Here is a 72,089-nt window from a genome sequence, read left to right as displayed (position 1 = left end):
GGCCAGGACCAGATCTTCCCTCACAGCTCTCAGAAGCACCCAATGCTGCTGACACCTTGATCTTGGACTTCTAGCCTCCAAATCTGTGAGATGATATATTTCTGTAGTGTAAGCCACCCAGTGCGTGACACTTTGTTATGGTAGCCCTGGCATACTAATTCACTGAAGTTATACAATTTGCCACGGATTGCGTAGATATTGGGGTCTGCAGCTCACATATGAACTTCTGGGTCTGAGTCAGGAGAGTGAGCTCCATTTTACACTACTCTCTTCAGACCCTGAATCAATGAAAGCTCTTCCTGAGCTTCATCCTCCATGAAAATGGACAAGAACATCAGTGTGGGGTTAGTGATTCTTACATAATCTCAATGTCACACAGTAACTGCTTGTCTGTCATGTTGTACTATTGGTGCAATGTTCATTAATTATTATTCCCAGGGAGAAGCCAAGGCCAAACTGACCCAGCCCATCTGTCCTACAGTCTGTAGGCCCACACTGAAGCCAGAAATGGACAACAGGGATGATGTTTTTCACAAGTCATCTTCTGGGTCTGACGATTAGGGTCACTATGACCTGCAACTGGGATGCACTTCCAATGACATTCCAAATCTTCTTAAAGTTCTAATCATGTCATTCAACTGATCAGAAACTTGGATGACCATCCACCACCTTGACATACAGAATAAAGTCACTCATCCTTTACCTCACACGACATTGCCCTGGCTTATATATTCAATCCCTGCTGGAACATCTACACCTTTTGTTCCCACACATGGGTGCCTGCAAGCATGCACATACACACAAATATTCTGGGCTCACAATTGGACTGGTTTACCCTCTATCCAGGATTCAGAGTATATTCTCTTAGTCTTGGTGTTTCTTTGACCTGAAACTTTCTTCTTTTTCTTAGTTACCTATTGATGGCCCACTTACTTGCAAAAGTCCACTTTAAACCTCACAGTCGCCAAAGATATTTCTCCCATCGCATCAAATGGAATTATTTCCCTTCTAACTTGAAATCTCAGGGCTTCACATGGAGATAATTATGACCCTGTTATCCCCATGAATTCTGGGGTGGGCGACAGAGCCTTTGTCTTATTGATTTCTGTGTATCTTCTATAACATCTAGAATAGTCTTCTTCATACAGTAGGTACTCAAGTTTTTGCTGTATTTAATGCAGTTTCTAGGCCACCCCAGTGAGGGTTTCTAAATAGTCTCAAAAAATTTCACCAGCCTTCAGGAACAAAAAACAAAGATCTGAACTTTGATCTAGACTTTATTTTTAACAGAGCCAGCTCATGAAAGTGGAGAATCTTTTTCTCATGTCTTTACTGGAAGACAAAGTATAGGCCTCTGATCACCAAGTGTGCTTTGGGGTCTCAATTTTGTTGTCTACCAACTTCTGAGGTTTTATTTTGTTCTGTTTCTAGACTTAACTATTTAGCACTCTAGCAATTGATAATACAGCATATCCTGGCAACAATTCCTTCACCTTAGGTCAGGTAACAAAATGCTAGCTCAGATAGGAAGGTGGCCCTATCTGAGAAAGAGGAACAACGTTCAATGTGAAATTGAAAGCTTCATGTACTCAAGGACTATTACATTTCTCTAGAGTGTTTTTTTCTTAAGAAAAGTGGCACAAAAGAAATATGCTTTTATCTTTAATTAATTAATTAATTATTTTCTTGTTGTTGTTCAAGTACAGTTGCCTCCATTTCACCCCACCACTCCCCACCCCAGCCATCCCCACATCCCACCCTCAATCCCATCCCCTTTGGCTTTGTCCATGTGTCCTTTATACATGTTCCTTGAACCACTCCTGATCTTGATCTTGATAGCAAAAACTTTATTAGTAACATCATTGAAAATGTATATTTCTTTTTTTTTTAATCAGTTGGTTTTTGAACTGGATTGCAATTATATTCAGTGAATGGAATCTGGGACCATCTGCTTGGGGAGAAATCCTGCTCATACTACTTACTAGGTCTTAGTGACTTTGGATGTGACTTGACTTTCTGGACCTCAGTTTTATTGTTTGTACAATGGGGACAGAGAACTCTTTTTAAAGACTGTTATGATGAATTAACCAAGTCAATACATAAAAAGTGCATTGCCTACTAACCAGGACATAGTCAACATTGGATTTAATGTTAACTGTTATTGTTTAAAAGTAGTCTCTTTACCAAAGGACACAGTAGAGAATATTGTTGGTTTCTGTTATGGAGTCTATCTCAAACTCCTTCTCTCTGCCTTTTTTTGTTTGTTTTCAGACTATGTTGGAAATAATAAGCAAACATGCAAGGGATACATGTGTATTTAGTTTCACATACAACCTCATTGTTACATCCTGACATCTTTCCAAGATATCTTACAAGTTATCAATCTTACCAGGACAGAGTGTGTTTTCTGACCACTTCCCCTTTGCAATTAAGGACTGTGACCACTCGCTTACGCACAGACTGAGACCAGCAGCCTTAACCCCAAAGGAGGTCAGAAACTCCCAGCTCTTCCCACCGAGGGGGCTAGCGGAGAACCCGATACTGTGTGTTTTGAGGCTGTGGCTAGACTGTGACCATAGGAACTGGGAACACCCACTAACACCCTGTTTCCCCCAGCCCCACTTCCTTTGCTTCAATGCCATTAAGCATGGTTGCAGTGTGTTTGTGAATGTTTTGAGTGGAGTTAAGTTTCTGGTGTTTATTATTGAATTGCTAGATTTGAAGAGAAGACAAACAGACAAGTGAAGAAACGGACAGAAAACACCCTTAGAAAGACTTGCAGTATGAGCAGACATGCTCTGGAAAACATGGGGTCCATGAAGCTTTGGGCTTACCCCAGAGCCCCAGGATTTGGTCCGTTGCTCTGCAAATAAAACCTGACCTAGACACATAGTGAGGAGGCTTTATTTGTATAGGAAGCCTGCCAGTCTGACCTTGCAGATAGTAGGTCACGGGGGGGGGGGTAATGAGTTTTTCTGTTTACTGTCTCCCTTTATGAAAGCATTGAATGTAGGGCCTAAAGGGGGTTGGAGAAGGCCATCTTTTCTCTTTTCTTCAAGATTTGCTGTCTCAGTTAAATCCAGGGCTTTACTTCTGCTCTCTGCATCACCTCTTCTTCACAGTATGTTGAAGATATGGAACATGAACTAAAAAAGACTTCTTCTCTGAGTGCAGGAGTACTTGGGAGTGGGGCTAGTTAGGCTGGGATTGAAAGGTCAGGTGGCATTGTGTCATGCACAGGCTTCATGGTGCCTCTTACACACACTTACTCGCCCACATAAACTAAACTCCGCATCGGTGGAGACTGCATCTGTGCTGTTTGCCATCATATGTCCAACAACTACCACAGTGCCTGGCACATATCAGACCCTTAGTGCACATTTGTTCAATAATAAGTGTCTATTAAGAGGCATAAATGCATATCAATGGTATGGTCTGCGTTTAAAATATACAGTCCCGTTGTTTTTGTATGCATACTTGTGTACAGTCGTGCTAGCTTCCAGTTTAGTCAGTACGATCACTGTGTCTGTTTCCTCTTTTTTATTGTTGCAGTAGGGACAGCAGTTTTCCAATGTCTAGGGAGAGAATACATTTGAAAGCAGTCTGTGAAGGCTGTGTGTGATTTCAGAAAGAACAGACCCCAAAGGCTCTTCCATCATATTTGAAGAGTCCTGTAGTATGCAAGCTTCTCCATCCGAGATTATACATCTCTTGGGAGTCTGGAATCATTTCACTCCTTTGACAGCAGCTTAAAGTTTAAAGAAACTGAAATTACTGGATCTGGCGAGGAGAAAGTTGAATGGCTCACTTTAAGAATATAAAAGTTTATGCTCTTTGAAGATTATATTGACTGCAAGAATATAAATTATAGCTTAATATATGAATCAAGAGCCTTAATATGTTATCTTTTCACTGAATAATTCTTCTAGCAATATAGCCTAAAGGCAAAATATAAAAATCAGTGAAAGTGTAAGGTCCATAGCCAGTAAAGTTCATCGCATCATTATAAACAGAGCCATAAATTGGAAACAATTTTAATGTTCAGCAATGGGCAATGGCTAATAAAATTATGGGGTATATTAAACTGAAAAATAGGACACTTTGTTGTGGCTGTTTTTATACCATGGATATTTTTTGTACCTAAAGAACAAACCACTGAATTTGTAAGTTGAAAAAAAATGTATTTAACATGTGCCCCATCTTTAGAAACTCACTCCTTTCTACCTTGATCTTACCCCAGAAACTTCAGTGATTGAGTGGGTTTTAGAGAAATAATGAGGTTAGTTGATGTTTAAATAATTTATAATATAAAATCAAAGGCTTAATGATTTATTTTCAGTGTCATGAAATAGCTATGGATGTTATTGATAAGATTAACATGGCAGCCAAAGAAATAAGTTCAAAACTTTACTTGTGAAGGTGATACTTATAAAGAGTATCTATTGATGAGGAGGAATACTTATAACAATACCAAGCAAAAATAAAATAGGGCTCAAAACTGCAGGCACAGTACAATCTAAGTAATGTAAACATCCTTACATAAATATATACAGATATTCATATGCTAAATTACTTACATGATTTTCAACAATGAGAGATTATGAATGATTACTTTCTTCTTTACATTTATATATATTTTTAATATAGGTACATATTGCTTTTATATTAAAATAAAATTTTATAATTAAAATATTGAAAATTAAAATGATAGTATGATGGTTTGGGTATGATAGTATAAAGAACTCTTTTGTAAATAATTTTATTTTTAGAACAGCTTTGAATTTAAAAAACAATTGAGAAGACAGTACAGAGAGTTCCCATATATACTTCTTTACCTAATTTGCCCTAATATTAACATTTTATATTTGTATGGCACATTTGTTATAATTAGTGAACCAATATTAATAAAGTATTGTCTAGTTTATTCAGATTTACTTAATTTTCACCTAATGTGCCCTTTCTGTTTGGGGCTACCATCCAGAATACAATATTACAATTAGTGTTATATCACTTTGGGATATTCTATATTGTAACAGTTTCTCTGACTTTCCTTGTTTTGGATGATCTTGACAGTTTTGAGGCTTTACTGGTCAGGTATTTTTCTTTAACTGAGGTATAATTGACATGTAATGTTATATTAATTTCAAGTGTACAGTGTAACAATTAGATGTTTGTATGTATTGTGTACTGATCACCACAGTGAGTGTAGTAAACACCTGTCACCACATGTACATTATAAGACGTTATTGATGGAAAATGTTTTTAAATACTTGAAGTGAGCTCCTCAGGTAAAATGTGCAACTATTTCCTCACCGAAAATTATGAGAAAAGGATACTCACTTTTTTCCTGAAGAGTTAATAAATCTGAGGGGCAGATAATTTGGACTACTGAATACCTCATGTGCTCTGAATATCTATTAAATTGTGTGAACAGAGCAAGGACAGTTTAGTGTTGCCAGAAATGGCATGGTTCTTCTGGCAAGTGCTTTGCTAATGAGGTGACTCACACAACCTGTCCCAAGGGCCCAGCTATCATAATAAATTTTCTATTTTTCACCACCCTTCTCTGTTCAAGCCCCCTTTCAGGATGAGTCCCTACCCCCATTGTAGATGATGGAACCCTGAGGGCTGGAGTTGATCTACTTCTTGCAGGGCCTCCCATACATCACACAGTGCTAGGTGTCGATGGATTCAGTGATGAATTTAAACAAGGCCAGAAACAGCCTTAGCTGAATGTTTTCTTACCATGTACTTTGTTCTGCCCCTACTCTTATTCCCTGATGCCCAACTCTTTCAGGGATACAGATCTAGGCTAAGACAGGTCTCAGGAGAAGGCAGGAGAGTCTCCTGTGGTCTGCAGTGGTTTTAGGGTTCTCAAAAGATCGCCTATTGTTTAATGTAGTGGTGAAAATAGGACAATGTGTAATAGAAAAATTAATAATTTTGACTATTTTTGAACAGTATATGGAAGAGGGTGTTTATGGAGAAGGTATGCTAGCCCCATGAATCCTAACAAAATACTACTTGGCTCAGAAGTATCTGGTAAGAGCTACTTTCATGGCAGCCTGGGTTTTCCTAAGGCCAAGTTTGGAAGAATTGGCCTGAACTCTGGGAACTCCTTAGAACTTCCCTGGCCTCCCTGGGGGCAAGCTGGATCCTAGAGATGTTTTATGGGGTTAAAAGGGCTCATTTATTGTGGGAAATGGGAAAGGAAGGAGCAAAGTGGGAGAGATATCAAATTATTCGACACTACTTATTTGCTACAATTTGGATGAAGGTGTTCAGGGGAGGAAAAAATAGCACTAACCTGGATCAGAGGACTGCTTCTTCTGGCTGTATGTGTAAGATAGGAGGAGAACACACCAGGTCAAGAGATCATACTCTTACATAAAAGTTTGTGGGCCTGCAGAGATGGAGCTGGAGGAACCTGCATTAGACTGTTGGGGCGGCTGTAACGAAGTACCACGGACTGGGGGGCTAAACAGCAGAAATTAATTTCCTCACAGTTCTGGAGGCTGGAATTATGAGGTCAAAATCTCAGCAGGTTTGGATTTGTCTGGTAACTGCAAGGGAAGGATCTGTTTTAGGCCTTTCTCCTTGGCTTGTAGAGGTTGGTCTCCCTGTGTCTTCCTATCATCTTTCCTTTGTAAGTGTCTGTGTTACAATTTCCTCTTTTCATAAGGATGCCAGTCATATCAGATTAGGCTCATCCTCAATGACCTCATTTTAACTGAATTACCTCTGTGAAGATCCTATCTCCACATGCAGTCACATTCCAAGGTTAGGACTTCAAAACATAAATTTTGGTGAGCACACAATTCAACCCGTAACAAAGCCCACTTCTTTATGACTATGGTAATCTCTAGAATAGGAATATTCACCCATCTCTAGTGTCTGTAGATCTGGGGTTCTCCACTCTTTTCACCACTGAGAGGGGGCTGAAGAAAATCAACCAGCAAACACTGAATGCAAGATTCCACTCTAACAGCAGGTACCAAAGGAAACATCTACTTAATCCCAGCCTAGGTTGGACTTGCTCTCCTAAATGGAGCAGTTACCAAAAAAACAAGTTCTATGTTTTATGGTGAATCCAAAATAGTCTGAAACTATGAAGTTGGGCAGTTTGGCTATGTGGTGGAGCCCATTAATTATAGTTTGTCCTGATCGTGTTTATTTGTCTAAGCTCTTCTTGGTATTGCAGAGCTGTCCCTCTAGGACATTAAATAACAAGAAAGCGAGAGCCCATGTAGCAGTAGCCATCTACTCTGTGGCTCAGGCCTATGGAAGGGAGGCCCAGGGAATAAGGCTGTGTATCACTGGGAAGAGGCTCTGAATGACGTGGGTTCCACAGGTCCCATGAGAGAGACCTTCCTGAGCACAACTGTGGGGCTACCACAGTAGTCCCAGGACCAACTACTATCTCACACATCATCAGCTAAACACTTTGCAGATTAGACTGATAGGTCTGGAGTGAAGGAGATAGGCAATGAGGAAAAGAAACAACTGCAAGTTCTTTCCTAAATATCTTTGTCCCTGCCCCAGACTGTGGTAAAATAGAGCAGGGACCAGCTGGCCAGCCTTGTTTGTTTAAGCTGTTGACTAATCTCTGAGTTCATGTGCTAAGCTGGTTCATGAAGTTCTTGAACTTTTATTATCCTTGGACTTTTGGCACAGTGAAAATGAAATAAGAAACTGACACTATCTTTAAAAGAAGCCTGAAGGATTGAGTGAATTGAATTGAATCGAGGGACGTTGAATTAAGAAATTCAAGGAATTCAAGGAAATTTGCATAATGTTGTTGACAGCTTCTCTGTGCCAGGCACTATGCTTGCCAGGCTCTGGGATCAGAGTGAAGGTAAATTTTCTTCTCAGCTCTGTAAGAGCTCTACTCGCTTGGGCTATCTTTAGAGTCATTGAATGATACTGACCCTTAGTTTCTGTGAAACAATGTTTTAAATTCAAAATGCTGATAAGCAGATATAAATCAGAGATTAAAAGGTGAGTATAATCTGTACTCTCTGATAAGGTAGCCACTATCGGTAGTGACTGGTGAGATGCTGAGGGAATTCAGTTCTGTTGTACTAGCCCCATAGCTATGCAAGCCTAATGGCTGTCATAATGGACAGCATAAATATAGAACATTCTCATCATGGCAGAAAGTTTTATTGGACAGAGCAAATGTAGCCAATAAGCACATATGGGTTCATGAGGAATATTTTTATCTCAAAACATTTTGTAAACTGCAGCCTACAATACCTGGAAGGGCCAGTTAAGATTGCTAATTTATATCTCAAGACTGAAAACAACCTTAAAGATTACCTAGATTAACTACCCATCTGATGATTACTCCACTCCACAACATCCCCTCCAAGCCTCATTCTATGTTGGGCTTGAAAATTTCAACAGGAGACATCTGCCTTTCAAGACAGTGGATTTTATTGGTGAGTTCACTTAGTCCAAAATGGTTGGCTCTTAGAAATGCTAATTTTTATTTGAAAATATTCAGGAATTCCATATTATTACAAATGTCTTTATAGATGAGTCACACAATTTCCATTACAATTGTGTATAGAAAGTAAATGTCAAATGCAAATGCAAATGCCAAAAATAAAATGAGGTTACGCAGTTGTCTGCCCACTTGTTCTGTGGTATGCTAATGTAATAATAAAAATAAGTTTGAATATGTTAACATAACCAAATGGATGACTTATTTCTAATAGTTGTTTTAGACACTTCTCATTTTCTTTCTCAAAAATCTCTTACCACTGAAAACTGAGAATTTTCCATATAAAAAATTAAGTTTACCTTTTATCACACCCACATCTTAAGAATGATAATCAATTATGATAGAAATATCTCTATAGAATGTCTCTGGTTGAGTAAGCAAGGGCATACTGATGTAGTCCAGCATTTTCTCAAGGTCTTGTCTTTGTCAGCTCTCAGGTGCTGGGCTGGGCCAGTGCACCAGCAGGGCACACCAGCTGTGAGCCTGCAGCTGCCCTACTGCATCTTTCTTACTTGTGTCCTAGTTCTTCTGACTCCTCCACTGACCTCACTGATCATGCTTAACTGCAGCTGGCTATTGCTTGCTACAGAAGAGATTTCATTGCTTTAATTTTTTAATCTCTTTTCATGCACACAGGCTTTATGTTTAAAGATGAGAACCTGAAATGACTATTCTTCTAAGATTCCTAATTATTTCCACTAAGTAAATGCATAGACTTTGGGACAACTTTTTTTCTCAGTGCCCTTCTTCGTACTTTCATGCTGACTGATGTTGACAGAAATCTAACTGGCCAATAAGTGATGCTGTGTGTTAGGCAGAGTAACAACAATGATGCCAACATGAATGATAAGAGAAGTAATATGTGTATGTTAAACACTACGCTAAAGATTTTGTGTATGTTGAGTCATTCTGTATTCACCATAGCCTCATAGGTTAAATATTGTTTTCTTTATTTTAAAATGAGTTGGCTAAGGCATAAAAACATAGGCTATCCAATCTATAAGTGGAAGAACCTTGATTTAATCACAGGACACAAGGCCCCAGAGTCTCTGTTTTCAACCATTTTGTTTCAGGATAGATTTCTAGTTTTCACTCTGAAATGGAACAGAGATATATGCCTGTTAAACAATCACTTATTTCTTTTAAAAAGGACTTTATTTATTTTTAGAGAGAGGACAATGGAGGGGAAAGAGAGGGAGGGAAACATTGATATGAGAAATATTGATCAGTTGTCTCTCCTATGCACCACAACCAGAGACCGAATCTGCAACCCAGGCTTGTTCCTCTGCTAGGAATCAAACTGGCAACTTTTTGCTTTGTGAGGCGACACTCAACCAACTGAGCCACCAATCAAGGCAACGATCACTTATTTCTATCCTTTATTTTGCATGGGGACTTTGGTAAAATCCCATGTACTATCTTATGAGAGGCAGCTTAGTATGGTAGAAGGAACATAAGATCTGTAGTAAGAACTGATATGACATTTGCTCAGGCATTTGATACATATTAGTTTGAACAAAGTCCCATTTGAGTATTTTCAGAAATGCATTAAAAGCTTAAATGTAAGACTCAAAACCATAAAACTCCTAGGAGAAGATAGGCAGTAAACTCAGAAAAACTGTTACTAAGAACAATGTCAGAGAGTTTACTGTCTGTTCTCTCCTAGGAGTTTTATGGTTTCTAGTCTTACATTCAAATACTTAATTCATGTTGAGTTTATTCTTGTTTCAGGTGTAAGAAGGTAGTCTAATTTTTTGGAATGTATCTGTCTGGATTCCCCAACAGCACATATGGAATGAACTGTCTCTATCCCATTGTATATTCTTATCTCCTTTGTCAAAGATTAATTGACCATAAAGGTGTGGGTTTATATCTGGGCTCTCTATTCTGTTCATGGATCTATATGTCTTTTTGTGTAGGTACTACATTGTTTTGTCTTGTAGTATAGTTTGATACCAAGTAGCATGATACCTCCAATTTTTTTCCTCAAGAGTATTGTGGCTATTTGGGATCTTTTGTAGCTCCATATAAATTTTTAAATGATTTGTTCTAGATCTGTAAAAATGCCATTTTGATAGGGATTGCATTTTAATTATGTTAACTCCTAATAATACAGCCAAAATATTTAATCTCTGAAGGAAAAAAGAAGAATACTCAAGAAATGAATCGAATTGCAGAGTCGCAGGCACTTCTAATTCAACATGTCTAAGATACAACTCATTGTTCTTTGGACCAATTTTCTTACACCTAATTTTTCTCTTGATGTTTCACCTTAAGGCAGTCATCTGTCTAGAAACCCGAATCACCCTTGACAATTCTCTCTCACACTCCTGTCAGTGTTGTCCTTTCCTTCTAAATATCTCTGTGATCAGGTACCACTTCTCCATTTTGAACCTTTATGCCTTAATTCAAGAATCCATCATTTCAGTTTGGACAATTGTAGCTACCAACTAACTGATCTTCCTATTTCTGCCTTCTTTTTCTTACATGCCACCTTCCTCAATTAAGTCAAAATAAACTAAAAAAGTCAACTGGTGTGTTGTTCCTTTACTTAAATGTTGTCAATGGATACCTGGCGGTTAAGATAAGATCCAACTCTCTCAAGAGTTCAAAAGACTCTCCAAAATCTGGCCTGAACTTACCATATCAGTTCAGTCACCCTGCAGTCAGTGTGGTCTTTTCCCCAAATGTGCAGCACTCTTTCTTTGTTTTGTTGACTCCACAGACCCCTATACATCTCTGAAGACCTAGGCTCATTAGTACTTTTGTGAAAAACCTCTTTGACTAACCCCCAACCTTCCCACAAAGTTATCTGAACTTTCTTCAATTACTTGTATCATTTTCTTCAGACTTTCAAGACAGCTCTTAGAGAATCATATTTTAATTTGGCTTAAATATCTCTCTTACTACTAAATTATGAGGGTAGGAAACATTAGGAACTTTTTCAGGTGATTAAAAATGCTCATTAAGTGACCAAATGAAAGAGACTCAATGTCTTTAGCTGAGGGTTTCAATGCAATTTCATAGAAAAAAATTATAAAATCAGTGATCAAATAGTTATGGAATATTTTGTTTAAACTGCTTATTAAGAGGACATCAGGGATGAGACAGGGATGAGACACTTTTTATATCAATAAATTTAGATTATGAAATATTTGATCACTTTATCACAAAGACATTGGGTATATATATATATATAATATTTGTTTATAGTGAAGACGGCTGATAATAGATTATATATATGTATACTACATATATATATGTTCAAGTAATGCAATAAAAAGAAGGAAGATCAAAGACTTTTAAAAATGAGTAAACAGTCTTGGCTGGTGTGGCTCAGTGGATTGAGCACGAGCCTGTGAACCAAAAAGTTACCAGTTTGATTCCTGGTCAGGGCACATGCTTTGGTTGCCAGCCCAAAGCTGGTTGGGGGTTTGTGAGAGGCAACCAGTCAATGTATCTCTCACACATTGATGTTTCTCTCCCTTTCTTTCTGCCTTTCTTCCCTCTCTATAAAAATGAATAACTAAAATCTTTAAAAATAAGTAAACATATAGAGGTAGTTAGATAAATAGATTAAACAATGCAAGTAAAATGACATTTGAAATAGGAAGTTTAAGTGTGAGCTTGATTCACAATGACTTTATTCCCTCCAGCATCCCAAACCTTCTATGTTCTTTATCTGTATTTATGGTACAACTACCCATTTAGTCAACCAAGCCAGAAATTCTACGGGGTTACAGACAGAACAGGTAGCTACAGAATGTGGGGCTGGGCACAGAGGGGTCCCCAGCAGTGGTGTCCCAGTAGCCAGTGCTCAGTACTCTAGGCCTTATTTCTTTCTCTGTGCCATGGGACTTTCTTCCTTGCATGTAATTCCCAGACCTTCTTTTGACTCTTTTCCCTACCTAGTGAAATTAGGATGCGCTGTGTAGACCCTCTCCAAGAGATGCCACCATCCAATAGACAGTGGTTCTCAAAAAGAGGTCCTCATACCCAGGGATCTCTGAGACCAGTTCTTGGGATCCTCATGATTGAAGTTATCTATATAGTAATACTAAGTTCATAATTTGCCTTTTTTTTTAGTGTGTAGACATTTGCACTAATGGGTAAGATGTTGGAGCCATAGCACAGCTGGTGCCAAATCAAGCACAGTTGACACGAACTGTGTTGGTGGTCGTTGTATTCTTCACTGCTACACACATCATGGTTTAAAAAAGCCAATTTTACTTAAGATTATCTTCAATGAGGCAGGAAAAGTTATTTCATTAAATCTTAACACTGAAATATGCATTGTTAAATATTACATGGAGCACTTCTGCTGTATAATTAAGTATAATTGTCACGAGGAAGGCGCTCATGTGATTGCGTGAGGTGCAAGATGAACAAGTGCCAGATAGACTCTGCTTTTCACACTTGGATATTTGGCAGATGTTGTCTGAAAAATGAACAAAGTGAGCCTGTTGATTCAAGGATAACAACCAGTAGTGTTTGCTGCCGAGAATATAATTCAAGCTTTCAAGGAAAAAATTTTTTTTCAAAATTCCTATCTGACACTGAACTTAGCTTCCCAATACTAAAGACTTTCCCAATGAAATCAGTGGTGATGATATTAATGAACATGGGTTTTTCATACTTTATAATAAAAACTGTCAACATTTGGAAGATCTGTTGAACTCAGTGAACAGATATTTTCTAAATGACCAATGTTTGGAGCAAAATTATCTCTGGGTAAGAGAGACACTCAAAGAAGAATATAGAGCAGTGGATATTATTCTAACAGAGGAGGAAAACTCCACTGGTGGTTTTAGATTTCACAGTGCAACTAATAGTTAAGAAATGACTACTTGTTGTGTTTGGGTGTAATAGAAAAGGAGCACTCCACAATTATCTGGAAAGGCAACTAAACTATTCCTCCCTTCTCTGACCATATATTTGTGTGAGACTTATTTTCATCATACAACTCAAGAAAAAAACAGTGTATCACATCAGAGTGCTTAGAGAGCACAGAGGATAAAACAATTGTCTTCTATTAAAGAAGTTTATAAAAATAAACAATGTAACTTCTTTCACTAATATTGTTATTTTTATAGTTATTTTTCATAAAGTATGCCACATGTTACCTCAAGTGAGTAAAAAACTTCTAATATGGTAGGTATTTGGTAGATATAACCCACATTTAAAAAGCTTTTTGGTGCCCTTGATTTTTAAGAGTGTATAAAGGTCCTGAGACTAAAAAGTTTGAGAACTGCTACTATGTAGATACTATGTAGATAATTATATAAAATCTGAAAATCACTCAAGTTCAAGTTTTCTTAAGTTTTACAAGCTTGTTATTAAAATTCTAAAATATTAGCACTAGAAATAAATATTATTGTTACTCCATATTGTCTGGGCATCTTATGCCCTAAATTTGAAGTATGCTTTCCTAGTTTAATTAGACTATTGAGATCCCATTTGTTTATTCTTTTCTTTATGTCCCCAGCTCTAGGGGGCATATTGGTGGAAATATTGCTGCACGGAATATCTGAGATTTTCCTGCCAAAGTTCTCCTGTAGGACTTTTATGGTATCACCACTTGTATTTATGACTTTTATCCATCTTGTTTATTTCGGTGTATGGTAAAAGTTTTTGGTTGAGTTTCATTTGTGTGTGTGTGTGTGTGTGTGTGTGTGTGTGTGTAGCTGTCCAGATCTCCCAACACCATTTTTCGAAGAGGCTATTTTATTTTACTCCATTTTGTGCTTATGCCCCCCTTGTTGAATATTAATTGATCATATAGGAGGAGGGAGATCATGGGGTAAAGGAAAAGGGTCATTAGTGAGCACGTATAAAGGACCAATGGAAAAAGCCAAAGGGGGTAAGATTGAGGGTAGGAGGTAAGGGTGGGTGGGCTGGGGGAAAGTGGTGGTGAGAAAATGGAGACAACTGTATGTGAACAGCAATAAAAAATTGATAAAAATAAACAATTGCCAGCTGAAAAAATACATTATTAATATATTTCAAAAATGATATTATTGGGGGTACTTTCCTCTCTAACAAACACTTAGCTTTCTGCTCAGCTCAGCCCTTTATTATTGGAATGCCAGATACATTTGTATATTCTTTTACTTGTTCATTTATTTTAAAAACATTCATTAAGCACTGTGTTAGGCAGTAGTACAAAAATAATGACTTCCCTCAGAGAGCTTACAGTCCAGTAGGTGAGGCAGAGAAGTAAATTAAAGGTTGGAAAAAGAAGTTCACAGCTATGATCAACATGAATGTAGTGTAATAAGGAATCAGAGCCCAACCTCGGTAGCATAAGGACTAGGGGTCTTAATTGAGTAAAGGGAAGCTGGTGATTAGGTGAAAGAGTCACAGAATGGTCATTCTGGTGGAAGAGGCTGGATGGCCAAAGATATGGAGGTAAAAAATGGGAGGGTGCAATTAGTTTTGTGTTGCTGGGGCATAAAGTGTGAAAGTGGAGGGGGAAAATGAAGCAACAAAGGAAGTAGAAATCAGAAAACTCTATAAGCCATGCTAAGGAGGTTGAGAGTAACCTGATGGATGAGTGGTGTTTAAGGAGGCTCCATGAAGCCCTAGCAAGTACTTAAAGGTGCAGGTCTGTGGAAATGCTTCGTGGGGCCAAGCACAATGCTTAGAATTGATGTGAATGCATTTCTCCAATTTGCCACATTCTTCAACATTCTCCATGGTCTTGTCTTGTCTCACGTCTCTCCTCTTCCTGTCCTTCACCCCTCATATGTCCCCTGGTTATTGACTATTTTACTGAAACTTAGGCCATCTGTGTTATACTGTCCACTTGTGTTCTACAGGTGCCTTTCATGTAGTTTTTAACAAATCTTGTTGCTTAACTGCACCTCCTAACCCCCCCCCAAAAGATAAATAATTTCAGAAAACATTGAATGCCAAATCTGTTTTTAGTAGGTTTACAATACATATTTGTACATTAATGTCACTGATAAGATCTGCATTAAACATAAAACAACTAATGTTGCTTAACAGTATTTTCCATGCTGATCTGACCATCGGATCACCCCTTTTATTAAGTAAATGTCAACTAACATCTGGAACAGGGCATTTGCACAGTGTGTCTGGGGATGCCTAAGAGTCTCTGAAATCGTCATAGTGGTTCTGTGAAGTCAAAGCATTTCCTAACCCTGAGGAATCGCTTCCCTTTTTCATTCTTATTCTTTCAAGAGTTTACAGTGGGGTGCAAACAGAGGCTGCGTGATATGCAATATTATAACACATTAAATACAGAGGTGGATATGAGAATCTATTAAGCCAGATATTAAAGAGATTTTCAAAAATGTAAAATACTGTTCTTTTCTCTCTACTTTAAAAAGTATTTTTTAAAAAACCTGTACTACGTTAACATGCCAATGGGTTAAAAATCACTCAGGCCAAAATCTAATAGGCCAAATATTTACAGATACAGCTCACATAAACACAAGTTCTTTGGGGTCCTCACTAACTTTTACGACCATAAAGGAGTCCTGATGCCAGAGTTTGGACATTGCTGACTTAGCAGAATTGCTAGTAATGGATAACTCTTATTTTTGCCTGTCCATCAGCATAGCATCAACTCATTTTTTCAATACCTGCACTTTAATTTTCCTTTGGGAATTATTTCTTCCTTCCTGTCAGCCCATGAGGTTCAGCTTGGAGTAATTCAGTCCTGAGGCTCATGGAAAAGGCACTTTTGGACCTGGGCCTGTACTAGCCATGCCTGAATCTAGACCTAACCCTACATTTTCAGATATATGAGCTACTACATTGTCACTTGTATCCAGAAGAATCCCATCTTAATGTGCCAGCATACCAGAAAATTCAGTTTGAGAAGTATTAATCCAGTTAAGGTGTTGCTTGTAGCTGAACAGTGATATACACTTGAATCTTCAGTTGTGTCCTTGGTCTTGGATTCTCTTAATATATATTAGTTTAATAGGGCCTTGACTTAACTGTTTTGATTTTGCTCACAAATTAACTGATTAATTGATATAAAGATAAAAATATTAATGAACTCACATACAAGTTCAACAGGGAAGATACAGTAAGCAAACAATTACAATAACACAATCATCCTCTGTTTAAGGTAGTCCCCTGTTCACTTCCTCTTTGGGTAGCTGTGCTTAGGGAATAGTTTTAATCATTATCTTTGCTCAAGAAACAAGCCTTCTCTGACTCTTCAGAATAGGTTAGATCACATTATTATCAAGATGTTTTCATTGTTCTTGCACTTTGCCTTCTAAACAGTTACCATGGTTTTAGTTAATAATTTGTTAGGTAATTTGTTCATCATGCTTTTCTCCCCTCCCTCACTAGAGTGTAAACCTCATGTTCTATTTTGATTGCCACACTGTTTCTAGAGTCCAGCTTAGCGCTTGGCTTATTGCAGATAGGCAACCCACTATGTGAATGTATCTGCAGAGTGAATGCATGAATGCATACATGTTATAATAGGAGAAGTTAAGGGTGCTACAAAAGCAGAAAACAAAGGGTGCCAACCTAAGCTTGGAGACAGAGGACTTCTGGAAAAGGGGCGTTTGAGCTGAGAGGAAGGACAGTAGGAGAGTCACCCAGGTATGAGGAGATGGGAAGAAGTGTACTATAGCTGGTGATAGTATTTGGAGCTGATGTAGGAGTCTTGAGTCAGATTGTGAAGGTCCATTTAAGGTTTTTATCTCAAGAGTTTAGACTTTACACTTAGAGGTCATTGAAAGATTGAAAACAGGGAAATGATAGATCTCTTTGCTTTAAAAAGGAAACCCTAATCCGTGTGCACAAATGGGTTCAGGGGCAAACAAGACTGGAGGTAGTGGGACGGGGGGGGGGGGACGCGATCAGGTGAGGAGCAGTGCGGCTCTGACCGGGCAGGGGCTCTGTGGGCACTTTCAATCATTCTTATTCAACATGTATCTACTGTGCACCTATTGTGTACCAGGCAACATTCTAGGAAACAGTCATAGAGTGGTGAGTAGTACAAATAAAGTTCTTGAAAATATGGGGTTTACATATTAATCTGTGACTATAGAATGTCAACAAATAAGTATGAAAATAAACAGGCAGAAAGGTTTATTACCTTTGAAGGAGCAACAAATAGACTGAAAGTAGAGTTTCCAAATTAGCCTGTGGGTACCGGAATGCAACGGGATGGCATCTTTTGGGTAATAAAGGAAAAATCACTGCTAAGCAGTGGGAGTCATGAAGAAGTATGTAGAAATGTAATCTGGGGTCCCATACATGAAGCTGCTGGCTCAACCATACCCACAGGTGATTCGGACATCTGAGGAAACTTCTTGCAATCTAAGTATCAAGAGGTCAAGGAATAAAACCATGACAAAACATTGGTACAAGGCATCAGGGGCTGCAGTAAAGTTGTGGGTTAGTTGTTATAACAAAGTCTTTGGTTCTTATAAAGGTTTAGAAAAACTCTGAACTACAGAAATGTTTCCCAAAAGAAGGGCAAGAAGAGGAAAAAAAATCCCTGCTTTCCAAAATGAACAGAGTAGAAAGACACCCGGGATTTCAAGGAGTAGAATTATTTCTATATTAAGAGTTTGAATATAAGTGTTCAAATCACGTTTGAATTTGAACAAGTCAATTATTTTGTATGGTGCTCTTTTATTTACCCTGGCTGCTGTTTCTCCACCTGTGCTGAGTTCAAAGTGCTCGGTCTTGAGTTCAGCAGCTTTGATAACTTGGAGGTGTGTCATTGTGATCTTGTTTATAGAAGTGCCAATTAGAGAACTATGCAGAAAGAGGACACAGCATTAAAAAGCATTAATGAAAATTGGAAACATCCTAAGTTTTTACAGGTGTTTAAATTGGCCAGAACCTCCCTTATTTCCTGACAATGTATGAGAATTTGTGAGCAATGTTTGTATTTTCATGTTCCACCACGGGGCACAATTCTGAATAGAGGCTTTTAAAAAGACCTGGAACGTTTTCTTCAGCAATGAAACTAACTTTTAACTGCACCACCAGCTTTGTGTAACATCCCTCTCTCCTGATTGACAGTTAGATGAGCCCTTGGGGCTGCCTACAGGGGACATAACCCTCTCTTACCTTTAGGGCTCTGAGGGAAAATAACTGCCAAGCAGTAGAGATGGCATGTGGCGAACTCTGAAAGAATGTGATATGTGATTCTGCATATCGACACGAAACTAACGGGTCCTACCTCTCTCTGTACCTTTTTAGAAAATGAAGTCAGAGTTGGTGCCTATAGGCTCTCTGCTGCCACATTCAAACCCTGCATTGCTCAAAACCACTTCGAGGGTACAGAAATAGGGATTTTAAAAGGGGGTTTCTGGTTTCCTAAGTCTGCCAAAATACTAATTAAGAACCTATATTTGGAACCATGACAGAAACTGCCTTCTCAGGATACCCGAGGATGGTGGTCCTTTCTGAATTTTTTCCCCCAGGGTTGAGAGGAACGAGGAGGAGAGAGAGTAGGAAGGGCTCTCAGAGGTCACCAAGGCCAACTTTCCAAAGCCTACACGGAAGACTGAGGTTCAGAAATGCAAATTGCCTGAGGAATGTTTGATGTCGCCTTTACCCTTAACCAAGACAAGCATCTGCATACCTCCTGGCCCATCTCTTGGACTTCCAAAAAGGCATCTGAGGATGGACGAGTTTTGGCTGTAACCGCTGGAACGACCCACAGCCTCCTCCTCTGAGGGCCCAGTGGGGAGGAGACCTTCGAGAGAAGAAAGTAAGACAGGAGGGCGAAAGAAAGAAGGGAAGCCAGAGGTGGGAGTGGAAGACGCGGCCTCGCCCAGGGCTGATTGGCTCTCCAGGCCAGCCCCCTCCAAGCGGTTTATAAGAGTCGGGGCTGCCCCGCGCTCTGCCCGCTCGCCGCACCGCCCGGGAGCAGCGCCTGGCTCTGAGCGCCCCACGTCGAGGCCCGCCCGGCCCAGCGCGGGGTGCCTTTCGAGTCGGCACATCTGCAGCGGAAGGAGCGAGGAGGCGGCGAGCGCCGGGGAAAGCGGGCGGAGCGCCATGCGCCGCGCCAGCCGAGACTACACCAAGTACCTGCGTGGCTCGGAGGAGATGGGCAGCGGCGGCTCCAGCGCCCCTCACGAGGGTCCCCTGCACACCCCGCCACCGCCCGTCCCGCCAGGGCCGCAGCAGCCCGCAGCCTCCTCCCGCTTCATGTTCGTGGCCCTCTTGGGGTTGGGGCTGGGCCAGGTGGTCTGCAGCGTTGCCCTGTTCCTCTACTTCCGAGCGCAGGTGAGTGCTGGTCTCCCCAGAAACGTGTGGGTCGGGCGCTCCCACCTTATTTCTTTCTCCCGCACGGGTGGGAAACTGAGTCTAGTCTCCCGGCTGGGCTTTCCAGATCTTGCATATTCAGGAGAGAAAAGTGATTCTAAAGAGGGAACATCCTCTTGGAGACAGCCTGGTGCGGGGACGGACGTGCTGCTGTGGGTCTCAGTGCACGCGCCAGGCCTCCCAGCGCGTGGAGGTTGGACTCTCCTTGGCATCGTGCGTTTGAATTTCCCCCGGCGAGACAGCATTGGACGCTCACTTCTTTTGGAGATTGCATATTTCCCCCCCCCCCCCCCCCAACTATTTCTCACTGGGAGCTAAGAATTAACGAATGTCCACTTGGGGGGGGGACAAACAAACAAATAAACAAAAAAACCCATGAGCGGCTTCACTTAAGCATCGAGCCTTTCTTTCCCTTCCAGCCCACGAGAGAGTTTGGGTGCTTGGGGCTGGCTGCTTTGTAGGTACGCTCCAGGCCGCAGTACTGGTCCTACCAGCAGCTGCTGGAGGCCCGGGTGGTGATGCCCAAGTCACCAGGAGGGCCGAATGGTAGCGCGACTAGAAAAGCCTGGTCTTGTGACCACGGCTCCGCTTTCGAGGGGTGAAAAAAGAGGGAGGGACCCTCATGCCTTCCCACTAAGGTGGGCAGAGGAAGGAAGCAAAGTGTGTGTAACGCTGAAGTTCTCTCCCCTGACACAGCCTCAATACAATCTAGCAAATAACCAACCTTTTACAAGATGAGGAAGGCAGCTTGGGAACTGCAGAGAGATAGAAAGGAAGGGGTAAATTTGTAATATTATGCTTTCTGGTGGTTTACGCTCTTGTGTTTTCTTGGAAATTGCAGTGCAGTTGGTTGGATTCATTCAAATATTCTTGTCTGGTGCAGTGAACTCTTTTCTCAGAGGAAGTGGAGGGCTGACTATGCATTTTTTTTTTTTATGGGGAAAGAGAGTCGGGTTTGGACTTCACTGGTTTTCAGATTCAAAGGTGATTACTAAACCCAACTAGATGCATCAAATCATGATATTGCTTGGGTTGTAAGATTTTTGACATGTGCCAGTGTCTTGAACTGCATCACTTGGTATCATAGGCTTTTTGTTATGTTTTCATTATCCATTACTTTGTGATTTGTAGACCTAGTTTCATTATCTACTTAAAACAGGGTAGAGATAATATGAGCAATACTTTAGAAAATTTGTATTTGCATAGTAATAAAAATAATCTATTGAGAATTTTTTTTTCTAAAAAACCTTTGAGTGGTTTGCTTGCAACACAAATCCATATGAAAGTGATGAAATGTTTTTCTTCCATTGGAGCATGTGGCTGTGGAGAATGAGTGGCTTATCCATTTTCCCAGCCCGCATGCACTTTTCCACCCATTTCAAGCTTGTGTATTAAGTGCCTGCACTGCACATGTCACTACTAAGTGCTATGGAATATAGCACTTATCTAAGAGTTAAGAAGCATTTATTCAACATACAGTCTAAACCAACTATGTGCATGGTGTGGTGCCAGCTAATGGAAAACCCTACAACATAACACTTAAAATTCTTAGTCAGACTTCCGCCAAGATGGAGGCATAGGTGGAGACGCTGTGCTTTCTCATACAACCAAGTTTAGAGACAACAAAATAGCAACAGAAAACACAGCCAGAACACAGAAAATTGAACTTTTCGGAAGTCTGATAACAACGAATTCTTCAGCCTGACCAGTAAGAGGGGCAAAGCCAGCAGCTGGCAGAGTGGGGTTGCACAGAAAAACTTGGTCAGGTGGACTCAGGCATGTGGATCCCAGGCGTGGGGTTGCAACGGGCGGACCCAGTGAGCGACCCAGTGAGAGACCCAGTGGACCCAGCAAGGGTGCAGGGCTGCAGGTTGACTGTGGTCGCGCATTAGCGCGCAGATAGACAGGCGAGGGAGTGGTCAGTGAGACAGGAAGGAGCAGGCCCCAGCAGCCAGAGTCAGCAGAGGGGGCCACCATTTCCCTGCTTTGACCCCGCCCCCACATACAGTGTCACAACCCTGCGACCTGGGCGGCCCTGCCCTGGTGAACACTTAAGGCTCCACTCCTCATACTTAAGGGGTGAGAACAGACCAAAAATGGCTCAAGAAGATCTCGAAAGCCCCAGAGCCCATAACTCTAAGCAACGGAGAAATCGCCAACCTATCAGAGGCACAGTTCAAAATACTAGTGATCAGGATGCTCACAGAACTGGTTGATTTTAGTCACAAATTAGAGGAACATATGAAGGCTAAACTAATTGAAATGAAGGGAATTGCACAGGAAACCAATAGTGATGAAAAGGAAACTGGGACTCAAATCAAGGGAGTGAACCAGAAGGAAGAAAAAAATGACCAAACAGGAAAATATGAAGAAACAAGAATTCAAAAAAATGAGGAGTGGCTTAGGAACCTCCAGGACATCTTTAAATGCTCCAACATCCGAATTGTAGGGGTACCAGAAGGGGGAAAGGAACAGCCACCAGTGGAAAACTTATTTGAACAAATCATAAAGGAGAATTTCCCCAATCTGGCAAAGGAAATAGACTTCCAGGAAATTCAGGAAGCTCAGAGAGTCCCAAAGAAGTTGGACCCAAGAAGGAACACACTAAGGCACATCATCATTACATTAGCCAAGATGAAAATGAAGGAGAGAATCCTAGAAGCAGCAAGAAATAAGGGGACAGTCACCTACAAAGGAGTTCCCATCAGACTGTCAGCTGATTTCTCAAAAGAGACCTTTCCAGGGGCTGGAAAGAAGTATTCCAAGTCATGAAATCCAAAGACCTACAACCAAGATTACTCTGTACAGCAAAACTTTCATTTAGAATGGAAGGACAGATAAAGTGCTTCTCAGATAAGATCAAATTCAAGGAGTTCATCATCACCAAGCCCTTATTATATGAAATGTTAAAGGGACTTATCTAAGAAAAAGAAGATAAAAAATATGAACAGTGAAAGGACAGCAAACTCACAGTTATTAACAACTACACCTAAAACAAAAGAAAACTAAGAGGACAGCTAGATCAGGAGCAGAACCATAGAAATAAACATCACATGGAGGGTTAGCAACAGGGGAGTGGGAGAAGGAGAAGGGGGGGAGAAGGTACAGAAAATAAGTAGCATAGATGGTAGGTAGAAAATAGATAGGGGGAGGGCAAGAATAGTATGGGAAATATAGAATCTAAAGAACTTGAGACATGGTCATAAACTAAAGGGGGGAATGGTGGGGTTGGGGGTGTGCAGGGTGGAGGGGACTGAAGGGGGAATAGAACAACTGTAATGGCATAATAAAAAAAAAAAAGAAAAAAAATTCTTCATCAAACAAGACAGCAGCATTCAGAAGAGGGCCAGAAGATGAACTAGTGTGCTACCTGTTATCTTTCCTAACACCTTTGGTATAGGACATCTCCATATAGTAGTAGTGAACTGAGTGTTCAGCATTGAAAGAGCAGTAGGGAATAAATGAGCTCTAGGTACCAGGAGCAGCTTGCAGTGGCAGGAGCCATGGGAATCAATGTGGCCACATAGGAAAGAGTGAGCTGCTGGGCCCTCGTTACAGCTGCTCAGCTTCTTGGTAGAAATTCTCAATGTTAGTGGTCTGGTGGGATAGGGGGTGTGGCCTTCTGATGATCATCTGTTGTAACTTCCCAGTCTCAGTGTCACACAGATAGATAGCACTGAGACTCCCACAACCCTTTTCCCAGAGCAGACATGCTGGCAGCCTCGCTGGAGAATTTTTATTTGGAGAATGTAATGTCATGATATTTCTGGGGACAATTTTCCTAAATGACACGAAGATTGGGTTTTTCTAAGACATGCAAAATACAGGGTCCAGCACAAATAATGCCACTTTTACTACAAAATCATAAGCATGTAATTCTGTAACAGAACAGTATCACACTCAAGCACACCATATGACATTTCAGGTGAGATATTTGAATTAAACTAAATTTTTACACCCATATTATTACCCTATCAACCACACTCAAGCAGGCCTTACTTCTGCCGGACCCTGTATATTTGCCATTATTCTGAATCCAGTTTTGTGCTGCACTTGTAAAAGGCCATCTCCCTCAGCAAAGAAGTAATATCAGGAGCAATGTGTTTATAAGAATACACCACTAGATCTGGTTGCATTTTATTAAAAATGATATCTAAGTTTGATACCTGGAAGAGGCCTAATGATTTAGGGATACATTTTGAAGTAGTTATCAATGAAATGCTCTGAAGTCTGGATTTTGTTTCTGAATAATGGTGGAGAGGATGAGGCAAGGGAAGTGCTTATTAGAGATGAAACAAGGTTGGTTATGCCTGGGCAACTGTTGAAGCTCATGATGTGTATGTGAGAGTTCACTCTACATTTTACCCCAGTTTTATATGTGCTGGAGGCCTTCTTTCAAAGTTCTAGCTAAGATAGTAAATTCAATTTGACCTGTCACTAATTTAATATTTTAACTTTCTTCCACTCTATTGGATTAGAACTTGGTACCGAATAAGAGATAGTTTTTTAACTTCCACTGAAGTTGTGACTCAACTATTGTATTTGGGGTTTCTGAATACATTTGAATTAGAGTGAAATGATTAGTATCAGGTAACATTGCAGTTTACTAGAAAAAGGGGCCAGTTTTATTGTTTTTGTTTCAAGTGATAGAGGGGAAGCCATACAAATCTTTAACCAAAAAAAACAAAACAGTTTAATTTAGTTTTAAATGCATTTAGAAGAATGCACAGAATAGTATAAAAAGTAGTGACTCCAAATTTTTTCTTCTCAATTTATATTTGAATAGTTAAAAATGAATCAGCCTCCTTAATGTTTGCAGATTTCAGTGCTTAGATTAAGAAAAACGGGTACTAGATCCAGTATAGGTTGGCTTTTCCCCCACCAACCTTGCCAAAGAAAAAAATAGCATGTGGCTTGTGCTATATACTTACCACATAGTATTCATACTTTGGCTTACAAAACCTTTTTTTTTTCCAGAAAGTTGCTTGTAAAATGTATGTGCACTTTTAAAACATCCCTACAATCATATTCAAAGTTTAGAGAGAAACTTTTCAGAAAACTCAATCTCCGTTGCCCTTTCAACTCCTTCCCCTAAACCCGCAGTGTGTACACTGACTCTGGCTGTTTGCTGCCCAAACAGGAGAGCAGCCACTGCTGCAAATCTGATGCAGAGGCGGGCAGGCTGCCTGTGTGTAAAAACAGATAAGGAAGTAGCACGGATGTCAAGCATCCTGCCTCATTTAACCTTACAAATGATTAAATTTCAGGAAAGTTTTGTTTTGTTTTTCATTCTTTTTTTTGTAAACAACTGAGTTATTTCACACAAACTATATCATTTGATAAATGCATTAAAATATCCATTTTAAATCAGATAGTCAAGATTTATTTAATCTTTTTCAGACATTTCTAAGTACAATGAATTCATTTGTAACTAAGCTTATGGTGATTTTTTTATTAATTTCTGTGTTTTTCTGTTGAGTGTAAGTTCCGTGAGGGAAGGATGGTCTGTTTTGTTCACTACCAAATTTGCAGCATCTAGCCTAGTAGCTGGTTTGTTTAATTTACTGTGAAAAAAACTTTTCAAATGCTTTGCTACACTAGAAAGATATCCATTGCTAATTTGTACCATGTGAATTATTTAATTAGTGACTAAAATAGACTAAAAGGTATCCTTTTTTAGTCACATGTAGATTCTCTGTTCAGACTCCTTTGTTAGGAGATAGGTTGTGAAGTAGGAGATACATTGTGAAACAGTGATTCTCAACTGCACATTTTTTTAAATGAAATTTTTTTATTGTTGTTCAAGTACAGTTGTCTTCATTTTCCCCCACCATTCCCCCTTGCCTTACCCACCCTCACCTCTTATCCTCAGTCCTACCCCCATTGGGCTTTTCCATATGTCCTTTATACATGTTCCTTGATGACCCTTCCCTTTTTTCCTGTTATACCCTCTCCCTCCCCTCTGGTTACTGTCAATTTCTTCTTTATTTCAATGTCTCTGGTTATATTTTGCTTGCTTGTTTGTTTTGTTGATTAGGTTCCACTTATAGGTGAGATCGTATGGTATTTCTTGTTTACCAGCTGGTTTATTTCACTTAGGATAATGCTCTCCAGTTCCATCCATGCCATCCCAAAGGGCAGGAGCTCCATCTTTCTTTCTGCATTCTACTATTCCATTGTGCAAATGTACCATAGTTTTTTGATACACTCATCTACTGATGGGCACTTAGGCTGTTTCCAGCACTTACCTATTATAAATTGTGCTGCTATGAACATTGGGCTGCATAGGCTCTTTTGAATTTGTGATTCAGGATTCTTAGGGTATAATTCCAGTGGTGGAATTGCCAGGTCAAAAGGCATCAACTGCACATTTGAAACACCTGTAGAGGGTTTCGATTCACCCCTTCCCTTAGGAATGTTGATTAAATCGGAGGGGAGATTCTGGGAATGGTCTTTTTTTTCCCCTCAAGAGAAAGAACAAAATCTTTGCGTTATAGTTCTTTGCATCAAATCATGAACCATTATTAAGTTCTGCATATTTTGGTACTAATTAATGTTGTTAAAATTGGTGTTCAAGGAAATTTGAAGTCACTTTAATAACAGAAATCTATATTTATATATTTGACATTTAAAAGCATTATTTGTAAACTTTAATGTGCATCAGAATCACCTGGGATCTAGTAAGAATGCAGATTTCCAGGTAGTGAGTGGGTGTGGGGAGCTATGATTCTGCATTAATTCTTAACAAGCTCCACCTGGGCCACTAATGCTGCAGGTGTTTGGGCTGCACTTTCAGTAGTGGGAGTACTTGGGACTGCTGCTTCTGTTACAAAGATGCTTAGCTTGTTGGCAGGACTTGAACTTAACTGACTTCAGGGTCCCCAGTCATTTCCCCATTGACATCATATTGTTCCTCAGCTCAGTGTTTTTCTGGTGGTGAGCTACCAAGGCCCTTGCATGAATATTCTTTCCTGAGGTCTGAACTCAATGACCTTTCATGTCAGTTGCCCAGGCTTCTCTGCTTTTGTGGGAAACTTATTGGCATAAGTGAGTTTTTTTTAAAGCATGTGACTGAAAGCTTTTCGTATATAAAACTCAAATATTCTGATTCATAATAATTTTTTAAACAAAATATAAAAGTAAATATGGATTGAAAATATTTTTGCTTTATGAGTGTTATCTTTCCCATGATTATATATAATCCTTATACTTTGCAAGACTGGAATAATAAAATTTATATTAGTGGATGCACATTTGTTGAAAAGCTATCATTCCATCTTGAGAATTTCAGATACAGATAAGATACTTTCCAGTTTATATCCAATAGCTCTTTAATGAATTTGAACATCTTTCTGATTACTTTTAAAAAAAGATAATTAAACCTGAGAATAGAGACTTGATATTATTGGCTGAGCTTTAGTTACTATAAACTTATATAATTTTTCCTTTTAATTTTTTGTCTAGTCTGTATCTACTAATAAGTAAATGTACATGAAGTACCTTGAATTTTGGGGATAAAAGGACAACAAATTAAACTATTATGATTAAAATGATTAATAGCTAGTCATCTCTTCCCTTCCTTGGCAGTTGAAGCACTACAGAGCCCTGGAAGGAGTAGGCAGAGGATTTTAAGGAACAAGTAGTGCTAAATGCTTTTGCTGGCACCTGGTTCAATCAGATGGCCAGCTAGCAACCCGATGAGGATATTTTGGGTGGGATGATACCTCACATTACATGAATTTTAAGGTCCCCTAAGTACACATCCATATAGTTTGCTTGACCCCATGCAGCCCTTCTCATCTCAAGTGACACCATCTCACTTACACACATGCCCAGGTGCCCCCGACAGCTGTGCCTCTCCGGGCTGAGAAACACTGAAAAGAGGTTCAGTAAAAAGGCAAATTATCTCTGGCTTCAGGTTTTCTTTGGGATTAGGAAATGGATTTCTGTTACCCTATTTGGCTGATTAAAATACACATTATTTTAGGAAAGAGGTCAGACAAATATGGTGGCTAAATAGGATGTTAATTTAACTTGATTTATATAGGCTTCATGCTTGGAATATCTGAGTGGGCTTCATAATCCCATCCAGCATGCTGCATATGATTTAAAGACAAAAACTTTCTGTACCTGCACTGGCCAAATGTGATTTCCTTGGTGCCCCATCCCCTATGAGGACTTCTACCTTGTCAGACAATTTTGACAATTTCACCATAAATCCATTTGTATGCTTGTGTTGAGGATGATGGTTAGCTCCACCTAAAAATAAATTAGAAGTCAATGTTTTTGTAAATTGGAGGGTAATTATATTACCTATTAATTGTTGGGGACATAAAGACTCTTGCAAAAATATATATATTTTTTGTCCTTAAGGCACATTTTATTAAATAGAAGAAAGATTAATGTTAAACAATCTAATGTTCTTACATTTTTGTTTCTCAGATGGACCCTAATAGAATATCAGAAGATGACACTCACTGCATTAATAGAATTTTAAAACTCCATGAAAATGCAGATTTGCAAGACACAAGTCTGGAGAGTCCAGACACAAGATTAATACCTGATTCGTGTAAAAGAATTAAACAGGCCTTTCAAGCAGCTGTGGGAAAGGTGAGTCCACGTTGAGGTTATAAGTTGAAGGCCCTCATTGATTCCATTAATAATGAAATTAAAATAGTCTAAGTGCTGTTGATTTTGTTCTTTTTTATTTTAAGCATTCGTAAAAGAGCTAAAGAGACTTAATGGATTAGCAGAATTGTTTTGAAGTTGTTGGTTGAATATGGCTACCAGAGACATTCATGTTTATGGAAATATTCTTTTCTTTTTTTCTCTCCTTCCTGTTCCTCTTCTTCCCTCCTTCTCCTCTCTTCCTCCACTTCCTCCTCCTCCTTCTTCTTTATTCTTGAGTTGGTGGGTCAGTTTGCTAGTTTTAATTCTCTGCCATAGAACCATTCCCTCACTTCAAAGCACTCTGATAGCTATTTCCTTTATATTTGGTTTTGTCATGGTAGAATCTCCTGTTCTACATCTGTTGATCTAGGGTTCTGTTGAGAATAATTGTAACTGGTCTATTGTTGTCATTTATGGTGAGGAGGTAAGCAAACAGAACAGGACATGATGTGATGGGCAAGATAGACTGTGTCCATTTTTTCATTTTCCGGGAGAGCTGGGTGAGAAGAGAGAAAATGGGGACAGAGAAGACCAGTGACTTCTGTCATGCTGACAGCTTTAATTGAGAAACACTGTGATAACTGCATGTTTGACTCTTCTACATAAGGTCACTTGAGGATACATCAGCCTTGGGATTATTTCATTTACTGACTGGGTAAAGCCCAAGGAATCCAGTGCCTGTGCACGGCATGGATTCTTATATCCACGCTTATATCCCAGCCTCTAGTTTGCAACTTCCTGGGCTATCTCTGATCATCTTAGAGTAAATCCAAAAGTTCTTCAATTCCTTAAATCTAAATTAAATTTGAATTGAGTTTACTTTTTAAATCGACAGGTAGTAATACTATTTTTTAAAGAGGATTCGAGTTAAAGGTGATTAAGCTATTTGTATAACCCTTAAAGTTGAGATAGCACCAATTTTCAACTGACTATCATTTCAAGCATTGCAAAGAACAAAATGTTGACTAAGAAATTAAACACAATTGTCATAGATTCTAGTTGCACCTTAATCTTTTAGATTACATTTAAAATGTTTTAAAAAGTGCATCATGGAGTCAAAGTGCAGATCACTCTTATATCTGTGACAACCTATTGTTTGTAAGTATTAAAGTTTCCTTGTAATTAATGCATAGGTGCTTAGCTTTATGCAGTAGATGCATATTTTAAAATGCAGGTTTAAACTCAATCTTGTTTTCTTACATTATAATTTTTGAGGTATAATGATAGCAGTTCTGCTAGTCTATTCATTTTTGTTTTGTTTTATGCTTGATTTTCATTGGTCTGCTTTTTATTCTATTTCCCCAATATTTAGTAGTCTCTCTGCAAGAAATTATTTACATGTACTAGACTTAATGTATTATTTCAAAACTGAACCCCTGATTAAGGTAATTCTGGTTAGGTAAATGATTATTTACTAGTTTTCTGTTTAGATTGACCCAGGATGTATATTCTTACAATGAGGGGAAATTTTTAATTCCACTGGCTTGGTCTTAAAAATTGTCTTTTTTGTTTCTTCTGAAAAAATAAGTATGCAGGTCAGTCCAGGTGATTTTGAAAATAAATAATGTTAAGAAGAATAGATACCATTGGCATTTACTTGAGAATGTAAGAATGGTTCATCTTAACAGGTTACAGGAGAAAAACATTATCATGTCATAAATACTAAGAAGTGACTGACAAAATTTTTCTTTTATTTCTGATGTTTAAAATGCTTTAAGAAATAAAACTAGTTGGATTCTTAATGTTATCTGTAATTGCTCAAACTGAAAGTTACCATATGGTGAAAAATAGAGGCATTTTTTTAAAAGTCAGGAACACAGCGCAGATGCCCAGTATCCCTATGTTATTACCACTCAGAATATACTAGCTAGTGTAAGTACACAAAAGAATGCAATATGAAAATATATGTGTGGAGAAGGTAGAATTTGTATGTCATGTGATTTGTATGTCATGGGAGAATCAAAAGGAACTGAAAGGCTACATACAAAATAAAATGGTTTATAAAAGTTAATATTCACTGGCTCCCCTCATCTCAAACAATAATTAGAAAACATAAATGACAGTCAATTCATAACTTTAAAATATTTCCTAAAATAAACTTAAAAAGGAAGGTACAAAGCTTTCCTATAAAACGAGGAAACTCTAGAGTAGCTTTTAAATTGGGTTGGAGAATATCAAGAAGTAACTATGCAAAGTCAAAATCCATGAAAGATGACAGCAACCTCAGAGGAGAGCTTGTGTGTGTGTTGCCACTCAACATAGTAAGAAGTGATTTTAAATAAGTGGGCATAGTTTGAATTACTCAAAAATTGTTCTGGGACTATTTATTTATATTTTTCAATAAACTTGTAATGTACTTAATAAATTTAATACTTCCTAGAGAGCAATAACCTTATTGCATGTTTCATGGGAAAACAAATCCTAGGTGGAGAGAGCGCTCAGTGGCAAATGCTGCTCCCTGGCAATTGTGCAATGCCTTCTGTGGCTTCAGTGAACTTTTCTGCCCTTACCTGCCCCATCAGAATGTACCTGTCCAGTGTCCCATTCCCTCTGAGCTTTCTAAGTGACTGCCAGCATAGTAGATAAACCAATTTTTACTTAAAGATGTTGATGAGCAACAGTGGCAGAATTTTTACTATTTTAGGAGTCTTTTGGAGACATGGGGCCTCATTCCAAATGAGTAACGTTAATTATAAGAGATTCAATACCTGGCAAGCTGGGAGAAAGATTTGTGGGCAGACAAGAATAGTGAATTGCCTTTATTAAAGGCACACAGTCTTCATTATACTAATAGGGTGGTATGACTCACAAAATGCGTAGAACTTTATTTTATTAGTTTCACATTTGTTTTGGTGGTAATATAGGAATTTACATATTAACCACAGGTAATATTCTTACACAGGTAATCCTTTTTTAAGAATGACTATCATGACACATCAGTGTGTTTGGAGGTAGAAGATTTCTTGCTCCAGACAAGAGGATCTTTAGGAAGGAGACGAGCACTGTTCATACCTCACCATTAGACTCAACCAGTGTTTGTTAAGTGCACATACTGTGCTGGGCACTTTGCCATCAGGTGTCCTATGCCTAAGGATTTACATTTCTCTTACCCTTGCCAAATAATGATTTTCCAGATGTGTTATCCTTTGATAAGGATTATTAGTTAATGTGACATTCTATACAGCTTGCCAAAAATAATCAGATTTCTCATTTCTCTTGCCAATGCTGAAAATAGGATGGTTGTATCAGGCATTTATAAGTAGGTTTGTGTCTTAGTTTTAGTTCTAATATAGATATTGAGTGAACCCATGAAACAAAATTACATGTGTGGCTGCAATCATTATTGAGAGATCAACCCATCTAGTGGTAACAAATGCTAGACATAAGCACAATATCACATTGTATGTGTGCAAAAAGTGGTGTTTACCCAGCCTGTCTTTGGTCAGACCAGTAATGCTGTTTTTTCCCCCTTTTTTGTTTGTGGCTGGGTTTTCTTGGCTTTTTTCCCCTTTAGCACAGAACTCCAAAGCCTCTTAGTGATCCAGCCCTACCAACCACAATTTTCAAAGTCTATCATAACAGTCTATGGCAATAAAGAAAACACTAGTACAAATATGGTGTCTGATTTATAAAGCAATTCTTCTTTCCAGCCTTGGCAGCCTCTGTGGCTTCTGCCAGCCCAGGAACAGAGTGGTAGCTCAGGCCTGAGCATGGGCCTGCCCCACATGGGCAGGGTGGGCACCTGGCTTTCAGGCCTCCTGGCCGGTCTCAGTGGAAAGCCGTCTTGTTATCATTATTGGTTTTCATATACTGAAGTGAATTTGGAGAATTTTATAAAATTGTACTCAGAGCTATGTTTTTAGTTCACATTGATAGACCTGCTTCTGTATAGTTTATGGGCTATGAGGAGATGGACACTAACGGTACATTCTGAGAACTTGGGGCTCTGACTCTCTTTGATTAGAGTATGCCAGATTATTGATTTCACATTGGATACCCATTTGTGAAGAACTTCCTAAAACTTACTTTCAAATATATTTGAAAGAATAATGTGAAGAGAGAGAGAGATCAATATACTACTTATACAAGCCCTTTGTTCTTCAAAGTGAGGTGTTCAGTATATTCAAGATGATCCCCTAGGACATGGGAAGGAAACATGGGGAGTTACCTGTATATGTATTTTTTTAGTATTAGCTTTAATTTTTTCTTTTTATTTTTAAAAAATATTTTATTTATTTGTTTTTAGAGAGGGGAGGGGAGTGAGAAAGAAAGGGAGACAAACATTAATGTGTTGTTGCCTCTTGTGTGCCCCACTACTGGGGACATAGCCTGTAACCAGGCCATGTGCCCTTGCTGGGAATCAAACTGGTGATCCTTTGGTTCACAGGTTGGCGCTCAATCCACTGAGCCAAGCTAATCCACCTGGGACTAGTATTAGCTTTTTTTAAAAGCTATGTTTTTGTGACTATTTTATAATATACCTAATATACAGGGGTGGGCAAAAGTAGGTTTACAGTTGTTTGTATGAAAAAATAATTAATAAGTAAATAATAAAATAGAAGGACTATATACGCACTTTTGCCCACCCCTGTACAGGCTTTTTAAAAATTGTATTTATATAAATAAACATGTAAGTTCAAGAATATTAATTCTTTTATCCTGAAAGAGCTGCACAAACAAAAATATTTAGCAATCATGAAATGAAGCCACATGTTCCCTCAGGAAGGGAGCTGCAGCCATTTCGCTCCTGCTTCTCCTGTCACACCTAGTTTAGTTTGAAGAATGAAGGGAAGGAGCAAATAGGTGTTGACGACTTACTGAATTCTGTAAACTAATATTTTGAAATACAGACATTAGTAGACAACTCATAAAGCCATTCAAATATCATAAACCTGGTTCTCATTTATCTGATGTCCTTCTAATGTTACAGTTGATAATTATATTATAACCTGAGGCAATAATGAAGGTTAATGTTTTGCAAATCATCTTCATCCTGATTTCACTTTTAGTCTCATTTTTCTTGGGACTCTTCATCTCCTCATAGCCCATAAACTATACAGAAGCAGGCCTATCAATGTGAACTAAAAACATAGCTCTGAGTACAATTTTATAAAATTCTCCAAATTCACTCCAGTATATGAAAACCAATAATGATAACAACAACTGATAAGTTTTCTTGTTGGCATATGCTTTATTAACTACAGTAAACCATTGAACAACAGAGGTTTGAACTGCACAGATCCATATGTATATGAATGTTTTTCAAATAAACACTGTAAGTATATCTTCTCTTCCTTAATGTTTTCTCTTTTTTTAAAGTATATCTTATTAATTATGCCATTACAGTTGTCCCATTTTTTCTCCCCTTTCTCCCTGTTTTATCAGCATTGCCTCCCCCTTAGTTCGCATTTGTGGGTTATACATATAAGTTCTTTGGTGTCCCCATTTCCTATACTATTCTCAACCTCCCCCTGTCTATTTTGTATCTACCATTTAAGCTTCTTAGTCCCTATACCTTTCCACCCATTCTTCCTCCTCTTCCTCTCTGTTGCTAGCCCCCCCATGTGATCTCCATTTTTGTGATTCTGTTCCTATTCTAGTTGTTTGCTTAGTTTGGTTTTGTTTTTTAGGTTCAGTTGTTGATAGTTGTCATATTAGTGTTCATAGTTTTGCTCTTCTTTTTCTTAGATAAGTCCCTTTAACATTTCATATGATAAGGGCTTGGGGATGATGAACTCCTTTAACTTGACCTTACCTGACAAGCACTTTATCTGCCCTTCCATTCTAAATGATAGCTTTGCTGAATAGAGTAATCTTGGATGTAGGTCCTTGCTTTTCATGACTTGGAATACTTCTTTCTAGCCCTTCTTGCCTACAAGGTTTTCTTTGAGAAATCAGCTGATAGTCTTATGGGAACTCCTTGGTAGGTAACTGACTCCTTTTTTCTTGCTGCTTTTAAGATTCTCTCCTTATCTTTAATCTTGGGTAATGTAATTATGATGTGCCTTGGTGTGTGTCCCTCTGGGTCCAACTTCTTTGGGACTCTTTGAAGTCTATTCAGAAGACTTCTGGACTTTTCAGAAGTCTATTTCCTTTGCCAGGTTGGGGAAGTTCTCCTTCATTATGTTTTCAATTTGTTGCTCTTTCTTTTCTCCTTCTGGCACCCCTATGATTTAGATGTTGAAATGTTTAAAGTTGTCCCAGAGGTTCCTAAGCTTCTCCTCTATTTTTTGAATTCTTGTTTCTTCATTCTGTTCTGTTTGAATGTTTATTTCTTCCTTCTCCTCCAAATCATTGATTTGAGTCCTGGTTTCCTCTTTTCACCGTTGGTTCCCTGTGCATTTTTTTTTATTTCACTTTGCATAGCCTTCACTTTTTTCCCTCTATTTTGTGACCATACTTAACCATTTCTGTGAGCTTCCTGATTAACAGTGTGTTGAACTGTGCATCTGATAGGCTGGCTATCTCTTTGTCACTTAGTTGTTTTTCTGAAGTCTTGATCTGTTCTTTCATTTGGGCCATATTACTTTGTCCTGGTGCACCTATTACATTGTAAGGGGCAGAACCTTAGGTATTTGCCTGGGCGGGGCAACCCACATCATTGTGTTGTGGCATAGTATGTGGGGGAGGGATCTGAGAGGGAACAATGCCACTTGCTCAGCTCTTGGTTGGCTTTCAGTCACTACCTTTGCTACCCACAAGCAAATTGTACTCTTCTGGTGCTGATTCCAGGGTGGGTGGGTTTGTGTGTGCTCCAGAACCCTGTGGGTCTCTCCAACAAACTTTCCTGTGAGGCTTGGAGTTTCTCCTGCTGCCTCACCTCCCACAGGTTTTTATAGCCAGAGGTTTTGAGGCTTTGGTTCCCTGTGTTGGAACACTTGGTTGCACGATGTGTCTCGCTCCCCATTTGTTTTTCCCAGTTTATCCACATGCACATATGGGACTGCCTGCCACCACCTTGCCACCTCCTCTCCACCTGGCTGCCAGTCTCTGCCTCTCCTACCAGTCTGGATGAATGTTTCTTCTTTAACTCCTTGGTTCTTGGACTTCCATACAGTTCAATTTTCTGGCAGTACTGCTTTTTTGTTTTTTGTTCTTTTTAATTTGTTGTTTTTCTTTTGGTATGCAAGGAGGCAAGGTATATCTACCTATACCTCTGACTTGGCTGCTGATTTCCTTAATACTATTTTTTTTTCTGTAGCTTACTTTGTTGTAAGCATATAATACAAATAACTTGCAAAATATGTTATCAACTATTTTAGTTATTAGCAAGGCTTCATTAACCTACATTAACAGTAGGCTATTAGTTAAGTTTTGTGGGCTGATTCCCCAAGCCCCCCATTTTTAAGGATCACCCATATTTCCTGGAGTCAGGAAGCTTCTGACCCACCAAATACTGGAAAATGAGGAATAAGACCAGAGAGTTGTCATTTTTGAACAATTAAATCTTACTTGAAATTCTGTTTTTTTAATTTCCTTGAAATCAGTACCTACTTAACCTTGTCTCCTGCAGAATTCAAAATGTGAATGCAAAGTATCCCCAATAGTAATAACTTCATCCCCCCCAATTCACATGCTTTGATCCTTAATGAAATACTCACTATTATTGATGCAGATTACACTGTTATAATGAAGAGACCCATCATTCAAGAAACTCAATAAAAGAAAATTGTTTTCTCTTGCATGCAGTAATCTAGAGGGGAGCAGTTTAAGGCTAATGGGAAGGCTTTTCCATCCTCAACAGTCCCCTTCCATCTCTGGGCCAAGCTCTTTCTTTATTTGTTGTCATTTACAGACAGAAGAAAGGGAGGGAGGAAGAAAACCTGAGGGAAGTACCTGGGAATTGACACATCCTCACCTCTAGTAGTATCTTATTGGTGGAACTTACGCAGAAGACCACACCTTGGTGCCAGAGAGGCTGCACAATGTTGTCTCTAGCTGAGTGGAAATTTCCAAAAAAGCTTGAGGAAGGGGATTTCATATAACTGATTGGAAAAAAAAGGAGAGAGCAGATTTTAGGGGACAATGGGCAGTTTCTAGTATTCACTAAACCCCATTTGGGCAGGAAAATGAGGTCACTATGTGAGCAAGAGTTAATTAACTCTGTGAATATACAAATGTCTAAAAAATTTGAATGGTCAAGATTTTATTTTCTAAAGTTTAAAATACTTTAGAAATATTTAAATTACAGGAAACAGTAATTTAAAAGTAAATTTAATACCATGCAGCTTTTTGAGGAACGTTCAGGAGTCTGGTTAGCCATATGCTTCTCTGACCCTTGAATAAAACTTGATCATCATCTGAAGTTTTTAGTAGGTTTTGTGGATTCAAGAACATTAATTTAAAACCAGAAATTTTATCAAAGTGTTTATGTTTTCTATATGTAAAACTGATCCCTTTGGAATCCCTATTTCAGTTATTATAAGAAGCCTATTTCCATTTTTAAAACTAAAGTACATGGGGAATTAAATAAAATTTGAGTAGATATTAGCTGCTTATGAAATAATCATTAGAGTTGTTATATTGACATTATTTCTTATTTGCTTCCTAGTAAATGCATGCACACACTGCTCAAAAAACAAGGCAAAAAAAAATTAAACTCCATTCATCATCTCTTTGCCTTTGTGTATAAGAGTATGTGTCCCAAGAAAACCCACAAGGAAACTTTGGGTTGGGGCACTGATGTTCCCAAATCAAGATGTTAGTCATGCAGTGGTTTTCTAATGGGATTTCATCTCTGTTTGCCATAACAGTTTTGGGAACTGCAATTCAATCAACCTCAGTTGTATCTAGCATTTATAAAAGCTGTCTTTATTGAAAATCTGAGGTAAGACCCACAGAATTTTCTTATAACTTCAAGGGCATGTACCGCCTTTGTCCACCCATGGGCTGTAATGTGCTCAACTCAGGGGAGACCTGGGACAAAAGGTAGGGTGGTTTGCAAGAGGGGAATAACCAGTGAGTGGTGTCATCAAAGGTGGTCTATCTTCATGCTAGAAGTACTCCAGGATGGAAGAAAAGACATTCTGGGTTGACATTTTTAAAGAAACAGAGAAGGGAAAGGACATGCCAGAAAGAGGAGCATCTAATTACATGGCATGGAATCTTGGGCTCAGATTTCAGAAGTGAACAAAACTGAGGGTCCTGGGTTGCAGCGGAGGGTGGTGAAACACGGACTGGACACTGCACTGGGAGTGGCTTACCCTAAGAAAAGTATAACTTGTGGAATTGGAGAGAAGGGTGCCCAAGGCTGTGTTTCCCATATCTGCTGATCCTAATCACCTGGAGTCCTTGTTTAAATGAAATAAATAAGTAAATAAATAAACAACTCACTCCCATATCTGTCACAAATACTCTGATTTGGTCGTTCAGGACTAGGCTCTATGATTTTGGAAATCCTCTTTCAGTAGGGCTGATCTGTGTTACAGGAGGGCTTCGTATAGTACCTGGCACTGAGAAGGTGTGTAAGCATCTTAAGGAGAGGTGAGAGACGCTGGAGGACAGGGAAACCACTACTGAATGAAGTGACTGTGTTTGAGAAGCAGGATCAAGCTTGTGTGGTGTAAAAAGATGGGTGTGAGACATTGCAGAGAGCAGTCTGTCTGAGATGAGCAGACGACAAATAGTTTGATTGGACTTTTTTGAGGTTCAGGGTCTGGAAGAGTTTCACTCCCACATAGTTCCCTCATCACTAGGGTGCTACCCCATTCCTCAATCTTTGTCCTTCAAGAACACTAGGTGGAGGTGGTGGTGGTAGTTGTAGTAGTCGTAGCAGTGGCAGCAACAGTAGTAAAAATAATAATGTTGTCATGATTATTTTTGTTTAGACTGTAAGGCTCATACTCATCAGAAAGTTTTGGTGAGCTCCAAATCTCCCCTCCCCAGTATTTCTCATCTGACCTACCCTTCCACAATGGGGATCACCATACCGTCATGCCTGAAACCCTAAACCGGAAGCCAGAAGACTGTCTTACACTCTTACTAACTCTTCCCCCCAGCCCCATACTGTGAATTCTACCTTTTCACAAAACCTTTAACTACTTCTCTCTATTCTTAATGTCTCCTTAATGTAGGTGTCACCATCATTTCTTGCCTGGGTCAGTGCAGTGACCCAGAGGGTTTCACTGCACATGAAACACTGTCTATGGTTTCACAGCCTCTAGTTCACTTATTCACACTGAGAGACTTCTAAAATGCAAATCTGAACATGTTGTTTCCTTTGTTGCTTAAAAAATTCTTTGGTGAACCCTGGAGTCATCGGGCTGAGCTGCTGAACATGGACCACAAAGTCCTGTGTGTTCCATGTTCCAGCCCGAGTCTCCAGACTCACTGCCTGTGCCCCCTCTCATCACCCTGCCTCTGCTTGTGCTCAGTGGCCACACCAGCGTGAAGTGCTGGCCCCTCCCGAATCTGGCTGTACCAGCCCCCTCTGCCTCCCTGCTGTGATCCTGGGAACCCACAGGTCTCCTGGCCCCTGGCAGCCATCACTAGACTTTATGTAAGGGAATGAAAGAGTGAATGCATTATGCGTCTTTGTGTGTGGTCCTTTTTATGCCATTCCGGGTCATTCTTTGTAATTAGTTTTTAAATTGTCTTTCAAAATTCAGTTCAGGCATTACTTCTGGAAGGAAGCCCACACTGATGCCTGGCTGCCCACCTTTGGGATTAGGAACCCCTCCTGTGCATGCCCAGGGCTTCTAGTTTCCACCCCTTCGATGCATCAGTTGTACAAGTCTGACATTGCTGGGGATCACTCAGATGTAAGCTTTGCAAGAACATGAACTGTGTGATATGTAGTTTCTGTCCCCATTGGCAGGCATACAATAAGTGCTCAAGAAAAGCTTAAAGAACCAGTTTAATGAATAAGCGAGTGATCTCTGCTCATCCCTACTTTCGTTGTCATTAGGTGGCTGGTAGTTAATATTGCCAGAAGCTAGCCCAGAAAGATTTGCAAAGGGCTAGAGGTTATTCCCAAGCATGCTGTTTTTTCTGCTTCTTCAAGAGGGATGCTTCTTGCCTCTTTGGAGAATCCACACATTAGGAACCTTGAGGTGGGAGGCCCCTCACTGATCACTCTGCCCCTTTCTTTCTGGGCCTCATTTGTCCACAGTGGCTGGCCTGGTACCTCTGTTTCTCTTTGAGTCTCATCCTAGTACCAGAAACACTTCTGGGAGGATGTGTGAGAATGATCCTTCTTCAGAGGAAGATGATGCTTTGTGAATGTCGACAGCTGTCCTCATGTCAGGGGCCTTGGCTATGTTTCAAGTGGTAGAAGAAGGCAGAGACATGGCACACAGCAGGCCCACCTGGACGCCACATGGCAATCACTTTGCCAAGCCCTGACACCACACTTTTTAAACAAGTACCGTAGCACAAGACATTTTAAAATTGGGCTGTTTATGGAGACTAATAGTGCTGTCTTAGGCTGCTTTATGAAAATCCAAGGGGACCTGTAACTGTAGAAGAAGCTTCGTCATTTAAACCATGAAGGTCAAACAATAAAAGCTAATGTTCTCTTCCCAGCAAAGCCATCACACCGCCAGGAAAGCATCCTTTTGCTTTAGGAAACAAAAGCACTCTCTTTTTCAGCCCCTCAGTGGGGAGAACACGTTATCTGTTTGCAAAGATGCATCTTTTCCAATCAGCCAGCTTCTTCTGAGAGAAATGAGCACCTGGGGACTGTGCTTAAGGTGGCAGGAGAAGGTCAGTCCACACTGCGGTGAAGTTCTTCCCTGAGAATTTTCAGGGCTGCCGAGGGGTGGTGGCAGGTGATTCAGGCAGGAAGTAAAGAGATTAGGAGGCTAAGGGAGGGTACTTGAATGTGAGGGAAATAGTATGCTCGTTAAGAAGGCCTTATCTTCAGGAGAATTTTTCAAATGAGTAATTTATATTAAGAAATAAATAATTTAGGGATCAAAAAGTAAGTTATCAATTTAAGTCCTAGATGGCTCTTACCTTCAAAATTAGTGGAGCCTGTGCTCCATCTGCCCTCTCCCTTCCGGCTTCCTGCTGGCATGCTCTCCACCCGCCAGTGCCCCTCTCCCCGCAGTGGGGATAGTGAGGACCCTGCCATGGGCCCCAGTGCTCCTGTCCTCTCTAGTCCTGGAAACCCATAGGGCTCTGCTCCAGGGGGCCTGGGCTGAGAAACAGGCTTCACTACACTGCTCATAATATGTATATAAGTGACAGATCACATTTTGATCTGTGTTTGCTTTGAGGTAGTTTTGAACAGTCACCATTGACAATTCATATGGAACTGGGGGGTCTCTAGCTTCATCCAGGTGCATATGAAAAGTCTCTCCATGTTCTGTACATTTGAAGGTCAGTGTGAGCTTTAGAAGAGGAGGAAGGCAAGAGGCTAAGACATTGATTCTAATCCTGTCTCTGCACAACACCTGGTGGGTATTCTTTCTGTGCCTTGTAAACAAGACTAGCATGGGAATAAAATCTTTATCACAAACATGAACCATCTGAGGGAGCAGCTGTACACAAGTCTATGTGAACTGGAGGGCAGGATGCTTTGGGGAAAACTGTCTGTGAGTAGTTCCACATGGCTGGCACCTCTGGCACCCAGGGGCATGCTGGGGGGGGTGGGATTTGGGGGCACAGGGCAGGAATAACAGGAAAATCTGGAACAGTAGCCAGCCTGGTTGTGCAAGGCCTGCTGAACAAAATGAAACAAAATTAACTTTCTTATTAAAAGAAGGTGCTCATTAGGCCATTGCTAGCAAAAAAAAAAGTAGGGGGGAGGTTGGTACATGGAGTCTAAACTACCAGCAGCATGACTAGGTAGGAAAGACAACATGTCGAACTTCTGGCCAAGATGGAGGTGCAGGTAGACACACTGCACCTCATTGCATAACCAAAATAAGGACAACACAAATTTAGAAACAAAATAACAACCAGAACTGACAGAAAATTGAACTGTATGGAAGTCTGACAGCCAAGGAGCTGAAATAGACACATTCATCCAGACCAGTAGGCAGGGCAGAGTCGGGTGGCAGAGCAGAGAGGTATTGGGGCACAAGAAGCAGTGACACCGGCTGTGCAAGGCACCCCGGGCACACAAGAAGGCAGTGGGTAGACCCTGGGTGCACAGGTGGTGGTTGGAAGACCCCTGGAACAGGGTGGCAACTGGTAGACCCAGCGACGGGGTGAGGGTGAATCGAGGCACTGTGCACAAGGTGGCTGGCTGACCCAGCAGCCCCATATTGGCATGCATGTAACTGGGGAGCGAGACAGACTGCACAACCCGGGAGCCCAGCGCAGGGAAATAAGGCCTCAAAACACTGATTGAAAACACCTGTGGGGGGGTGAGGCACAGGGAGAGACTCCCAGCCTCACAGGAGAGTTAATTGGAGAGACCCACAGGGTCCTAGAATGCACACAAGCCCACCCACACAGGAATCAGCACCAGAAGGGCCCAGTGTGCTTGGAGGAAGTGGCGGAAGGGACTGAGGTCCAACAGAGAGTGGAGCAAGCGCCATTGTTCCCTCTCAGACTCTGCCCCCACATATAGCATGCAACCCAGTGACTGGGTTGCTCTGCCCTGGTGAACACCTAAGGCTCCCCACTTCAGTACAAACAGGCACGACAAGACAAAAAAAAAGTGACCAAAACAGAAGAACAGATCAAAGCTCCAGAAATAATACAACTAAGCGACCAAGAGATAGCCAACCTATCAGATGCACAGGTCAAAGCACTGGTGATCAGGGTGCTCACAGAATTGGTTGAATTTGGTCACAAATTAGATGAAAAAATGAAGGCTACACTAAGTAAAATGCAGCAAAATGCACAGGGAACCAGTAGTGATGGGAAGAAAACTGCCTTAAATCAATGGAGTGGACCAGAAGGAAGAAAGAAACATTCAACCAGAACAGAATGAAGAAACAAAAATTCAAAAAAAAATGAGGAGAGGCTTAGGAACCTCTGGGATATCTTTAAATATTCCAACATCTGAATTATAGGGGTACCAGAAGGGGAAGAGGAACAGTAACAAGTGGAAAACTTATTTGAACAAATCATAAAGGAGAACTTCCCCAATCTGGCAAAGCAAATAGACTTCCAGGAAATCCAGGAAGCTCAGAGAGTCCCAAAGAAGTTGGGCCCAAGAAGGAACACACCAAGGCACATCATCATAATTACATTAGCCAAGATTGAAATGAAGGAAAGAAGCAGCAAGAGATAAGGAGACAGTACCTACAAAGGACTTCCCATCAGACTGTCAGCTGATTTCTCAAAAGAGACCTTACAGGCAACAAGGGGCTGGAAAGAAGTATTCCAAGTCATGAAATCCAAAGACCTACAACCAAGATTACTCTATACAGCAAAATTTTCATTTAGAATGGAAGGACAGATAAAGTGCTTCTCAGATAAGATCAAATTCAAGGAGTTCATCATCACCAAGCCCTTATTATATGAAATGTTAAAGGGACTTATCTAAGAAAAAGAAGATAAAAAATATGAACAGTGAAAGGACAGCAAACTCACAGTTATTAACAACCACACCTAAAACAAAAGCAAACTAAAAGGACAGCTAGATCAGGAGGGGAACCATAGAAATGAAGATCACATGGAGGGTTAGCAACAGGGGAGTGGGAGGAGGAGAAGGGGGGAGAAAGTACAGCAAATAAGTAGCATACATGATAGGTAGAAAATAGATAGGGGGCAAGAATAGTATGGGAAATGTAGAAGCTAAAGAACTTGTGACACATGGACATGAACTAAAGGGGGGGGCTGTGGGTGGGAGAGGGTGTGCAGGGTGGAGGGGAATGAAGGGGGGAAATGGGAGAATTGTAATAGCATAATCAATAAAACATTTAAAAAAGACACACGTCCATCTTCTCGGAGTTTGCAAAGATTTCTATACATCAAGTAGCGGGAGAGGGGAGAAGGATGTGAGTCCTCTGGAAGAATTTACATTAGCTACAAGTAAAGGAGGGAGAAAGTGAAAGGGGGCAGCTCTGGGATAGGTGGAGTCCACAATAAGAAGTGTCTACTCCAGTGTATGGGCTGTGGGTTGCACCTGGAAAGTCCACAGGCAACAAGAAGTGGAGGCTCCTGGAGTTGGACAGTGCCCGACTCAGAAATCCATGGAAATAGCCACCTGGAAATTAATCCGAAGTTCCAACAGACATACAAGGATGTAAACAGTCTTTTGTGTGAGCTGGTGCAGTTATTAACATGGCTAACTGTTCTGTCTCTTTTACTCTCTGGCCACTGCGATTTTAATTTAGAACATCTCAGAATTGTCTCCTTGTCGGGTCTTACAAACCCTGTAAGGAATGTGAACTTGTTCCTGAAGTGTGTAGGCAGCCCCTGCAGGATTTTTAGAAGAGAAGGGACTTGCTCCCATGTGCACTCTTGGTCTGAAGAGAGCAGGAGACTGGGAAAGGAGGTAGAAGGCTGCTACTTTAATCCTAATGAGATACGTGAAGCTTGAAGGAAAAAAGTGGTCCCCTGGCTGGAGAAGAGGGGATGGGTTTCTGAGCTACACACAGGGTGGAAGTCTGCAGGACTTCTCTGCAGGAATAGGAAACTGACTACTCATTTTCAGAAACAACACATGTGTGGCATTCATGTGCTAACACAGCTGATGAATGCAATGTTCTTGTAACTGGGTTGGAGAAGAATTAGTTGAAGGGTATCATTAAGATGTTAAAATAAATGCATTACATATGTTAACAAGTGTATGACCCTGTATTATATCTGGCAAACGGGGTGTTAAATCCTTGTTCAACCAGCCAGATGTCCCTGCAGCTGCTGCTGGAATTGTGGAGGGAGGCAGCCACCTGAGACCCTGGCTAGGAGCTGGTGCCAATGGTTTTTGAAGCATCTGGCTGTACAAATTGCTTCTTCTATGCTCAGATTGACGGGTACCACACGGATCACACAGTTCACATCACAATGCACAGGTGGGATTTTTGGTCTGATAAATCCAGGCTGCATCAATTTGACCTTTTCAGGGAATCTTTATGGCTGGGGATGTCATCAGTGAGATCTTAAATCTGTTTACACTATTTTTTTTTAAGACAAAGAAGGAAAAAACCCACTGCAGTCAAACAAACTTAAGACCCACGTAATACCATCACTCTTGAATTGAAATGTTGTCAGAATCTTGTTTGGGGCAGTTATCCAGCTGAGTCTGCAGAAGCAGGCTCAGTTACCACTTGCTGTAAATGTTGGAATTACCCGGAGTAAAATTTCCATAACTGCTCAAAGGATTTAAAAGTACTCATAGGTATTTTTATTCTTATATATAATAACCTCTCCTAAGTGGCCCAGACTTATCAAGATTGAGCAAATTCTGGGGTCTCTCTACTCTTTATGTTTGGCCAAAGATCCTAAAACATGTAGAAAAATGAGCATCAGCCTGGAGGGCCCCAAAAGGCTGAGGACACGGTCTGTTCTCTCTGTTCTGCCTGTCATGGCCCTGGGAATCACACCTCTGGTGTTGAGTTCAGGAGAAGCTGGAGAAAAGCAATGTTAGGGACCACAGTTACACAATCACATTGATCTTTTGTGTACTTTCTTTGCTGGAGGATAAATTGTGAAATTCCAACATTTTTCTGTGGGTGAAATAAAAGAGGAGATTTAAAAAAATCATTATCGTTTGTTTTCTGTCTGTTCAAATGTACTCTCGACAGCAAAGATGAAAAGTTAATGCGGTATAAATATAAGAATACCACAATGAGACAATTTTTTTTAAATGTTGTGAAATTTCCTTGTCTCTATTGTGTTCAAGACTTTGGAGTGGGAGCAGAAGACAGTTCCAAATCTGCAAAGCCTAGCTATGGCATCTCAGGCTTGTCAATGTTGGACAGCGTCCACTAGGTGGCAGTATGTTAAAAGTTTTCTTTTACTATTGAATTGGCAGCGATTTGGCTGCCTGCCAGTGGGTTCAGTTTTCCTTTTCGTCCCATTTTGAAGGGTGAAATGAAGCTATCATAATTTAGGCGCAAATTATGTTTATCTGAAAATGCATAAATTGTCCAAAAAGCCTATTTGTTACAGTGTGACCATAAATAAGTTCATTCATTCATGCGAATTTTCTTAGTAACTTATAGGTAATGATCTTAAGTTGTCCTGGGTAGTTGACAGAACGCAGAGGCAATTATTTCTGTCCCTTGCATGTAACAGATGCTTAACATGTTGTATTCTGAGAAGACAGATTTCTGGTCTTCCTGGGGAACAGGACGTTGGGTTCTTCTTAGTAGCTCTTAGCCAAGAGAAAATTGCAGGGAGGGCTTTCTGTCCCCCTTCCTCACCCTGGAGACTGTTTCTAGCTTCTGCTGGAGGCTGTTTGCTGGGAGTGTGTTCAAAGCTATCTACACTTCTGTGTGATATTGTGGGCACTCCGGTAGTGTAGATAACGTATAATTGTACTGGATGTTTATCCAGAGACTTACCTGATTAGTTTTTAAAAATTAATGTACAACTGGATTTAAAATAAGATAAAGCACTTTTTAAAAAGATCTTTTTATCTGAGTAAGTTGTTTAAAGGAGAGGAATCAGGATATTCTTTATAGTATTTCCCCAAATTAGATAATGAGAATATTCTGAATTTAAAGTAGCCAGAAACAATATCTGAATGATATGATTGGGGAATAAAGAAGTCTGCAAATTTTAAAACACTTAAATTAATGCGATAGAAGTATAGAACTAATGTGGAAAAAAAATATTAATTCAAAGCTTAAGAAATAAGTGGAATTTTCAGTTGGAGTGAATTTCAATATTCCTCCAGAAGGGTATTCAATATTCTTCCAGATAGATATTCTTTCATTTTCATTGAAAATGAAAATATTAATTAGGAGGGAATTCAAGAAAGATCCATGCTTAGATGTACATAGCAAAGTGTCTGATTTTGAGAAAAATGACAAAACAGAGTGGCGTTTGTGGAGTGAACTTGGAGATGTGATGCCCCTCCTTCATGCTCAGGACCTGCACAGCTTGTTTTGGGGGCTTCACCAGCCAAGCCCTGAGCCAGGGCTGAGCCCATTGTTTTCAGAAGCCCTGGGAGTTCTGAACCCATGTTCCCTGATGAGGCTCTTTTCATCGGATCCCCACTCAAACTTTTCCTCCTTTCTGAGTTATTACTTTGGGGAGGGAACCATGCTCTTCACAGGGTAGGGAGGGAAAAAAAGATACTTTTCCCCTCTGCCTTCCTAGGTTCTCCAGCTGGAGCCCTGCAAATTAGACTGACAAAAGACAGATGAACAAGAGAGAAGTGTGCAGATGTATATGTTTTATGTGACATGGGAACTTTCCTAAGGAAACGAAGATCTGAAGAAACAGTTAACCTGAATGCTTCGACTAGGTCTGATGAGGAGCGGAAGGGTGCAGGGCAATGTGACAGGACAGAGGGGCATGAGCTGAGGGCAGGGAACTGGGGCAAACTTGGCAAGGCCTGTTCATTCTGATTTGTCTCAGCATCCTTTGGTCTTAAAGACAAGGCTGTTTCTTTCCTCCAGGTTTGGAGAGCATATCTCTTACACAAGGGTCCAATGACCTACTTCAGGGGAGAAGGAGGTGGTCAGGTAGTCCTTTCTGCACATGCTCTTTCTCAAATTTGTTCAGCTTTGAAGTATTTAATATGGCAATGTGCCATTTTGGGGAGTAGCGTGTGCTGAACCTCATCACTGGCCACTGACACTTTTCTCTCAGCTTTCAGGAGTATATTTGATGACTGTGTCTTAAAAAGGGTTATGGGATTTTAGCTTTAGAAGAAGAGTCAAGTGACACAGGGTCAATTCCCAGCTTTATAAAGTGGTTCTTACTGCCTCCATTTCCCAGTCCAAAAAATCAGATTAATAATATTACCTAGCCTCTGATACTAATAAATATAAAATATGACCATAGAAGGGAAAATCCTTTGTTGGCTATGAATGTAAGAGATTATTTAATTTTCAATATGTGGAATAGATACAAAGTATGAGGGTATAATGCATCCATGACTAAATAGAGATGTCACCAAACAATTGTCCACGGGAACACTCAGTAGTAATGATGTTTCTCAGTACCTGCTACATATTAGAATCACCTAAGGGAGCTTCTTTTAAAAACTACCAAGTCAACATCTAGTTGAGTTAGACTGGCTGGGTTTGGAGCCAGGGTGCCCCAAAAGTGTAGTCTTAGAAGAAAGTTGTTTGTGGTTATTACCAATGCAGATTAATGATATCAATCTTAAAGTGCCAAATATTTATGGGTGGAGTGGGGATATAAGAACAGGTATTGAGAATTTACTTTTTTGTAGGCTAAGGTTATAGACATATTATTTATCCCCTTTTTCTCATGGAAACTTCTCTGTATTTCTGAGAGGAACTGCAATCAGTGGGTGCGCAACAACAGATGTGACATGAGGCAGCAGTACCTCATGAGTCTCTAGCTAGAGTTTTAATTCATCCTTGGTTATGCCACAGGTCTTTTTTTCTTTTTAAGCACACATTGAAAGTGCTTCTGAATGGTGCTGGTTATTGGATTTTTCTGTAGCAGAAAGGTTCTGTGACAGTTCTGACCTAAGAACTGCTGATTTAGTGGGCAGGAGACTTCCATTTCTGGGAGGGAGGGGAAAAACTTTCCCTACCCTCACTCCATCAGTGACTTGAGCCTGTGCTTTGTTGGCCTAGGTCTCATGTTTCAAGAAAGTCTCAGAGTTTCCCATCTCTGATGTCTTTTGGGGTGTGAGAGGGATTGCTGCTCTCAAATCGAGGCCCCAGGCCTGCAGCACCAGCTCACCTATGAGAAATGCAAATTCTCAGGCCTCACCTCAGACCTACTGGGTCATAAACTGTTTCAATATGCCCTCTGAGAGACTGTGAAGAATGCTGAAGTCTAAAAACCACTGACCTACCACAAAGCCTCTGTCCTTGTTTTTCTCAATAATAAGTATGTTTTTCTCAGTAGAAAAGCATGAAACAGGAATTTGTAGGCATATGACATACTTGACTTTGCTTCCTTTTCCTCTTCTTCTTTCCTCTATGATGTGGCAGAGCTAAGCTAGAGGGAAAACGAGGGGTGGAAAATCTCTGAATTACTCTCTCCTGAATGTTCCTATTCCAACTTTTTAAGAGATAATAATCAGGTAAACATATATTGCACATATAAATACATAAAGATATATTATGTTATAAATAATAAGTATACTATATATATCCATTATAAATGTATGAGGAAATATATGTATGTGTGCATGTATATATATATGTTTATATTTTACATAAATATATACAATTTATAGAGCTACATTGTGCATATATAAAATCTCTTTTGTAAATGCAGGAGAGACCAAACCAGGAAATTTCAGAAATCAGGATACCATTGGGAATCCAAAGTTTGTGAGCGAGACTTAGGAGATAGGATGTCAGCAGGGAAAGAAAGAAAAGTGGGCTGGTGTGGGGAGAAGAACAATGCCCAGGAAGGGCCACTGCCTTACACAACTCAAAGGGAATGGCATTTACCTAGACTTTCCTGTAAATGGTGCTCGAGAGTGGTGCAGTGCAGTGCCGTGGGTGTAAGCAAGGGCAGGAGGTGGGCCTGGATGAGCCTCTAAGGTTTCTTTGTAAAAGTCACTCACACTGTCATTTCCTTGGGACTTTAGAATAGGTAAATAAAGACAGCTGTGCTGTCTCCTCCAAGGGTCTTTACAAATGCAACAGATTCTCATCTATCTTGGGGCTCCTAGAGGTAGAGAAAAGTCAGTGCTGTCTCATTTCTAGAACCCTTCTAACTGTTAACATTTGAAGTTGCATTATTGCATCTCTGTCTGACAGTCTGTGTCTATCTATCTATTGTCTTCTTCAAAGCAATTACTTCCAGACACTCAAAGAACTTAAACTATATGGTCTATTTTTTAAAACATCGTGGAGGAGGGATGGTTAGTTAGCATGTGCGGTCATCCCAATGATAGAAATTAAGAGTCTCTCCAGGGCAAATCTAATGTTTAGAAATATGAATTTACAGACACTGCTAAGTGCCTACATGCATTTTCTCATTGAATCTTCACAATCACCATATCATAGAGTTGCTATTAACATCCTCAATAAAAGTAGATGGCTGAGCAGGGATTTGAACCAAGGTCAAGGCCCAAAGTTTTGTTCACTCCACCTATTTAATGGTAGCTAAGATCTTTTTTTTTTTTTTAAAGAAGGCAAAATATCTTTATTTTCATGGTATCCTTCTCTGGATTTAGTGCTAGGAAAATACAAGTGATAAAAAGCTTGCCATTACTTCCAATTTACTTTATTCCTCATAGCCAATAAAAAAGGTTTCTTTCTTCTTTATTTTGCTATTTGTTAAAAAAGTAATTTCTATTGTACTTTTTCCCATGACTATTTAGTCCCCTTACACCACCCTTTCCCCCAACAATCACCACACTGTTGTCCATGTCCATGAGTCCTTTTCCCTTTTTGCTCCATCCCTCCACCTTCTAACCACCCCCATCCCCACTACTAGCACTCAGCTGTTCTCCATCTATGGGTCTGTCTCGGTTTTGCTTGTTAGTTCAGTTTATTCATTAGACTTCACATATGAGTGAAATCATATAGTATTTGTCTTTCTCTGATTGACTTATTTCACTTATGTTCTTCAAGTTCATCCATACTGTTGCAAAGGGTAAAATTTTCTTCTTTTTTATGGCCAGGTAGAATTCCATCCTGTAAATGTCCCATGGTTCTTTTATCTGCTCATCTACTGATGAGCACTTGGGCTGCTTCCACATCTTGGAGAATGTAAATAATGCTGCATGAATCTAGGGTGCTTATGTTCTTCCAAATTAATGTTTCAGGTCCTTCACATATATTCCCAGAAGTAGGATCACTGGGTCAAAAGGCAGATCTAGTTTTAATTTTTTGAGGTATCACTATACGGCTTTCCATAGTGGCTGCACCAGTCTGCATTCCCACCAACAGTGCAAAAGAATATGAATTAATTCCTTTAATTCATATTCTTACCAGCACATGTTGTTTGTTGATTTATTGATGACAGCAGTTCTGACAGGTGTGAGATGGTATTTCATTGTGGTCTTAATTTGCATTTCTCTGATGATTAGTGACATTGACATCTTTTCATATGTCTGTTGGCCATCTGTGTGTCCTCTTTGGAGAAATGTCTATTCAGATTCTTTTCCCATTTATTAATTGGGTTGTTTGTATTGTTGGTGTTTAGTTTTGTAAGTACTTTGTAAGTTTTGGATATTAACCCCTTATCAGATGTATCAGCAAATACATTCTCCCATCTTCTGGGTTTATTTTGTTGATGTTTTCCTTTGCCATGCAAAAACTTTTGGTTTGATGTAGTTCCATTTGTTTATCTTTTCTTGTGTTTCCCTTGACTGGGGAGATATATACAATAAAAAATTGCTATGAGCAATGGCGAAGATTTTACTGTGTATGTTTTCTTCTGAGATTTTTATGGTTTCAGTCTAATATTTAAGTCTTTGATCCTTTTTGAATTTATTTTTGTATGTGGTGTAAGAATGTGGTCTAGTTTCATTTTTCTACATGTATCTGTCCAATTTTCCCAGCATCATTTACTGAATAAACTATCTTTAGCCCATTGTATGGGCTTGCTTCCTCTGTTGAATATTAATTAGTTATACAGCTGTGGGTTTGTTTCTGGGCTTTCTATTCTGTTCCATTGATCTATGTGTCTGTTTTTATGCCAGTACCAGGCTGTTTTGATTACTCTGGTCTTGTAGTATAGTTTGATATTAGGTAGTGTGATTCCTCCAAGTTTGTTCGTCTTTCTCAGGATTGCTGTTGCTATGCAGGACCTTTTGTGGTTCAATTTAAACTTTGAAATATTTGTTCTAGTTAGGCAAAATATGTCACTGGAATCTTGATAGGAATTGTGCTGAATTTATAGGTTTCTTTGGGTAGTATGGACATTTCAATGATGTTGATTCTTCCTAGCCATGCACAAAGCATGTGCTTCCATTTTTTTGTGTCATCTTCAATTTTTTTTCTTCAGTGTCTTATAATTTTCCATGTACAGGTCTTTTATATCCTTGGTTAGGTTTATTGCTAAGTATTTTATTCTTTTGGAAGCAGTTGTGAATAGGATTGTTTCTTAATTTTCCTTTCTGTTAGTTCATTATTGGCATATAAAGTGCAGCTGATTCTGGACATTAATTTTGTATCCTGCTGCTTTGCTGGATTCATTTATCAGTTCTAGTAGTTTCTTCATGGAATTTTTGGGGTTCTGTATGTACAGTATCATGTCACCTGCAAATAAAGACAGTTTTACTTCTTCTTTCTGATTTGGATGCCTTTTATTTCTTCTTGTCTGATTACTGTGGCTAGGACTTCCAGTAGCATGTTGAATAAGAGAGGTGAAAGTGGACATCCCTGTCTTGTTCCCGATCTTAAGGAGAACGCTTGTAGTTTTTGCTCATGGAGTATGATGCTGGCAGTGGGTCTGTCATATATGGTCTTTATTATGTTTAGGTTTGTTCCCTCTTTTTCCACATTGCCGAGAGTTTTGATCAGAAGTGGGTGCTGGATATGATTCATGTGAGCACGCATTCACTTCTTGGATCCTCCATTTGCAGGGTTCAATTAAGATACGCAAATGCCTACTCTCTTTACATGCTTGTGCTCTTTCTTTTTCTGACTCATGCTTCTAAACCCCTGTTTGCAGCAATAATTTAAGTTAATTATTGGTACTCTAAAAGCTGTCTGACTTCCATGTAGTACTTTAAACAAACTATGGCTTTTTAAAATAAAAAGTAATCACTGGGTGCTAGGCACCTCTTTCTTTCCTGTAGTGTTATAACACACATTTACTAATTAAATATACATAAAAAGAGCCTCTGTAAAGATGTAAGAGTGTCCTGTATTCTGTGGTAATTTTCATTTTCCTAAATAACTTTATCTCCATTTGTGTACCTGCTACACATTTTTAATTATGTTCAATTATTCTATTTTTCATAACTTACCTTGTCTTTTCTCCCTCTTATTGTCTGAAGTATTTTGATAGACATCTACTTTTTAAGTACATCAACATAATTGTTTGAGGTGAACTTCCAGATATCAAATAGCTATCTGGAACATCAAGGACTTTTACTCCCTATGATTATACTTCCAGCATATTTTAAAGGAAAGAGGATTATTTATGGTATGTCCAACAGTCCTGAATTCTTGTGTAAATAGATTTTTTCTTTTTATTTCAGGAATTACAGCATATTGTTAGATCTCAACACATCCGAGCAGAAAAATGTAAGTATGGCTCTGTATGAATATCTGAAATCTCATAAGACCACTACTCTTGGGGCTAACATGGTTTCTCTCATGTCCAGCTACAGTGGAAGGTTCATGGTTAGATCTGGCCAGGAGGAGCAAGCCTGATACTCAACCTTATGCTCATCTTACTATTAATGCCACTGACATCCCATTAGGTAAGTTGCATTTGTCTCTAGATTAAAAAGTATTTCAAGAGTCATTTATCAGCCCCATTTGATTACTCAGAGCTATTATTAGCCTGTTACCAAACTTTTGAAAACACTTAACTTCTAGATTTTAAAAAAAGGTAATTTAGTCTTCAGTGGGCGATCCACATTGTGGAAACAGTGATTCTCAATCATGCCAGAATGGACATCACCACTATATCACTTTCAGATCATCAGAGTGTGTTTATTTTAAATGATTGCCAATTGAGATTGCATAGCTGGGAAGAACAATCCCTTATTACACTCATCTATATTTACCCAAGCTGAAGGTGACACATCCCCATTGATGACCTTGGGTGTGCATGAAGTCATCCAGGTAGTCATATACTCAACCATCTCCTGCAGAGTTCCAGGTATGGGCTCTACAAAGTGATATTTAAGAGGCGATATTTCTCTAGAAAATGAAACATACTCCTCTTTCAGTGGACAGAGATCCGATCATGTTTTGGAAATGAGGAGGCCCAGAGCTCTGTGCCATCATGTACCTGAAAGCCGCAGCCATTTCCTCATGTAACCCTCACTCCTTACTTTTGGGATATTGGAGCATCAAAAAGATTAGAACATTATGATAGAGTAACAATTGAACATTATTGCTATTATTATTATTATGCCATTTATTCAACACGCACTATGTGTATCAGGCATTTTATTCTGTATTCATTATTACTACTTCTTGCTACAACCCTGCAAGGTATTTAATTATCATTCAGATTTTGCAGACAGGGAAACAGGTCCACGTACTTTACCTGCTCAAGGTCATGGTGGTAGCAGGATTAGAAGTTAAATTCCACTCTAGTTGATTCCTAAGTTTATGCTTTTCATGCTATAGGTTATTGTCTAAGTACCTCGTGGTCAATTGGATTTGTCAGAGGGAAATAAACTTCAAGTTCTATGTTCCTCTTTTTTCTGTGAAAAGTAGATTGATGTAGTTTTATTAGGAAGGCACTCTAAGTCTGACTGCCTGGTTTGTGGCCCCGCTGTGCTATTCACTGGCTATGTGCCTTTGTGCAAATTAATGGAATCATTTGTACCTCAGTTTCTTCACTGGGATAATGATAGTATCTACCTCATGGTAGCTAGGAAGATTTAATGAGGTAATGTACTGACATTCCTACGTGGAAGCTGACATTTAGTAAGTGCCCAGGGAGCACAATTTGTTATTGTTATTTGAGTTTAATTAAATAATTATACATATGCTGTTTTGTTATTTAAAATTATTTAAAGCAGATATTTCTTGGAGTTAAAAAAAATCCAGGTTTTAGTAAACAATTTTGAAACCACTATCTATAACACAAGCTGTGAAGTGATTTTTCCTGACTGCAGACATAGAAAGTGAGAAACCAGCTCTTTAATTTTCAGAAGATTTTCCTAAACTATTCACTCGTGTTGCAGATACTTGCTTCATAAACAAATTTTCTCTGTGCGTGTGTGTGTATGTGCCTTATGGTGGAGCTACACTAATTTTCTGAGTGTAAAACTATTTTGCATGTTAGCAAAGGCAATCAAATTTATATGGATGTATCAGCTGTGTGTGTGATGAAGGTACTCTGCATCTATCTCTTTAGTTCATTTTAAAGGGCATATGATAAATATTGCATTAGACTGTGCGCCAAAGACTTTTTGGCAATAACAAGCATGTTTTACTTTCATAGCTCTCTCTCCAGGCACCTAGCATCAAATCATTGCCAAAAAACAAGACAAAATTTCTGGTTATTTCCCAATGACTATTGAGTTTGAGACTGAGCGAAATACGATGGTGTATGCTTCTCTTTAAGAACATAGATTTTGCTCCTCTGGCTGAACCAACAGCCCCTTGAGTCCAATTGATCTTTATCTCCCAGTTTTGGAGGGTACTAGATATTTCAGAGGAAGATGGCTTTAATTTTGCATGTTCACTTTGGGCCTCTGCTTAATACTTAATCACACATAGGACAAATCAGAATCTTCTTTTTACTGACAGCTTGTGCATTGGCAAACTTTTTTGAATAAAATGCATTGAAAAGTGTTTTGTGAGGTCAGAATATGTGGCTTTCTTTGGGGGGGATCCTCAGGCTAAAAATTTGTAGATGCCTTTTCTCCAACCTAAGAGCCATGACCACAGGACTGGGGAACTGGGATGAGAGGTTATTAGCATGCCTCATTAATGATGGAAACCCAACTTTGCTATGGGAGGCCCTTCGGCGTGACTGCAGCATCATCTTCCACCTTGTCTCCCACTGCTGTCTGTTCAGGAGTCATCGTTTCACCTCTGTGCACTGTGGGTATTCCATCCTTCACTAGAACAGCTTGCCTCACTGACAATACTGTTTCTTTTCTAAGCCCACCTAAGTTTGATCCAAGTCCTCTGTGTCCTCTGGCTCCTTTGTTTCTTCCCTGGGCTGACCTTTCCTGATTGCCATTAATTTCTGGAGCTTTCACTGTCAATTGCTTCAACTGAACTTCATCATGTGACATGCAGAAATGAAAATGTTATATTTTTCATTGTATATGCCCAGTTCTAGTTTTCTCCACTACTGGTGGTTAGTGCCTTGAGGGTATACTGTTTGATAGAATTCTCAATTATGGGCAAAGGGAATGAGCATAGAAAGCACAACATCATTTACTGAATGGTTGATCAACTAAATTGATCAGTGAATGGATAAGTGAGTTGGTAAAAAGTTGGTAAAAACAGATGTGTTTTGTAGGAAATAACACTCCTTCCACCTGACTTTAGCTAACATTAGGGGTGGTATGTAGTCAGGGGTCTCTTCTTCTTCCCTTTCCAGTTCATGTTCCTTTTTTCCCTTCCCAGGCCATATCTCTGAGCCCTTGGTTTAACATTAGTGGACTTATCCCACTGAGAGGGTAGACTTCACCTTTGTCATTATTCTGCTCTCTAACAGCTGTCGTAGGAGATAAACTATAAGACAAATAACTGATTGTATAAGAATTGAATTCAGGAGAAGGGTGAGAAGGAAGGAAACATGATAATTTGAGGTGGAAAACATCTTTAATCTTGTTAGCTTTGCCAAGGGATTGTCTAGCTTTTTATCAGTCTGGCAAAATTACTGGTAGTTATGAGGATGTGAAGAATAGTCTTGTAGTCTCACCTTGACTCACTTGGGACTATGGGATGGCATTTACATTTGGGATGTTTGAATCTGGGATGGCCTGAGGTAGGACCTCCAGTAAAAAAGGACACATATTGTTGTGGGTCCTGGAGGCAGCAGAGCCCGTAAAGTCTTCTCAGGCTCATTCTGGCACCTTCCATAAATGATATGTGGATTTTGGTAAATATAATGTCCTGCAGGCCTTCGCTTCACAGGATTAAACATGAGTTGCCCCACTGTAGATTGGCCTCTGTGCATTTTTTTTCATTTGCCCAACCACCTGGTTGGTTCTTGGAACAGCCTGGTTTTGAGGTCTCCAGACCATATTACAGGCTGCCTAGTGGTCCTCCAGAAATAGTGGAGCATTCTCCTTTTTGTGGCTCTCTAGAGAGAGCTGCAGGTGTTCAAGGCTCTCTGGGATTGAGACTAGTCTGGGAAGATAGCCAGTATGGGTCATTGACTCTGCAAGGATCTCCCAAAATCCCACTGTAACCAGAGAGTTGCCAGCTCTGATGGATCCATGGAATCTACTTTAAGCCTAAGACCCATCATGGGCTTATTTGTTTCTTTGTGGGTGGCAGGCAGCAATGAATTTCTCTTTAGCTGCCTTGGCTGCAGAGGCTAACCCAACCCCAGTCTTAGACTGCTCAGCTATGTTTTGTCTTGTAAAATCTTAACAGACGCCAACCTTAGTTTAGCATATGTATTTACAAGATTTTTTGGAGGGTAAACGTGGTTTTGGACTTTCCACAGCCTAACAGCTTTCACCCCACTAGCTGATACATTGTTGAATAATATGTGTCCCCATAAACACAAATGATTGATTAATTTGGTATAGAGATATTGACAACTTTTTCTTCTTTTTGAAAAAATATATTTTATTGATTATGCTATTACAGTTGTCCCATTACCCCCTTCATTCCCCTTCACCCTGCACACCCCCTCCCCCACCATTCCTCCCTTTAGTTCATGTTTATGGGTCATAAGTTCTTTAGCTTCTACATTTCCCACACTACTCTTGCCCTCCCTCTATTTTCTCCCCACCGTCTATGCTACTTATTCTCTGTACCTTCTCCCCCCATCTCCTCCTTCTACTTCCCTGTTGCTAACCTTCCATGTGATCTCCATTTCTGTGGCTCTGCTCCTGTTTTAGGTGTCAGCTTAGTTTGCTTTTGTTTTAGGTGTGGTTGTTAATAGCTGTGAGTTTGCTGTCCTTTCACTGTTCATACTTTTTATCTTCTTTTTCTTAGATGTCCCTTTAACATTTCATATAATAAGGGCTTGGTGATGATGAACTCCTTGAACTTGACCTTATCTGAGAAGTGCTCTATCTGCCCTTTCATTCTAAATGAAAGCTTTGCTGGATAGAGCAATCTTGGATGTAGGTCCTTGCCTTTCATGACTTGGAATACTTCTTTCCAGCCCCTTCTTGCCTGTAAGGTCTCTTTTGGGAAATCAGCTGACAGTCTGATGGGAACTCTTTTGTAGGTGACTGTTCCCTTATCTCTTGCTGCTTCTAGGATTCTCTCCTTCATTTTAATCTTGGCTAATGTAATTATGATGTGCCTTGATGTGTTCCTCTTTGGGTTCACCTTCTTTGGGACTCTCTGAGCTTCCTGGATTTCCTGGAGGTCTGTTTCCTTTGCCAGATTGGGGAAGTTCTCCTTTATTATTTGTTCAAATAAGTTTTCCATTTGTTGCTCTTCCTCTTCTCCTTCTGGTACCCGTATAATTTGGATGTTGGAACGTTTAAAGATATCCTGGAGGATCCTAAGCCTCTCTTCATTTTTTAAAATTCTTGTTTCTTCATCCTTTTCTGTTTGGTTGTTTCTTCCTTCTGGTCCACTCCATTGATTTGAGTTGCAGTTTTCTTTCCATCACTACTGGTTCCCTGTGCATTTTGCTTCATTTCACTTAGCCTTCATTTGTTCATCTAATTTGTGACTAAAATCAACCAGTTCTGTGAGCATCCTGATCACCAGTGTTTTGAACTGATAGGTTGGCTATCTCATGGTCACTTAGAAGTATTGGGTCTGGGGCTTTGAGCTGTTTTTCTGCTTGAGCCATGTTTTGGTCTGTTTGCACCTGTTATGTATGAGGGGCGGAGCCTTAGGTGTTCACCAGGGTAAGGCAACCTAGTCTCTAGGTTGCGATGCTGTATGTGGGGGTGGGGTCAGAGAGGGGAAAAAATGGCACTTTACTCTGCTCTCTGTTGCACCTCAGCCTCTTCCACTGCTTCCCCCAAGCAAATTGGGCCTTTCTGATGCTGATTCCTGTGTGGGTGGGCTTGTGTGCATTCTAGGACCCTGTGGCTTTCTCCAATGAACTTTCCTGTGAGGGTGGGAGTCTCTCCCTGTACCTCAACCCCCACAAGTGTTTTCAATCAGTGTTTTGAGGCTTTATTTCCCGGTGCCAGGACCCTGGATTTCGCCATCTCTCTCACTCCCCAGATACTAAGCACAAATGTGGGACCGCTGCATGGTCAGCCAGCCACCTTGCGCACGGCGCCCTGTTTCTCAATTGCCGCCTTACTGGGTCTGCCCGTTGCCACCCCATGCCTGGGGTTTGCCAGCCACCGCCTGGTTGCCCAGGGTCTGCCTGGTGCCTCCTTGCATGCCCATTGCTGCCTTGTGTGCCTGGTGTTACCGCTTCCTGTGCCATGACCCCTCTCCGCTAGGCTGCCTGAATGTGTCCATTTTAACTCCTTGGTTGTCAGACTTCCATACAGTTTAATTTTCTTTCAGTTTTGGTTGTTACTTTGTTTCTGAATTGTTGTTGTCCTTATTTTGGTTGTTCGAGAAGTCACAGTGTGTCTACCCTATGCCTCCATCTTGAAGTCTTCATTTATGCTTCTCTGTCCAGAGAGAGCAGGCTTTTGTTGGGGCCTGTTTGTCTGTACCCAATTGGTGAATCCAAGTTGCTGGCTTCTTCTACTCTGACTCTGGACATCGCATATAGAGTAGCCAGTGTTGCCCTTGAGGGCATGGTCTGCACCTTTTCCTTGTGCACAGGGTCGGGGGTCACTTGCTGCCCTGAAGGATTTTTTTGAATTCTTGTTTCTTCATTCTTTTCTGTTTGGTTGTTTCTTTATTCCTTCTGGTCCACTCCATTGATCTGAGTCCCAGTTTTCTTTCCATCACTATTGGATCCCTGTGCATTTTCCCTCATTTTGCTTAGTGTAGCCTTCATTTTTTCATCTAATTTGTGACCAAATTCAACCAATTCTGTGAGCATCCTTGTGAACTGTGCATCTGATAGGTTGGCTATGTCTTGGTTGCTTAAAAGTATTGGCTCTGGTGCTTTGATTTGTTCTTCTGATCGAGCCATTTTTGGTCTGGTTGTACCTGTTACGTAGGAGGGGTGGAGCCTTAGGTGCTCACCAGGGCGGGGCAACCCAGTCTCTGGGCTGTGAGGCTGTATGTGGGAGTGGAGTCAGAGAGGGAGCAATGGCATTTGTGCTATGCTCTGTCAGATTTCGGTCACCTCTGCTGCTTTCCGCAAGCAAATTGGGCCCTTCTGGTGCTGGTTCCTGGGTGTGTGGGCTTGTGCACCCTCCAGGACCCTGTGGGTCTCTCCAACGCACTCTCTGTGAGCCTGAAAGCTTCTCCTGGCACCTCAGCCCCCACAAGTGTTTTCAATGGGTGCTTTTAGGCTTTATTTTCTGGTTCTGGGTTGCACAGTTTGTCTCACTGCCCATTTTTTGCCTGGTTTATCTGTGCACGAATGTGTGTCTGTGGTCAGCCAACCGCCTTGCATGCCTCACTGGGTTTGATGGTTTCCTCCCTGCACCCAGGTTGCCAACCACTAACTTTTCCTGCTAGGATCCCTCTCTGATGGCTGCCAACTCCACCACTTTTACCGGTCTGGATGAATGGTTTGTTGTTGTTGGACTTCTGTACAGTTCAATTTTCTGTCTGTTCTGGTTGTGTTTTTGTTTCTAAATGTTTGTTTTCCTTAAATTTGGTTGTGCGAGGAGGTACAGTATTTCCACCTACGCCTTCATCTTGGCCGGAAGTCTGGTATTGACAACTTTTAACCTAATGCAATACACTAAAGACCTAAGCTGTTAAAAACATTGGACACATTGCTGATTTAGAAGGTTCTTTAGAAACTTTCAGTGCTCCAGAACAGCAGCATGAGGATGGTTATCTCCACATTTCAGGGTAGGAAGGGGCTAAAAAGGAATTCTGGTCCATCAGGATGGTTCTGTGACACTTTTGGATCCTGTGAAGTTGTGAGGCTAGGGAGTGCAATGGCAGGAATGTTTTCTCTTGAACTTCCTGGGAGCATCTTTCCAGTTGAGTGAGCCTGGGAGGCATTTTGGATTGTTGGAGGAAGGGAAAATCAGCAATGAGAATAGAGTTCTAGGAATTTGACCTTTTGGTCAAAGTTACTGTGACCCAGACTTTCACCTCCTTTTACATACCATTTCCATGAATTGAAAGAGAAGGTGGAGTCTGTGAAGTATGAAAGTTCTCTACCTTTCCTTATTTTCTGCATCCTCTCTCAGCTGCCTTTGGCTTGTTCTCTTTCTTCAATCTTGAATGACTTTCTGCTTCTGTTGGCTGTGTTCTATTTCTCCTTTGAGTTCTCAGACTCAGTAGCAACTCAACAAAGTTGTTCTTGATCGCTCTGGGGGACCACCTCTTCTTCCTTTGAATTCCAATAGCAATTAGCTGCACCTTTCTTATCAGGGTTCATGACTGAGTTCCTACCTGAACACATACCATATTTATCCCTGGTGTACCCTGTAGGCCCCTCGAAGGCAGGAAAAATGAGTGTCTACCAGACAGCACAAAGTACATGTTAATGTATTTCTCCCCTTTTAGAAAATAAATTGTGAAAAGTTATTCTCCTGTTGGAACAATGACTGTTACGCTATGTTTCTTTTCCAACCTCATAGGATTGTGAGGATGTCCTTGTCATTGAAGAGATGGATTTTAAGTGATGTGCCTTTCCTCTCCTCAGGTTCCCACAAAGTAAGGTTGCCCTGGTACCATGATCGAGGTTGGGCCAAGATCTCCAACATGACTTTCAGCAATGGAAAACTAATAGTCAACCAAGACGGCTTTTATTATCTGTATGCCAACATTTGCTTTCGACATCATGAAACTTCAGGAGACCTTGACACGGAGTATCTTCAGCTGATGGTGTATGTCACTAAAACCAGCATCAAAATCCCAAGTTCTCATACCCTGATGAAAGGAGGAAGCACCAAATACTGGTCAGGGAATTCTGAATTCCATTTTTACTCCATAAATGTTGGAGGGTTTTTTAAGTTGCGGTCTGGTGAGGAAATAAGCGTTGAGGTATCTAACCCTTCACTACTGGATCCAGATCAAGATGCAACATACTTTGGGGCTTTTAAAGTACGAGATTTAGATTGACCGTTAAATTGTGGAGCATTATCATGTATTTCTTAGGATGTATGGAAACTGTTCTTTTAAACAACCCAAGAAAGATGTATATAGGTGTGTAAAACTACTAAGAGGTATGGCCCACATGGTATAAGAGGACTATGTCTAAGCTTTTGATGCTGTAGAGAACATGTGTATTTACAGCTAAAGGAAGATATTGGATGTAAGGAGTGTTACAGCCCGAAGGGCCTTCTTACTTAGTGGTTTTTTAATTTTCTAATGAATTCTTAGAATTCAACCAGATTGAAGCAATTATGGAAAACTGCATTTAGGCCATGAGAGGGGTTAATTCTCTGGATCTAGCCCTTACTTATGGCTACTGTGCAGCTGAAGTAGAGAGTGTGTTTGTTATCTAATTGCAAATGGATGCCCATCTGAAGGGTTATGTTCTTTTGAATTGTTACGTCATGCTGTAACCTGCAATAAATACTTTTTTTTCTAGTGAGGAGAGAGAATATATGTATTTTTGTATAATATCTAAAGTTATATTTCAGATGTAATGATTTCTGTGCAAAGTATTATAAATTATATTTGTGCTATAGTATTTGATTCAAAATATTTAAAAATGTCTTACTGTTGACATATTTAATGTTTTAAATGTACAGACATATTTATCTGGTGCACTTTGTAAATTCCCTAGGGGAAACTTGCAGCTAAGGGAAATAATACTGTTTGTTAATATTAATTGTATTATATTTCTTCATTCTTTTTAACTTAATAGATTTTTCAGACTTGTCAAATCCATGCAAAAAAATTAAAATGGATGTCTTGAATAATAAACTGGATGTTAGACACCATGTGCCTTTCAAATTTAGAAGTTAATTGACTTTAGAAAGCTGACATTACCAGAAAAGATACATAATGGGTGACTGGAATCTGTTTACAGTATTTATATAATTATTGAACAGGCATTTTTTCTACAAGTGCTGAAAATCATAAATTTTGTTTTTATTTTAAATGGAAAAGTTATAAGTGACTTATCAGCAAAAGAATCCCATTTTTTAATTTAGTGGAAGTTATTTTATACTGTACAATAAAAACATTGCCTTTGAATGTTAAAACATTTTTTTGGTACAAAAATAAATTTATAAGAAACTCTGCCTTGTGATTTTGTCCTTCTCTGTAATATCTCTTTTGCTCTGTGATCTTGTCCTCTCCAGTATGCTAATGTGCTTCTATCTTTCCAAAGGGAACAGAGAAATTCAGATTTAATTAAAATTACGAACAGATTCAATTAAATTAATGAGCCTTGGAATTTGAAAAATACTTTGTGAGGGATTTTTATGCAAGAATGTAGCCAGATAGAAAATAGAGGCTTCTTTTACTCAAAAAAGAAAATTTTACATAATACTTATAAGGAAAAAAATGTGTTTTGCACAAATTCATAATGCCTTGCAGAACAACAGTTTGACCTGGAGGAATCCTAGAACATTTAATACTTTATCACAATGAAGAAGGATTAACAGTAGACTGGATGATCATCCATATGAAAATTTATGTGGGTGAGCTGTCCAACCCAAGCTAGTTATTCACGAGAGAGCGAGAGAGGGAGGAAGAAGAAGGAGAAGGAGAAGGAGAAAGAGGAAAGAAGAAGAAGAAGAAGAAGAAGAAGGAGAAGGAGAAGGAGAAGGAGAAGGAGAAAGAGGAAAGAAGAAGAAGAAGAAGAAGAAGAAGAAGGAGAAGGAGAAGGAGAAGGAGAAGAAGAAGAAGGGGAAGAAGAAGAAAACTGGCTACTCGGGGAGGCACAGGAAGCCATAATTTAAGGCACTTGGTTATTTGTGGACAAATGTTTCTTGAAGGCTGTGACTGGATGGAAGAAGAAAAGAAATAGCAGATGTTACATAGAAGAACTTTAACAAGCAGAGCTTAGATGGAGAGACTCAATCATTAGCCAATTTTAATATACCTTTTGTTATAAAACTACTAGTAAATCTAAGGTAGATTGGTACAAAATATGATTTTAGTATTATATAACCCCAGGGCTGAGCCCTGGGTTAAGGAAAATTACTTTTGATAAGCAATTGGAGAATCTCTTTGCTCTGCACTGACACAATCTTGGATCAAGAACCTTATTAGCTGCCTGTGCTCCTATAATGTAATTCTGTCATTTTCAAAGGTGAAAAGCATTCATTTGTTCATTCCATGTTATTTGTTGAACACCAACTATGTGTATGCACTATAGCAAGCACTGGGGATACTGTAGTACTCTTTCTGCCCTAAAGTAGTTTTTGTTCTGGTGTGGTAAGTGATACAGGCATGCGAAGCATGCTGTGGGAGTAGTGGAGATTAGGACCGAACCCAACATAAGGGATCACAGAAAGTCTAGAAATGAAATCCATCTGGATAGGAGGGGGGCTGAAAGTCTCCAAAAGTGAATTTAAAATATCTATTACTATTTTAATTTATTGAAACTAATTCCCTCAAAGATGAGCTAAAACTCTAAGTCTAGGAATGGAAAGAACCTGGGATCTAGTAAGACAATACATGGGGGCACCAGGCAGACTTGGGAACTGATGTGGCAGGTGGTGTTCCATGCTAGGGGAAATCCTCTATAGAGCACCCTGACTGTAATGTGAACTTTCATATACATTAAAGGGATGTTTAGAGCTTTACTGTAATGAATCTATGACAATTAAATGGTATATATATATTGGCCTGTGTCTCAAGGGCAGCAGCTGTATCAAATGGATGTGCTGGGAGGTGTGGAAAAGGCCTTCTCTCCTAATCATGCCCAAGGCTTTCCTGGATCAAAGTAGCAGGATTCAAACCCTACCTTTTCCTACTTACAAGCTACTTTTTAATCTTGCTTGTTTTTCTCACTCACCCCCTTTTCTACTTAAACTCTTTGACATGTGTTTTGATCCTTTCCTTTTATTGTTTCCCTTTTCCCTCATAATCCTTGGCTCTTGCCTCAGAGGACAACTTAGTTCCTCTGGTTGTCCTTGGGGAGTAAGGAGGCTGCTGCATCTGATTGAAATGCAACCAGATCATGTCACTCTCAGGGACAGCTAACTAAACATGTTGGGGAGTGAACAAGATCATATCAGGAAACCACATACTGGATGCTATGGCAAATTGGATTGTTTGCTCACTTTAACTATTCCATTTCAGTGTTCTTCCTAACACATGCCAAATCTGAGGAAAGGAAAGCATTCAAATATAAAGTCATCTGTCTTCTTGAGTCAACTTACACAACTATACCAGAGTCAGGCACACTTCCATCTTTCCCAGACAGCACATATTTGTCAACTCTTGGTTAGTGAGGTTGCTTCCTCCCCACCTGCTCCTTTTCTTTTGTGACATTCATCACCCTCGGGCCATCCTGGAATATCCAGGGACCTATTTCCCCAGTGACATATGTGGGAATCTGAGCACCTCAAGCCTCACCATTTCTCAGTGTTCAATTGCTGATTTGGTTTGAGACAGTGATTTTGGATTATACTTGTAAATGTAGCAGCACAAACTGATTCAACTTTCAGTTCCATGTTTAGCCTGTTGAGTCATTCTGGGTTAGCACCAAGCATGTCTTTGCCTCATTTTTGGCTTTGTTAGTTGATTCTTTAGCTGCCTGGATATGAAATTAAAATATGTTTACCAGTACCTGCATTTATAAATACTAATTAGTTATTGATTCACATTATTATGATTTAGCCTTGTGTTGCATTTACAATAAGAATTTTTTTCACCTCAAATGTTAGATTTTAGCTAGAAAACAGAAATCTATCCTTTGGACTAATAACATTTTTAATGACACTTCTTGTAATTTAAGAGTTCTATTTTCTAATTATCTACCCTCATATTCCCTCTCCTCTGTTGACTGATTTCCTTTACAGGAGCTTGTTTTATTGCATCTTGACCAGTACTCTAGTTATTTGTGGTGATGACTTTGATTTTATCAGATGTAGATTAGTTATAACATTGTTTATATTGCTACTGGCTTTCAACATCTATAAAGAAATCCTGTACAAGAATTTTTCAAAAAAATTAAAGTATATTTAATATACAACATTGAATATCTTTCAGGTATAACCACATAGTTATCCAACATCTATATTCTGTGTGGAGTGATCTCCACACTAAGTCGAATAACCATCTATCACCATACATGGACCTAGAGGTTGTTATGCTAAATGACATACATTAGACAGTGAAGGATAAAAACCATATTATTTCACTTATACATGAAAACCAAACAAAGAAGACAAAATAGAAACTTTTGTTTTAAAAATTCAAAGAAGTGCTTCTTTCCATTGGAAAATAAATAAGCTAGAAGTTACTTCATTAGCAGCACCCAGAGCTAACTGGTGATCATGGCTGGTTTAGAGACAACAAGTTCCCTTAAAATTGATAAATAGTTGAAGTTTATATATGAGGGTACTAAAATCATGGGTATCTCTTTTGGGCAAAAACAATTTTCTCTTTTTTTTTTTTTACAGATTCTGCAGAAGCTTTATTTTTCTCAAAAGCCTCATCTCAACAATATCAAATTGTTGGAACTAAAGCTCTTCATAAGACATGAGCATCTTTTGGAAGAATGATCATAGATTTGGGCAACAACCAGGTTTGGAATCTAAGCTCTTTCGTGTGGTAACCTTGAGCAGGTGGCCATAATTTGGATTTCACTTCCTGCCTTGTGATGTGGGAGTCAGCCTTAATATGCTGAAGTTTTGTGAGGATTCATTGGCCCATGAGAGAGGCTCAGTAATGGCGGGAGGGGCCGCCATCAGTATCCTGTCTTCCCATTTGCTACAATCTCAGTCCTAAGGCTCAAGCATGCAGTCTGACCTCTTTTTCTCTGGCTGCTGTGCAGGGCCTGTAGTGAGCAAAGCACTGTGCTCTGCCTTGTGGGAAACATCAGGATAGATATTGTATTAATTTCCCAGGGCTGCCGAGATAACAATGACCACAAACTGGGTGGCTTAAAACAAAAACGTTCATCGTTCCCACAGTTCTGGAGGCTAGAGATTTGAAATCAAGGTGTCTGCAGGATTACACGTCCTCTGAAGGCTCCAGGGAGGAATCCTTTCTGTCTCTTCCAGGCTCTGGTGGTTGTTGGCAACCCTGGGTGTCCTTGGCTTGTGGCTGCAACACATCAAGTTCTACTCCTGTCACCATGTGGGCATTTCCCCAGTGTCTCCATGTGAGCTTTCTTCCTTGTGTGACTGTGTGTCTCTGTGTCCCCAAATCTTCCTCTCTTCAGTCATGGTGTTTAGCGTCTACCCTGATCCAGTATGACCTCATCTTATAATACTTTGATGCTTTGGGGGCTAAATTAATTCAGGGGCCCACGATGTAAGGCCTGCGTGCTTCTGAGTTAAAATACCCTAGAGGCTGGAGAAAGTGCATCAGCTAGAGGAGTGAGAAGACTGCTTTTTTAGTCTGGAAAGAAGTGACTTTGCCCCAGGTTGCTGCCTCTCAATGTTTACAGTGTTTGAATTAGATTGTGTCCAAAATTAGGGGCTGAAAAACCCTGCAGGAACCAGGCTTCATGTCCAACATTCTGTCATTTCTTCCTAACACTGCTTTTTCATCATTTGTCCAGGAGACAAGTTGAAGAAGGACAGTTTCAAAGGAGAATGTTTTCTTGAACACCTTAACTGAACCCAAGAAGCTCAGAGCTAATTTTTTAAAGATGACTGGACAACTTGCTCAGCTTGTTTTCTACCCTCAACAAGAGAGTAAGCTTGATAGACAGAGACATGTTAATTGAAATATCCCCTTAGCATGGAAGCTGCTTGGGTAGATTAGTATCCTGTGGCATAGCTATTAAAGGAGGTGTGTGTGTGTGTGTGTGTGTGTGTGTGTGTGTGTGTGTTTACTAGATTGTTGAAAGGAACTCAAAGTCAGTTGAACATTTTTGCTTGTAATATAACAAGAATTGGTAATAAAGTCTTCCTTTTTTAATTTTAATTGTTTAAGTACAGTTTTCTGCCTTTTACCCCCATCAGTGACCAGTAGTCCTCCTTTGAAAAAAAATTTTTTATTGTTGTTCAATACAGTTGTCTCCATTTTCTCCCCACCACTTCCCCCACCCCAGCCATCCCCATTTCCCACCCTTGATCCTCACCCCCTTTGGTTTTGTCCATGTGTCTTTTATACGTGTTCCTGAAAACCCTTCCTCCTTTTCTCCCATTATCTCCTCCCACCTCCCCTCTGGCTACTGTCAATTGGTTCTTAATTTCAGTGTCTCCAATTATATTTTGCTTGCTTGCTTACTTTGTTGATTAGGTTTCCCTTATAGGTGAGATTATATGGTATTTGTCGTTCACCACCTGGCTTATTTCACTTAGCATGATGCTCTCCAGTTCCATCCATGCTATTGCAAAGGGTAGGAGCTCCTTCTTTCTTTCTGCAGCATAGAATTTTATTGTGTAAATGTACCATAGTTTTTTGATCCATTCATTTATTGATGGTCACTTAGGCTCTTTCCAGCACTTGTTTATTATAAATTTTGTTGCTATGAATATTGAGGTGCCTAGGTTTTTTTAAATTGGTGTATCAGAATTCTTATGGTATAATCCCAGCAGTGGAATTGCTGGGTCAAAAGGCAGTTCCATTTTTAGTTTTCTAAGGAAATTCCATACTGATTTCCATAGTGGTTGTGTCTGTCCGCATTCCCACTAACAGTGTACTAGGGTTCTCTATTATCCACATCCTCTCCAAACACTTGTTGTTTGTTGATTTGCTTATGATGGCCATTTTAAAGTCTTCCTTTTAAAACAAAAATTTGGTGTTCAAAAACCTAAGAATTCTTATTTAATCCTGAAATATTGGTCCATAGAAGTCTAACATTATGAAGTCTGTAGAAACATCTACTGGCCTGAAAACAGGGTGAAGCCTCTGGCCAACCACCATTTCTGATCAGGAAAAGCTGGCTAAAGGGAGGGAAACAAGCAAACACTGTTAGAAAGCCTCTCTTACCTATGCTTTATAGTGAAATATTTTGGAATCTGTTGTGCGCTAATGATTAATTCACATAATTATTATGTGCATTAATGCTAATATTAATGTCTACAGGCCACAACTTATTTTTATAGGGGACTTAGGGAGATTCCTGTGGTCACTGGCGTCCCTGAAGGGTAAGAATCATTCTTGCCCTGGGTTTACCAGAATGCAGATGCTAAACTATAAGGAGTAGACCAATCTAGTCCACTTTAAATGAATATTTGAAAGTAACTATTCAGGATTTTTTTTTATTAGGAGAGAAGAAGAGGGCAGAGAAGGGGTTGCAGTGGCAGCAGTAAGTCTCCTTTTGGCTTCCATGAACAGTTTGGATCTGGTCTATTCTGACTAAAATTCTTATCCCACTCAAAAAAAAAAAAAAGGGACTCATGAGTTCATCAGAATCCCCCTGCATAGTCCCTTCTGTTAGAGGAACATGCGTAGGAGTCTGACCCCACAGGATGGCCACAGGAGCTAAAAATGAATTCCTTTTTTGTACACAGAGAAGTAAATATTCTCTTTATCTCTGTCTTACATTTCAAGTGCCCCAGGCGCCAGCCCCTTCAGCCCAGCCAATGTAGCTGTGTAACACATACCACCACAGTTACCAGTCCTTCCACAAAAAAGAATTTCCCTTCTCATCACTAAAAAGGCCTTATGGAAGGTATTACATCAAAATGTCAAAAATTATCAATAAACTATTTTTTGCGTTTTGAAAAAAATTCATTGTGTTTTTTACATTATCATTTAATTCCCTTATACCCTCTCCCCCTGCAATTAGCACACTATTGTCTGTGTCCATGAGTCATTTTTTCTTTCTGCTCTATCCCTCCACCCAATCTCCCCTCTCCATAGCTGCCATTCTGCTCTCCATCTATGAATCTGTCTCTGTTTTGCTTGTTTGTTTAGTTTCTTCATTAGATTCCACAAAATGGTAATCATATGGTATTTGTCTTTCTTTGACTGGCTTATTTAACTTAGCATAATATTCTCCAGGTCCATCCATGCTGTTGCAAAGGGTAAAATTTTCTTCTTTTTTATGGCTGAGAAAAATACCATTGTGTATATGTTCCATAGTTGTTTTATCTACTCATCTATTGATGGACACTTGGGCTGCTTCCCTATCTTGAAGACTATAAAATAACAGTGCAGTGAACATACGGGTGCTTATGTTCTTTTGAATTAGTGTTTTGGGTTAATGTATTTTCATGTATTTTTGTTTGCCAAAATCAATAATTAAAAAATATCTGAATTTTTTCTTCTCTTTCAGGGGATACATGCCAGCATTCTTCCCACTGTTAGAAGTTGTGGCTTAGGCAGTAGCAAGACACACTTCTTTTAAGGTTTAGCCAGAAAAGTATTGAGAGCCTCCTCAGTATTGAGTACTCTGCTAGGGCAGTTCTTATCCATAATCTTGTTTAACCCTCACTACAGTTTGATGCAGTGACTGTCACTAACCCATTTTATAGACTCATAGTTATTAAATAAACTCTTATGTATGTGTGTGTGTGTTAGAGATTTGAATCTATGAATATCTGACTTTTTTCTTCTGCACCTTTGCTGTTGCAGACAATGTGACCGAAATGTCTTTCCAGTTCTCACCATCCTTCAAATTCTGTGTAAGCCCCACCACCCCATGAATCCATCAGTTACCCTTTCCTTGTGAGCTCCTATTGTCCTTTGTGTTTTAATCATATAATGTAAGACTAGGTTATCTCTTGTCTTCTACCACCTTCTGGTTGTTTCTTAAGTCCCCATCTTGCCTTCCAAGAGGAGTGTGAGCTGCTTCAGTATGAGAAGAGTGTTCTTTATATTGCTCTTGTGTTCCAAATGTGCTGAACAGACGATGGAGCCAGAGAAGAACTTGGTGCAAACTTATTGAATGTATGATTGATGAATTCATCTGTGTTCTCTGTCAGTTGTGAACATCCACAGCCCAACTTTTGCTTTGCAGCTTTCAGGGATCCATTGAATTTTCACCCCAATTTTTTGCCAGGACTACGTAGAATGAGTGGGTCGTGGAAGGGGGAGTAAAGCCAAGGGGACCATGTTAGTGTCTGGGCTCTTTCAGGTGTGCCTTTGCACAGAATCCCATGGCAAGGAACAGAGGAGGAAAATGGGTAAATATGATGTTGAGAGGCCAGAGATCTGGTCTTGTCAGTAATTGTTTTATTACTTTGGATGAGACACTTAACCTTTTGTAACTCTACTTTTTATTCATAGAGTTGAAATAATAATAGCCACATCACTTTTCTTGTGTTGTTGAGGGTTTAAGTAAAGCAGTAAATGTGCCAACATGTCACCAAGATGCCATATGTATTGAACAGTGTCATTATTCAAAGTCTGTGAGAGCAGTGACACAGTTGTACCTGCCTGACACCCAGCAGCCTTCCTGGAGCTGCTTTCTAATGCCGGCTCATTCATACCTGCTTCAGTGACATCTCCTAAATCAGCAATCATTTCTGGGGAAGATTTTAGGGGTCATTGGGTTCAATTGTGTCCTGGTGTCCATGTTGATCCAGTTATTAAAATTAATTCTATTTTGATTTGACATTCCAAGTAATTTTTCTCCTGTTGAACTCTGTTTTTACATTCTATAGACCAAGCTTATCTCTTCAAACTTTTTCTTTTCTAAAACAGAAGAGAAATGGGAAAGAGGAAGGTGAGTATACTCCAATCATGGTAGCAATGAATCACTTTCTCTTTCCTGCAGGCAAAGTAAAAATGTGCTTGAAGTAGCAATGACTTAGAGTGTCAGAGCCAAACTCATCTTCACTGAGCATGTCTATAATGTTCCTCTCTCAGCCTTGTGAACCAATCAGCTTGTGATGAGCCTTGTGGTGAAAAAGAGGGAAGTCCAAAAAGATGGTGGCCTACATAATCCCTTAAAGATCGCCCTGTCTATTGGCTGGCCCTTTCCCTTAACTTAAAATCCTCACACTGTAGACTCTAGAGTATCTAGCACTTGGTAAGGATGCAAAAAAAAATTGAGTAAAATTTAAACCAATTTTCAGAAAAATGAAAAGACTTAAAGAGATATGCATGCTCTAGTAGGAAGAAAATTCCCTAATTTAAAAAATGGCTTACAAAAGGGGAAGATTTTCAGACAGCAAGGGTTGGTTAGAGAAGAGATATTATTTGGGGGTGAGTGTGTGTGAGTGTGTGTGTGTGTGTGTGTGTGTGTGTGTGTGTGTGCTGTGTTCTCGTTTATTTGGGTGGTGTAACTTCAGATGCTTTTATCTGTAATAGATAACTTTGACTCAAAGTTTCTTAATTTTTCATTGCATATTAAGAATTGAGATCTTGATCAGGAACAGGTGTAATATGTCAGGGCTCTTGCCTTTTTGTTCTCTTTGACCTCGTCTCCTTCATGTATTGGCTTCACCTGCTTGGTATTAACCAAATAGTCACGGCAGTTCTGGGCTTCAAATCCAGGTGCAACAGTGTTCAGTGGAAGAAAGGAACTATTCCTTCATATTCCTTTCTAAGGAGCAGGGAAACCTTTCTCAGAGCATCCTAGGCAACAACTTCCTACTTTTAAGATTGCTCAGGAGTTTGGCTAAGGGTTCATTCTGAAATCCTTTATAGTACTGGCTACCAAAGATATGAAGTATAGGACAAGTTGCTACATCTTAAATTCTCTATATCTAAAACAAAGTTTCAGTGCTTTGGGAACTATTTGAATTTTGAAGGCAACATACTTCATGTTTGGATGTTCTCAAATCATTCTACTAAGTCATTTGAAA

General features: G+C 39.8%; 1 protein-coding gene across 1 annotated transcript; it reads left to right on the top strand.

Annotated features, from left to right (window-relative positions):
- The first annotated feature begins 19,385 nt into the window (after nucleotides 1-19,385).
- On the top strand, nucleotides 19,386-62,387 carry TNFSF11 (TNF superfamily member 11). The gene is made up of 5 exons (XM_037136673.2): nucleotides 19,386-19,744; nucleotides 28,226-28,393; nucleotides 52,620-52,665; nucleotides 52,746-52,844; nucleotides 60,953-62,387. Exons 1-5 carry the CDS (start codon nucleotides 19,514-19,516, stop codon nucleotides 61,369-61,371), a joined length of 963 nt encoding a protein of 320 aa, XP_036992568.1. The 5' UTR covers nucleotides 19,386-19,513; the 3' UTR covers nucleotides 61,372-62,387.
- Nucleotides 62,388-72,089: the final 9,702 nt, after the last annotated feature.

Source organism: Artibeus jamaicensis, unplaced genomic scaffold, assembly GCF_021234435.1.
Source record: "Artibeus jamaicensis isolate MK-2021 breed Jamaican fruit bat unplaced genomic scaffold, CSHL_Jam_final contig_414, whole genome shotgun sequence".
Lineage (NCBI taxonomy): Eukaryota > Metazoa > Chordata > Mammalia > Chiroptera > Phyllostomidae > Artibeus > Artibeus jamaicensis.
The sequence above is the reverse complement of the archived record's forward strand: the minus strand, read 5'-3'. Positions and strand labels throughout refer to the sequence as shown.

Excerpts from the sequence above, each read along its gene's own strand:
- TNFSF11 (XM_037136673.2), top strand. The coding sequence starts at position 19,514 with ATGCGCCGCGCCAGCCGAGACTACACCAAGTACCTGCGTGGCTCGGAG. Across the intron at positions 28,394-52,619 it reads TTCAAGCAGCTGTGGGAAAG|GAATTACAGCATATTGTTAG; the intron begins GTGAGTCCACGT and ends TTTTTATTTCAG. Across the intron at positions 52,666-52,745 it reads ACACATCCGAGCAGAAAAAT|CTACAGTGGAAGGTTCATGG; the intron begins GTAAGTATGGCT and ends TCTCATGTCCAG.